Source organism: Arachis ipaensis, chromosome B3, assembly GCF_059453495.1.
Source record: "Arachis ipaensis isolate K30076 ecotype BB chromosome B3, ASM5945349v1, whole genome shotgun sequence".
NCBI classification, from domain to species: domain Eukaryota; kingdom Viridiplantae; phylum Streptophyta; class Magnoliopsida; order Fabales; family Fabaceae; genus Arachis; species Arachis ipaensis.
The window spans coordinates 128923420-128995508 of record NC_142438.1 but is presented as its reverse complement, the minus strand read 5'-3'; the positions used below and the strand labels follow the sequence as shown (position 1 = coordinate 128995508).

Genomic DNA, 72089 nt, shown 5'->3' with positions numbered 1-72089 from the left:
TGCAGGAAGCTGAGATGGGCCACTTTATATAAAAATTTCATATTAAATAAATATTAACTAAACAAACTTTAATGGCCGTTTAAGTAAGTGTCGGAAGTTCAATTTCCGTGTTGTGTATGCAGTAACTCATCAGCCAGCAATAAACCATTAAATGGAGCTCAAATTTATGATAAATTAATCCTTAACCTGTTAAATTAAGAGATATATTGGGTAAAAAAAATATCCATATTATTTTATACCTTAACACAAAAAAAAGAACTATTATTTTTAGTTGAATTTTCTTGCAAGTTTCTATTTGAGAAAATTTTTTTAATCAATTATATACTCCGAACTCAGTATATGGTCCATTGTTAAAAGGTTTTAAAGATTCATTCTCTCAAAAAGTGGAACAATAAGAAATATGGTCTTGACCCTCCCACCAAAAATATCTTTTAGGCTGCGAAATTTCAATCACGACATTTCGATGACACTGTCATTGATGAATCACATCTCGCAAGGGACACAGGTTGTTGGCTGGTCACCCATTCAAATAATGGGTACTAAGTGTAGCTTACGTCATGGATAAAGAAAAGTGAACTTCGCATCTGGTGCAAAATATTAGAACTAATGCTATGATATAATTGTCATTGTGTGTTAATTTTTTTCATTTGTTATATGTTATATGTAATACTTTGTTATTAATTTAATATATAAGCTTAGTACAAAGAATTGGATTTAAGAGTATAAAAATTTTAATAAACTGATTTGATGACTAAGTATTATCTCGAATTCGAAAAAAGACATTACAAAAAGAATATTAACTTCTCACTACTCATTATAATACCTAATAACTTAATTTTAAGAAGTTAATTATTACATTATAATTATTATTATTCTCTATTAAAGAAAAAGTTACAACATCAATTACATATAGATCAATTACATATAGACCTAAGAATCATATGAATATATGATACTATAACAAAGTATCAAACAATTCATGAGAACAGCAACTCATTCTTCTAGATCAACTTAACCTAAAAGACAACTTTAAAAAATATAAAGAGAGAAGCTTATGACATCACATCTCACAATATAAACATTATTCTAAATACATGCATTTAAAATATAATTTCTCCCATGTTAATTTGAGCGTCAGAATCATTGCAAGAACACTACCACCATTGGAAATGACGAACTCGGGATATTAGGAACTCCAAATAGAAGGATAGCGGTAACACCGTGTCTCCAACTTACTCTCTATAATTTTGTTCAGGTAGCTCTTAAACTCGGAAGAACAAAACCACTTTTGAATAATGGCGCCATCTGTGGAGACACATTGCTTGTCACATTCTCTTCATTCTATGTTCTATTCCAAGATGAGTTTAGTTTAGTACAACACATGTTTACAAGATGAATAATATAAAAAAAAGAGTAAAAAATACATAATCATAAAAGATAAGTACTAAAGCACATAATACAAAATTTCACAAAAAAAATTAAAAGGTTTTCAAATTTCAATTTCTGATAACATCACTATATGCTTCAAAGCCTTATAATTGCTAGACCAATTAAATGGTCGATAATTTAGAGCTTTAGTAACAACTTAAAAGTTGTGAAGTAAGAAATAAAAAAAAAATTTGTAAATTTACCACAAAGAACACAATTTGAGACCTAGAGTTTGAAGTTTACAAAATTAGAAGATAAAAACTCGTTCTTTACTAATGAAAAAAATGTTAAAATTTTTACTTAAACTTCTTGAAGACAAATCACATTCGTACTTTCTTTACTAATGAAAAAAATATTAAAAATCCTAATTAAGCTCCTTGAAGACAAACAACATTCATATTTAGATACGTAAATATATAATTTATTTTACTCAAATTTTATAAATTATTTTAGAGCATATTATTATTTTAAAAACATAATATAAAAATTTGTGGTAAAAATAAAGAAATAATCTTTGAATAATTGTTTATTAAAACAAATTCATGAGTCAATTAATCTAAATTAAAAAATTTCATCATTCAATTGTCTAAACAATTATTTTAGATCGAAAAAATTCATTTAGATAGATTGCACTTGAATGAAAATATTCATGATATAATTATTTTTAGAGAAATAATTTTTTTTAATTTTAAATTCAACATTTTCAGGCTCATCCTTAAACACTCCTTGTTAAGTATGGAGTGCTGCACACCTTGTTAATTCGTTAAATCTGAATTCTTCATTTATTATATTTTACTTGAATGGTCTGAATTTAAAGAGGTAACCTGTTAATCAGGTTAACCATTTTTTTTATAAACTTTAGATTTCTTTTGTAAGTTTCAGATATTCGGCTAAAGTCCAAAATAAAAAAATAGTATATAAATATTAAAAGCAACATGTCTGTACAAAAAAAAAAGTTACTGAGCTTTAAAATTAAAATAAATAATACATAAAAAATAAGTTGAAAATCCATGTACTAAATCCAAAAAAAAGATATATTAGAATCTTAAAAAAATAATATTAAATATATATTATGTATATAATATTAAAATTTAAATCAATTTTGTTTCGTGTAAAACAAAATTATAATATTAAATATAAACACAATGGAACACAATGGTAAAAAAAATTTGTGTTATATAAATTTAATATATATATATATATATATATATATATATATATATATATATATATATATATATAATTTTATTTTATGTGAAACAAAATTAAAACATTAAATATGAACAAAATGATAAAAAATTCTGTATTATATAAATTTAATTTAAAAAAATATATATATACAACGTAGAAAACAAACAAACGTATAATAATTTTATTTTGTGCGAAACAAAAATTCATATAAAAAATATTTATATAATTTTTTTATTAACAATTTTTTATTGAAATATGTTACTTTACTATATTTAAAATATATTATTTGAAATAATTATATTATTTTAGTTAATATATATTATTTAAAAGAATCTTTAAAAATTATTATTTTGCATTAAGAATATTATTAAAAATATATTATTAGTTTTTCTGAAAATAACATTTTCTTTTCTTTTCTTTGGTTCAAATACTATAACAACAAAAAAATTTTATCTAACTGCGTTTATTCAATAAATATTATATTCATTTATTTCTATATTGCATGTAAAATAATTATATCTCGTTGACAAAAAAAGAAATACTCTTAATTATATATTAAGTAGAATAATTATTTATTAGGCTCATTCTTATACAAATAATTTTTTTTAATTTTATATCTATAATATTTTATACCAATTAGCTTCAAAGTTTAATTATTTTTTGAATAATTAATAAAAAATAATACAAATAATTTTTTAAATATAATTGTATTTTTAATTTTTCATTCTATTACGTACACGTTGAGGATAATTTGAAATAAAAGATAATGGACTTGTTGTAACTGCCATGTATTTTGTACTTTGATTGCGTCGTCATATGAGAATCATGGCGCCTTCATGGAGACCGAGTTTTTTTACCGAATTAGTTTTACGTTTGGAGTTTAGCCAACCAGCAACGGCGACAAACAACGTCTTCCTCTTCTATGACAGCGATTTTTTGGATTTTAAAGGTCATTCATGACAGAGGTGGAAGGGGGTGGGTTTAAGAGCGTCAAAATCTGTGGCTAGCAGAACAATAGTGGAACCATCGCCAGCAAACAAAATAGTGAAGATGCTTGAAGACATCATATCTGCAATAACAGAATAACGAAAGAATTCGATCAAGTTTTCCTTTGTGGTGTCAAGGTCGTTCTGTGTTAAATGAGAGAATTAGTTTTTTATTGTCAGTGCCAATTTGTTTGTTCAGCCCATGATAAACAAAAAAATAATAACAATAATAAATAAATTTAATTTACCTGATAACTTTTAATAGTAGGTTAACTTGTAAAGAGTACTGCACTCTCTACTTTACCTGGAGTGCACTAGCTTTCGCCACATTTTTATGTTTGAGTTACTATTTCATACATAGTAAATTTAATAATTATTGATTCCGACAACTTGAGTTAATTTTGATATATTTTCGTCGGAATCTCAAAAACTCAGATGCTCGAACTTACAAGCTACGAGTTGGGAGTACCCACAACGAAAAATCCATGATGAAACCGAAAAATTCATCTGACATTCAAGGAATGAAAACATCGACTCTTGATCCTAGAATTATAATATGCAAATTTTGATTAAAAAAAGATCTAACTCGCAAACTCTTAAATTAACGAGGTAACCTACGATTGATAGAAGTTATGGTTAGAGTTTGAAGTTTATAAGAAAAGTAAGCAAAATAAAAAGCTCCACCTTAAAGAATGAGACGCTTGGGTTAAGATCTGAAGGTCTACTCTGAAATATTTCTATAATCTCAATACAAAGAACTAGGTTCGAGAGTATGAGAAATTTTAATGAACCGATTTGATGATTAAGTGTTCTTTGGATTCCAAAGAAGACGCTACAAAAAAATATTAATTCCTCATCACTCATTATAATACCTAATAACTCAATTTTATGAGGTTAATGACTATATTATAACCATCATTCTACTATTCAAGAGAAAATTACAACATCAACTACATATAGAGCTAAGAATCATATGAACATATGATACAACAACAAAATATCAAATAGTTCATGAGAATAGCAACACATTCTCTTAGATCAACTTAACCTAAAAGGCAACTAATAGCCTCTAAAGACCATAAAGAAAGGAGCTCATGACATCACAACCTCACAATATATGCACTATTCCAAATATGTGTACTAAAGTTTGATCTCTAACTTAGTTCCTCTTGCGATCCATGCTAACTTGAGCGTTGGAGTCATTGCAAGAACATCCCCATCATTAGAAATCATGAACTCGGGACATTAGAAACTCAAAATAGGAGGATAGTGACGCCATCGTATCTCCAACATATTCTCTATAATTTTATTCAGGTAACTCCTAAACTCGGAAGAACAAAATCACTTCTAATAAGAGACAATAAATTGTAAGATATTTGTTATAGAAAATTTCTCTGAACTCATTATAACTTATAAGAACCGGTTCAAGAGAATATAAACAAATTAGATTTTGATTATTATCTCGAACTTCAAGAAGATTTTATAGAAGATATTACAAAAATAATAGTAATTTCTTATGAATTAACATAATATTTAATAACTCATTTTATGAGTTTAATAGCTACATTTTAACTATCATTTTTCTCTAAAAAGAGAAGGTTATAATATTTATTATATATTTACCTAAAGAAATGTGACTTAATATATGATACTATTATGGACAATAATGGATAGCGAGATTCTGGCTACAATAAATCAAACAATACCAATGTTACGTAGGAAAACCTGATAGCTCAAATCACAAATGCAATGCCAGGTTAGCAAAATGGCTGGCAAGCAATATAAACATATATCTGACAATAAATACTCAACGGATACTCAAAAAATATATAAAACGGGGGATCCAAAAGCTGGTAAAGATAACACTCTCAATTCCTAACAAGTGCACTACAAACTTAAGTTTCGGAGTGCCTTTGTAGGTTGCCCACCTGTCCTGGTCAGAAATAATCCACTTCGGGATCTCGGTTTCTCTTGAGTACGTATTGCCAGCTAGTACGAACATTGGAGCCGTCTGTAGGGATCCCAAAATTGTTTCACTCCATGGCTAAACACAAGATACAGTCAACCATTAATCCGAATAACCCGATCAAAGAAACACTCACGAGGACAGTCATGAAACTGATCCCAACTCCACCGACAAGCAACAGGTACCCCCAGGGTTCGAGCGCAACATTGGAGAACATTGTATCATGGGCTTGGGACCAAAAGATTATGACCACGCCATGCAAGAAATGTGTCACAAGATGCAAGAAATGCAGGAAATGCAGGTTAAGATGAAGGAGTTAGAGCTAAAACTGGAGGAGCGCTTGCAGTCTCAGAGGTCCCAATCTCGCAGCCGTACAGCTAAAGATCAGTCGCATAGTCGAGAGGGAGTGTCCCCGAAAAGGATCCGAGGTTATTAGTGCGATGACGGCTACCCGCGAACTCGTAAGAGATCTCCTCTTCATATGGACGAACGCAACGACCGTGATAGATAAGGGAGATCTAATTCCCAGTCTGCCCAGTCCAGAAGGAAACAAACTCCAGATAGGAGTCTGGTCCTTAGGCAGCATAGGGGTTCACGAGAACACGTGATTATATGGAAAATTCCATTTGGATTGCATGTTTTGCAAGTCAGATTACCTAAGCACTTCGATAAACCAATAAATCTGAAGTACGAAGGGAAGTCTGATCCTCAGGAGCACATAAATGCTTTTGAAGCTATAATGAACCTCGAAGGAGTGGGAGATGCCATAAGATGTAAGGCATTTCTAATTACACTTTCAGGTCCTGCAATGGCTTAGTTTAACACCCTGCCATCAGGTTCTATTTCCTCATTTCACGATATTAAAATCAAGTTCCTTGCTCATCTCACAACTCAGAGAACCCAAGACAAGCATCCAATCTCTTTACTTGGCATAGAACAGAGGATTGGAGAGAGCATCCGGAATTATTTAGATAGGTTCAACAAAGCTCTTCAAGAAGTCAATACATGAACTCCCAAGGTTGTTTGCCTCTGTCTTATAGCAATCTTGCTTGAAGGAGACTTTAGAAGACACCTCACTTCAAAAGACGTGAAGTCTATAGAGAAAATTCATCAGATTGCCTTGGAGTACATGAGGGACGAGGATGTTTCGAAGGTGGTCTCAACAATAATCACGGATGCTCTCTCCGGTCCTCTGTTCTATTCCAAGTAAAGAGATTGGATGCTTGACTTGGGCTCTACAAGTTGTGAAATAAGCAAGGAACTTGATTTTGATATCGTAAAATGAGGAGATAGAACCTAATGACAGGGTGTTAAACCAAGTCATTGTAGGACCTGAGAGTGTAATTGGAAATGCCTTACATCTTATGGCATCTCCCACTCCTTCAAAGTTCATTCTAGCTTCAAAAGCATCTACGTGCTCCAAATGATCAGACTTCCCTTCGTACTTCAGATCTATTGGTTTATCGAAGTGCTTAGGTAATCTGACTTGCAAAACATGCGATGTGAACGGCGTTTGCCCCATAATCATGTAACACCCGCAAAATTAATAAATAATTAGCCAATAAATTAATTTTATTTAAATAAATTAGAAAATTAAATTTTATAATTTAGAATAGAAGAAATAATTAAAATACAAATTTTGACACCAATTTTAAAGATTTTGGCCCAAAAAGAGCCAATGGACCGAACTAGTTGGACCGAACCCAAGGCCCGTTTATATAAACATGGCTCAGCCCGTTTTCTTCCTCATTACTTCAGTTGAAGCACACTGAAGAAGAGAGAACGTGCGTAACTTACTTCCAATTTTCAATTGTCCGTAGCTTTCAATCCGAAACTCCGATTGACAAGCCGTCAGCGGCCATGCGTTCTTCTCGGAATTCTCTACAAAACTCATATATCAATTTGGTAAGAATCTAGCAATTTCATACTCATCCACTCTTCATAAATTTCGAAATTTAAGGTTTTGAGTTTGATAGATTATGTGATTTTGATGTTCTAGGCTTGAGTTAGCTTGAGGAAACTATTGGGTTTTGTTTATTTGAACCCTGTGTAAGGTAAGGAACTCATATTTCTTGGTAAATTTCTAATTTAGTGAATTTTTTGTTGATTATAGTGATGTTGTATGAAATAGATTGTGTTCTTGTTGATATTAGAGTTCAATTGGGCAGTTTGGAACAAAATCTGGGTGATTAAGCTTGATAAATGAACGTTTGGAAGCTTGGAGCTTGTGAAAGGAGGGGTTTTTGAGGTGTTACGAGCTTAGGGAGGAATCGACCAAGATATGGTATTGGTTTCTAATAGATAATATATAATGTTTTGTGAAAACATAGGCTAGATGACTATAGAATAGGTTGAAAATATGGGAATATGTTAATGCTAGTAACCTTGATGGAAATGTAGAATTATATTATGAATGAGTTGATGAATGATGATTTTGTTGAGTTAGTTGTGGGAATTGTGTTAATTAATGTTGTTGATGGGAGTTGATGAATGATTATTGATGAATGTGAGTATTGATGATGAAAGATTGAGGATTGGTTGAGTTATATATATATATATATATATATATATATATATATATATATATATATATATATATATATATATATATATATATATATATATATATATATATATATATATGCGCGCGCGCGCGCGTGTGTGTGTGTGTGTGAATTAGAAATGATTTTGATATTGGAATTGGTTTGGCTTATTGGAAATGATTTGAAAAGGGTTTGAAAGGTGGTTTGGTTGGGACTCGAGAAGGGTGGCAAAGTCCGAATTTTAAAGGAGATGCTGTCAAAATTTTTATAAAAATTGGAGATTTAGTTTGAAGTATTATTGGGACAAGTATGGATAAAAGAATTATATTATTTGACTTTGATTTATAAAGAAAAGAAATACATTATGTTTTGGAACTTGATTTATTAAGAAAAGTATTATGTTAGAGTTTCAATTTATCAAGAAAAGTACTATGTTTTGAGTTTTACTTAGTTAAGAAGAGAATTATGTTTTGAGTATGAATTATTGATGAATGGAATGGAAGGTGTGATGATGATAATTGTTGAATGAATTGAATGATGAAGAGGATGAATTTGATAAAAAAAAATTATTTTGTGGGGATCGTGGTTATTTACTGCCCACCAAGTTTGATAAGAAATTGTTTTGTGGGGATCGAGGTGGTTTACCGCCCACTAGGTGAGGATCGTGGTACTGTACCGCTCACTAGTTTTCAAGAGGACGATGTCCGGGTTAGCTACCGGACATGTCGGGTTGGCTATATAACTAACAGATGAGACTCATCAGCCATAGGGCAAGCATACATCATATGCATATGTGCGTTTTGCTTGATTGTGCATTAATTGGGCTTGCCTATGTGATTACTATGCTTACTTGTTATATTTGCTATCTGCTGTATCTGTATCCTACTTGTGTTTGCTTTGTCTATATTGCTTGTCTGTGCACCGGAGTTTTGGAAGATTGGAGGAAAGCGGAAATTAGGGCTTAAGTTAGAAAAGAATTAGAAATAAGAACCTTAGATAATATACCTTGTTTATGGTTTTCCATTTATAAACTTTAAAATTTAAATCTGAGTGTCGAAGTTCTAGGATCGCCTCTGACTTTTTCAGGACCTTATATATTATGTATGTGGACACTATTACCATGCTGAGAATCTTCGGTTCCCATTCCATATCTATGTTGTTATTTTCAGATGCAGGTTGAAATGTGCCTTGGAGAGCATCTGGAGGTTTCTCTGGCAAGCAAAATTGGGAAGTTATATTTTGGAGTTGTCTATTATGTATTTTCTGTTTATAGATTTTTCTATGTATATATATATAGATAAATGATGTTTAACCAAGGCTTTTTGGAGAACTAGGTGTTTTCTTTATGCAATGTTAGGTTATCTTAGGATATATACTTATGTTTATATATGTATTTATACTCCGGTTAGCCTTAGTTTTGAAGGTTGCATCCGGAGCTTGATATTCTGTATTTTGGTACTCAATTCCTTGTATATACTCACGTCTTACTCTTATTTTTTCTCTGGTTTTACGTTTACGAGTGTAATGCGCTTTTCTTTTCGCGGTTTTTGCTTAAACCTTTCTTTAAGGCTCCTAGTTACAAATTTCTTCAACTATATCTACGTATATATTTTATTCTTAGAGATTGTAATACCTCACTACCTCTATTTTATGACTTAAGCATAAAGCTTTGTGTGGTAGGGTGTTACATTATGGTATCAGAGTAGTTCATTCCTATAGAGCCTGAGGGACGGACTGACTATGCTTCTGGGCATACTCTGGGTGTCTGTAGATGCCAAACTAGGTTATCTAATTGTTAAATATGGCATGAATATTCATGAGCATGCATTTGGGACTTTGAAGCACTAGACTTGCGATATTGAGATTGATCACCTTGATATCGCTTGTTTGGTGTAAATAGGAACCAGATGGCGACTCGTGGACGCGGTCTCTGGTGAGGCAGAGGTAGAATAGGTACTGCGGACCCTGAAATGACGAGAAACGATCTTGTGAACTTTATGGCTACCCTGAAAAATATGGCTGCGGCTATACAGGCAACAGCGGAAGCGCTAGGGAATAAAGCTGGAAATGGGAATGGCACTAATGGGGATAACGGGCCATTGACGATTGCAACTTTTCTTAAGATACATCCACCAATCTTCGGAGGAACTATCAACCCCATTGAGGCCGACAACTGGTTTTCAAGCAATCGAGTGGGCTTTACAAGCACAAGTCCCTAAAGATCAACGTGTTGAGTTTGCAACTTATCAGTTAGCGGGTGAAGCCCAGTATTGGTGGCAAGGGACGCGATGCCTTCTGCAGCATGGTGATGCTGCTATACTCTGGGATGCATTCTGAACTGAGTTTTACAAGAAATACTTCCCTAACTCGGTCAGAATGGCTAAGGATCTTGAACTGCTGCAATTGAAACAATGTCAGATGTCGGTCGCTGAATACACGAACAAGTTTGAAGAATTGTGCCGATTCTCTAGGATTTGTCAGGGAGCTCCAGGAGACTTTAAGGAGTGGAAGTGCATCAAATACGAAAGAGGACTTTGGAGTGATATATTAAGTTTTATGGGCCCGATGGAAATCAGAGTTTTTTCAGACTTGGTAAACAAGAGCAGGGTCACGGAAGAATGTTTAAAGAAGGTTGCTGTGACAGGGGGTGAAAGCCTAGAGTTTCACCAAAGGGACCACAACCAGAATTTCGCACCGAGGTGCCAAGAGTTCAAGAAGAATGGCAGTCGCTTGGAGAATGATAAAGGGAAGCAAGTGATGCTTACTCAGAGGATGTGAGGTGCCAAAGGTGCAAAAGTTTTCATCCGAATAGGTTGTGCCGAAAGGGTTTAGGTCTGTGTTATAGGTGCGGGGCGCCGGGTCATATCTCTAGAAATTTCTCCCGCAAAAAGGCTCAGGACGCTTATCAATCATGACCACAAGGTGGAGGTAATCCTGAAAAATGTTAATAGAATTCTAATTGCATTATATGATATTGAGAATGCCGCATTTAGACATAGTGTATGACGGAGGTGAGGATTTAGAGTTGAAAGTGTTAAGACTTAGTTGTGACTCGAGTGTGCATATACCAACTTCTCAACTTATAATACTTAGACTCGAGGTTCCTTCTTGCTTACTGTTGATAGAATTGGACTGGTTATCAACGCACCGAGTGTTGCTTAATTGCTTTGAATATATGATTCGATTTATGTTCGAAGGGTCTAAAAAAGCTGATGGTCGTGAGGGGTAGTGTTTGAATTTTGTGACGGTGAGCTATAATGGAGAAAGATTGATTGTGTGATAGACTTAGTATCCATGGACCTTCGTGACTCGATCGATTATTTTTCCCTTATAACTTGCTTGAGGTTTTTTCTCAAATTCTTTGTTTGCAAAAGATTTAATTGTCTCCCCAATTCTATTACTTACTCGCACGTAATCGTGCATGAACTTTGTACTCTCCGAGGCGAACCTAATTTTGTTTTGATACAACAAGGTGATTCTTGAATTTTTGAAAACTAGCAGTCGAATTACTTTTCTCTGTGAACTTATGTTTCTTCAAAAATTGACAGGGACTTACTTAATTCACTACGCCTTGCTTCTTTCTAAACAGAGTGTTTGATTTGGCTTCCCTCCGTGAGATACATCTTAAATCTTATCCTGTGTATGTCGTAAAATTTTCTACAACTTTATTTAATCAGAACACCAGACATCCTTCTGATTTCTTGTGAACACCGTTTAGGTTGTTCGTTCATCCTTTGAGCTTAGAATCTTTTCAGAAATTAACTCGAGCTTGATTTTGTATCGCGCATAATTCTTAGATATAATCCTCAAAGCGTTAGTTCCTTAGAACATGATTGGTGGACACAGAACGTGAAACTTGAGCGTGTGCAGGATCATGGGAGTTGTGAAGTTTAATTTTTGCAGATTGAATCGTAAGGATACACCGTTTGTATGGATGTCTGAATGCGAATGAAGGTTTCGAATCTTGAGAGAAAGGAATTAACTACAAGGCTAGTACTCGCGATTACCTGAACCTGATGAACCGTTTAAGGCTTACTACGATACATTACCAAAGGGCTTAGGAGACGTGCTGATGCAATGTTAAGATCTATTGGTGGATGCCCTGAGCAGGAAGTCTCTGAGTATTGTTTATAGGACAATTATGGAGAATGAACTGTTAAGTATGTTCGGAATATTAGGTTGGAAGATGAGAAAATGGATGGAGGTGTCAGACTGGATCAATTGCAAATGTTAAACAATTGTGAGGTTGGGATTAGGAGAGCATAGTAAGAGGATAAGGAGCTACCAAGAATATCGAAGCTTGTTGGACAAGGGAATCAAGAAGAGATTAATAAAAAACAGGAATGGAATTTAAATGTATAAGAAAAGACTTAGTGTGACGAATGTCGAAAGTGGACACGTGAACTATTGTCTGAAGCACACATGATCGAACCTTCGATTCACCTTAAAGTTACTAAGATGTGACACGAAGGATGAAGTAGCGGTGCATATAACTCAGTATTTGACAGGTTATAGGGAAGACTATTATTCTTTGGAAGCTTAAGCATCCTAGGTCCTAAATCAAAAGGCAAGACAACAGAGAAAAACTAAGCGAATTCAAATTGAGATTTTGACCGAGCAAAGCCGATAAAAAAGTTATGCGGATCGGGAGAGAAAACCTAGATAGTTTAAGGAATGAAGTTACGCATTCTTCGAGGTTGCCTCAATAGGCTGGAATCGAGGGGTAATCAAGACTAAGGGGATGAAACCAGGGTGTATTGAGCCGTTTGAAGTACTAAGACGGATTGGTGGCCGGCGACGTATCAAATAGTTTTGCTACCGTATCAGTTCAATTAGAAGAAGATTTAACGTTTCAAGTACTTCCGGTTTGAATGGACGATACCAGTGTTGAGCGACTACGCGGAAGAGTAGTACTGTTAGTAAAGTTTTCTTGGAGTCGAGCTGGAATTGAGAAACACACTTGAGAGCTTGAAATCCGAAATGGGAAGTAACTACCCACACTTATTATCAGGAAACTGAACTTGAATTTTAGGGACAAAATTTCCAATTTGGTGGATAGGATGTAAAACTTGTGAAATTATAAATAATTAGCCAATAAATTAATTTTATTTAAAGAAATTAGAAAATTAAATTTTATAATTTAGAATGGAAGAAATAATTAAAATACGAATTTGACACCAATTTTAAAGATTTTGGTCCAAAAACGGGTCAACAGGCTGAACCGATTAGACCGAACTCAAACCGAACCCAAGGCCCGTTTATATAAACATGGCTCAGCCTGTTTTCTTCCTCATTATTTTAGTTGAAGCATGCCGAAGAAGAGAGAATGTGCGTAACCCACTTCCAATTTTCAATCGTTCGTAACTTTCAATCCGGAGCTCCGATTGACAACCCGTCAGCGGCCACGCGTTTGTCTCAAAATTCTCTACAAAACCCATATATCAATTTGGTAAGAATCTAGAAATTTTTTACTCAGCCACTCTTTCCAAATTTTGAAATTTAAGATTTTGAGTTTGATAGATTATATGATTTTGATGATCTGGGCTTGAATTAGCTTGAGAAAACTATTGAGTTTTGTTCATTTGAGCCTTGGGTAAGGTAAGAAACTCATATTTCTTGGTGAATTTCTAATTTAGTGAACTTTATGTTGATTATAGTGATATTGTATGAAATAGATTGTGTTCTTGTTGATTTGGAGTTTAATTGGGCGGTTTGGAGCAAAATCCGGTGATTAAGCTTGAGAAATTGACGTTTGGAAGCTTAGAGCTTATGGAAGGAGAGATTTTTGAGGTGTTCCGAGCTTAGGATGGAATCGGCCAAGATATGATTTTGGTTTTTCATAGATAATATATAATATTTTGTAAAAACATAGGCTAAATGACCATAGGATAGGTTAGAAATGTGGGAATATGTTAATGTTAGTAACCTTGATGAAAATATGGAATTATATTGCGAATGAGTTGATGAATGATGATTTTATTGAGTTGGTTGAAGGAATTGTGTTAATTAATGTTGTTGATAGGAGTTGATGAATGATTATTGATGAATGTGAGTATTCATGATAAAAGATTGAGGATTGGTTGAGTTATATATATATATATATATATATATATATATATATATATATATATATATATATATATATGCGTGCGTGCGTGCGTGCGTGCATGCGTGCGTGTATTGAATAATGAATGAATTGAGAGTTGGAAATGATTTTGATATTGGAATTGGTGGTTTGGTTGTGACCCGAGAAGGGTGGCAAAGTTCAAATTTTAAAGAAGATGTCATAGAAATTTTTATAAAAATTGGAGATTTAGTTTGAAGTATTATTTAGACAAGTATGGATAAAAGAATTATATTATTTGACTTTGATTTATAAAGAAAAGAAATGCATTATGTTTTGGAACTTGATTTATTAAGAAAAGTATTATGTTAGAGTTTCAATTTATCAAGAAAAGTATTATGTTTTGAGTTTTATTTAGTTAAGAAAGGAATTATGTTTTGAGTGTGAATTATTGATGAACAGAATGGGAGGTGTGATGATGATAATTGTTGAATGAATTGAATGATGAAGAGGATGAATTTGATAAAAAATTATTTTGTGGGGATCGTAGTTATTTACCACCCACGTATGTGCTGTTTTCCAATTAAAAACGTATATGGGGATCGAGGTGGTTTACGATCCGCAGATGGTGGGGATCGAGGTGGTTTACCGCCCACCAGGTGAGGATCGTGGTACTGTACCGCTCACTAGTTTTCAAGAGGACGATGTCCGGGTTAGCTACCGGACATGTCAGGTTGGCTATATAACTAGTAGATGAGACTCATCAGCCATAGGGTAGGCATACATCATATGCATATGTGTGTGTTTGCTTGATTATGCATTAATTGGGCTTGCCTATGTGATTACTATGCTTACCTGCTATATTTGCTACCTGCTGTATCTGTATCCTACTTGTGTTTGCTTTTTCTGTATTGCTTGTCTGTGCATCAGAGTTTTGGAGGATTGGAGGAAGGCGAAAATTAGGGCTTAAGTTAGAAAGGAATTAGAAATAAGAACCTTAGATAACCTACCTTGTTTATGGTTTTCCATTTATAAACTTTAAGATTTAAATTTGAGTGTCAAAGTTCTAGGATCGCCTCTGGCTTTCCCGGGACCTTATATATTATGTATGTGGGCACCATTACGATGCTGAGAACCTCTGGTTCTCATTCCATATCTATGTTGTTGTTTTCAGATGCAGGTCGAGATGTGCCTCGGAGGGCATCTGGAGGTTTCTCTGGCAAGCGAAGTTGAAAAGTTATATTTTGGGGTTGTCTATTATTTATTTTCTGTTTATAGATTCTCCTATGTATATATATATATATATATATATATATAGATAAATGATGTTTAACTGAGGCTTTTTGGAGAATTGGGTGTTTTCTTTATGCATGTTGGGTTATCTTGGGATATATACTTATGCTTATATATGTATTTATACTCTGGCCGGCCTTAGCTTCGCAGGTTGCATCCGGAGCTTGATATTCTATATTTTGGCACTCAACTCCTTGTATTTACTCACGTCTTACTCATATCTATTCTCCATTTTTACGTTTACGAGTGTAGTGCGCTTTTTTTTTTTTTGCGATTTTTGCTTAAACCTTTCTTTAAGGCTCCTAGTTAAAAATTTCTTCAACTATATCTACGTATATATTTTATTCTTAGAGATCGTAATACCTCACTACCTCTATTTTATGACTTAAGCTTAAAGCTTTGTGTGGTAGGGTGTTACAAATCACGTGTACCCGCGGACCCCTATGCCGCCTAAGGATCAAACTCATATCTGGAGTTCGTTTCTTTCTGAACTGGGTGGAATTGGAATTGGATCTCCTTCGTCTATCACGATCGTCATGTTCGTCCCTATGATGAGGAGATCTCTTACGAGTTCGTGGGTAGCTGTCATCGCGTTGATAACCTCGGCCCCTTTTGGGGACACTCCTTCTCGACTGTGTTGCCGATCTTTAGCTGTACGGCTGCAAGATCGGGACCTCCGAGACTGCGAGCGCTCCTCTACTTTTTACTCTAACTCCTTTATCTTAACCTATATTTTCTGCATTTCTTGCATGGCGTGGTCATAATCTTCTGGTCCCAAGCCCATAATACGATGTTCCCTAGTGTTGCACTCGAACCCTGGGGATACTTGTTACTCATCGGTGGAATTGGGATCGATTTCCTAGTCGTCCTCGTGAAATGTTTCTTTAATCGGGGTATTCGGATTAATGGTTGATTGTATCCTATGTTCAGCCAAGAAGTGAAATAATTTTGGGATCCCCAGAGGGAGTTTGGCCAATCCCGACTTAGTCTTCTCAGTAAGAAGATATTCGTCAACAAACTCGAGAGCTTGGTACTCTTTCTCCAGAATACAATCGGAAGAAGTTGGTGAGGGGATTTCAGCTGTGGGACTCATACCCATCTTTTGTCTCTTTTTAGTAGGAGAAGGGAGAGGGGGCACATCCTCCACATCGTGAACCTCGTGGCTAACTCCCGAGTTAAATTTCAGAGGAGGTGGAATGTGGCTCAAAGTAGCTGAAGAAGAGACTCGATCACTGCTGTCTGGATTGGCGGCAGCATTAGCATTAGAGGAAGTCTACCTCATCCTCATAGCCATGATAGCCTCCAAGGCGCCGGCCATATCAACTATGAATAAAATTATAAAGGAAAAATGGTCAAACCACCAGATCAATAAAACAGTGCAGACAAAAGAAGGTAAGTAGTAAAATCGAAAAAACGCAAAACATAAAGTATTTACCAACAGCATTCCGAGTAGTGTGCTCATAAGCCAAAACAGTCCAAAGGGACACTGGATGGTCACTCCAAAGTTCCGAGATCATTTGAATGCTCGTGAACTCAGAAGCATTCACACCTTGCAGCTGGATCTTAGGAGATGACATATTAAAATTCTAATACAAATTAAACATTTTTTCATCCTCCAAGGTCATGAAAAAAAAGGTGTGATTCCCTCTACCCTCTCAATCTTAAAAAATTTTCTTTGAAACTATGATAAGATTCCTCAAAGAGAATATAAATTCTCCTATTTGAGATACTTCGAAAAGAGATAAACCCTCGACCTTAGGAACTAAAAGACATTGTTAAAGTGAAGAAATAAAAAAAAAAGATCCTATAGGTAGCAGTCAGCCCTAAGAATGAGCACGGCAACTCGAAGCCCCGGATGGTAGCCCACGTGTTTGGGTGCAGTTGTGAAGGAGCACCATTAGTATAACTCAAAATATCTTGTTGAAAGCTGGAGAACAGAAGACGAAACTCTAGACGAGTGAACAACATCTCATACATCCGCAACCAGTCAGGTCGGGATCCCGCGTGGTGGTTGAAATGGAAAATTCAATTGTCCCAGTGAAGAATGGAAAGGACATACAAGTTCCCCAAGCCAGAATCAAAGATGACCCCAGCTATGCGCATGGCCTCAAGCTCATCCTCTGTGATGGTAGCAGGAGTAGATTTTACTTCTTTGGAAATCCATGAGTACGTATCAAAGCATCGCTGGCCCGCACGTTGGGGAGGTTAGGGAGTTGGCCCAGAAGACGACGTCCCAACCCGTTCGCAAGAGGCGATCACCTTCTTCCTCGGCATCTCAGGTATACCTATAGGGGCACCACTATTATGTCACGAAAGGAAAATTTCTTCTTCATCTTACAGAAAGAAGATTTTCTATCCTAAACTACCAAAAGTCTCGCAAGTAAGAACCTTACACACTATCCAAACCTCAAAGGGAAGAAAACCAAAACCTAACAGTGGTACTCCCACTACAACAACTACCACAACAATTCAAAATTACCCAAAAATAAGTAAAGGACAACAAAAAGACACCAAACGCCAAAGAAAATATCACATTCTAGGAGTAATTACATGTATCTCACCAAATTATGGGACATAGCAGAATAAGAACAAGGGTGCAAAGAAAATAAAAAACTCTTACCTGGACACGATAGTCATTGCGAGAAGAAAGAAATGAGGAACGAAGGTTACAAATGTCCAGAGAGCTCCTAGCAGAAGAAGAAGTAGAAAAATTCCTCTCTTTCTCCAGGAGGCAAACGCAAAAATAAAAAGGATAAATGAAGTAAGAAAAAGTGGAACTAGCTATTTTATGAAAAATTAATGCTTCATTAAATTGATTGATTGATGAAGAGAGAAAAGAGAGTGGGTGACGGTTCAGGAACCAAGGAGAAGTAAAAACCGCTTGAAGAAACTGAACGATTTTTTCAAAGGGGTTTTTTGACGCCCAAAAAAGACTAAAAAAGAAACCCCTCAAAAGGCCCAAAAATGGGCCCGGTCCATCAAACTTGGACATACTTGACAAGTTGCAAAGTCATGAAGCTCAAGTTGGAATACTGAAATGAACAATTATGGATAGCGAGATTTTGGCTACAATAAATCAAGCGTTACCAATGTTGCGTAGAAAAGCTTAAATCACAAATGCAATGCCAGGTCGGCAAAACGGCTAACAAGCAACATAAACGTACATCCGACAATAAATACTCAACGGATACTAGAAAAACATATAAAACGGAGACTCCAAAAGCAGGTAAATACAACACTCTCAATTCCTAACAAATGCACTACTGACTTAAGTTTCGAAATGCTTTTGCAGGTTGCCCATCCAACCTGGTCAGAAATAATCCACTTTGGATCTCGGTTTCTCTTAAATACATATCGCTAGTTAGATACAAACAGATACCATAATAAAATATCAAACAATTCATGAAAAGAATAATTTGTTTTTCTAAATCAACTAAATCTAAAAAACATCTTATAACATTAAAAGGATATAAGAAGAGGAGTTAATCGTAACTTAATAACTTCACAATATATATAATATTTTAAATATGTAAATTTAAGTATGATGTCTAAATCTTTCTGGCATCCCTATAAATACATCCTATACCATTAGAAATGACAAACTTATTGATGACTGTCGTCTTCTTGTAGCTATATCTTACCACTGGATTGGACCAAAAGAAAACCTCAATCTACTCGAATATGTTAATAACGGATCGAGTATTCTAATTAAAATAATCCTACCATTAATGATCGTAACAGTCATGTGATAAAACTTGAAATATTAAGAATTTGAAATAGAAATACGATGACAACATCATACTCTAATCTATTTTTTATAATTTTATTTAGGTAATTCTTAAATTCAAAAAGGGTACAAATATTTCAGAAGAATATTATATTCGTGGGATTGAAAATTTAATGTTAGGTTTCACGTTCATTCTTAAATACAATTAATCTAGCTTAAAGATCACCGGTTCATCTATATGATGTACTTGTTACCTACATAAAGCTTAGCGAGTTATTTCATCTTACTTATCAAGTGTTTAACAATTATTATTAAGGGTAAATAAGTGTTGAGAATTTATGCGAAATGATTGAGGAGGAGGTGAGACTAGAGAAGAATGAAAGAGAGCCTCAACAAATTTGTCTGATACTACACTGTGCAACGTATTCAGCGTTTACGCTTCTACTTCCAAGACCCCACCCCAGCTACCCGAAAACCACGTTAACGAACTTCCTAACTCACACGTAACCATAATGTGTACCCCACACATACACACTCGCCTTAGCAACAGAAGAAGCTTCTAGGTCCTAATTCAACTCTAAACTCTCACACTCTTCATTCAAACTCGCATCGCCGAATTCCTTTTTCTTTCTCTTTCTCATGGCATCTGCAACGCGTGTGGCGCACTGCGCACTCCGCCCGGTCCGAGTATCAGCGGTACAGCCCAAGGAACAACCAGGCCCAGCACAGATATCCATTCCCAAACCCAAACTGGCAGAGGCTGAAGGCACCAACATCGTTTTGCAGCCGCGCTTGTGCACTCTCAGATCCTACGGTTCCGATCCAATCGGCGTCATAAAGAAGGACGGAATAGACGGCAATAATGACGTGTCCCCTTTCTTCGCCACCCTCTCGGAGTACATCGAAAGCACCAAGAAAAGCCAGGATTTCGAAATCATCTCCGGTCGCCTCGCCATGGTAACTAACTAACTAACTAACCAACTACTCAACTATGTTTTTATAGTAATTATTTAGTTTATTATTAAGTTAAAATGAAATTTTTTTGTGTGTAGATGGTGTTTGCGGCGACGGTTACGATGGAGATGGTTACGGGGAACTCGGTGTTCAGGAAGATGGACGTTGAGGGAATAACGGAAGCCGGTGGGGTGTGTTTGGGTGCTGTGACGTGTGCGGCACTATTCGCATGGTTCTCAAGTGCACGCAACAGAGTGGGTAAAATCTTCACCGTTAGCTGCAACAGCTTCATCGATTCAGTTATTGACCAGATCGTTGACGGCTTGTTCTATGAAACTGAGCCTCGTGATTGGCTTGATGAATTGTGATCAAACAATTCATGATGCATGCAAACTACATAATAATCTATACCATACACTTGATATCGGAAAGCAGTGATCTATATATACACTACATTTTGAAGGCGCTTGTGTGTAAAAAATTACCATTGACATAGTTAGATTCTCATGAAAAAATACATAGATAGAATAAATAATGCGCATATATCATGTATAATTTGTTTGTAAGGGAATGTTGAACCTAAAAGCTTTTTTCCCTTTATTCAAGCATATGTAGAAGGATGGAGAAATTTGTTTTGAGATGGGTGTTACCAACACTCAAGATGCTAAAACTTGATTCCTTCTAATATTAATAAAAGTTGTAGTTATCTCGATGATCGCTACCAATTTAGCAAAATTTGATTACGCAATTTTCTCAAGTATTTTACCTCAAAAAATGGAGTATCGTTCATAGAGTGACAGAGTGTAGCTATTACATCTTAACATAAGAAAAAATGGGTATTCATTATATATTAACAAGAATTAGTAGAACACTTTCTGCTCCTTTTTTTGCAGTTTCCCTATTTGTGTGGAGTTCATTATTACAAATATCCCAATCTAAAGATTGTGTGAACGAAAGCTATAAGACACGTATAACTCAATAGCCCCGAAAATCCAAAGCAGAAATAGCCTCTGTTAAAATAGCCTTGATTAGCAGAGAGGGCCTTCCAACTACGCTGAACTCTCGATTGTTTGAATGCATTCTAGTACGCTTGCCTTGTTTGACATTGATGCCATCAATGCTTCATGACTTACCTTGTTATTTTTCAAGAGAGAAGCAGCAAACAGAACCTAAAGGGAAAGGGGTGCATGAATTCAAACAGTTAAAAGGCATACGCATAATGCCATTATATGTAGGGTTAAAGTGTAAGAAGAACTTACAGCCCATCTAGTCAGATTTTGTTGCTGATCTTTGCTGAGTTGTGGCTTGCTTCTGTTTATGAATCTCTGTAGGAAAAAAGAATTTGGATTATTTGAATTATAGAAAAGATAGATACAAAACTAGACATTCCCATCTAATCTTGCTAACATAGATTTAACCTGCAGACTGAAAAGATCAGCAGATTGACCAACCACCTTGTCATATTCCAAACCTTCTGCTGCAAGTCCAGCCATTGATACAACAGCCAATCTGAATAAATAAATAAATAAATAAGAGTTTATTTTTTATAATTTTAATTCATATGAATCTTAGTTTGACACTGGGTTATTGAAGAAGTTACTTCAAAATTGAGAGTAAACACCTGTCTAGCTCTTTGGCATCAAGTTGACCGCTATAGATAAGTTTTTCAAGCCTCTCATCAATAAGGTTGACATGCTCTTTCCCAATATCCAATGAATACCCCAAAATGGGTACACCAAGCAGATAAGCAACTAGAATGAACAAAGATAAGTCACAGATATATGTGAAGCCTTTTGTATATAGACCAAGAAAGTAAAGAGTCAGTAGTACTTAAGAAGTGTGCTGCTTCATGTCTGGCAATCCTCTCTTGATAATCAGGGAAAAATGTTGAAAAGCTGCTGATAGCTGCTTGGAGAAGCCTACACTAGCATGTCAGTGAGAGGAGTGTTAATGTCAAAGCACACACTGAAGAGAAAGAAATCCACTGTTCCATTGTAAACCAAATTCATATGTACCCGGGGGATATGCTACCAATAGCCAAAACTACTAAGGAAATACTTCCAATCAAGTATGGTACAAAGAAACCCCAATCCTACAAGAATCACCAACCATTAATCAGAGATCAAAAGATAGTCAACATGGAATTGGAAGCGGAAAGCAGGAAGGTGAAAATTAGACGGAAAATGGTTCTCAAATGTTTATTTTCACCCAACTATACTCTTCACCAGTGAAATTCCAAGAATATAATATGCAGGGTAAGATCATCATAGAAGCAGAAAAGGTAAAAGTTGCTAAATTTTCCAATTTAACTTCTCTCAGGTTCTCCCCAATCAGTTATATCATGACTTAATTAGTTATTACAAATGCATTCTTCAATACTACAAGACTCCATCATACTCTGAAATTTCTGTAGAGATCATTGAAAAGATACGCATATCAAAACAGAAGTGTCTGAGAGAGATACCCCGGGAAGCTGGCCAGCAAGAAGACCTAAGAATCCAGTTGTTCCCACCACAGTAAAAAGAAAAGCTGCCTGCGTCACCAAAGATCTCTATTATTTATTGGACTTGGAAAAAAAAAATCAAAATTTCGAGAATGCGACACTGACACAAGAACTCCAAGAGCTATGGTTCAAAATCAAAGTCTATGGTTGGCTACTATATGTACAGTTTAAATAGCTTTACGAATTAAACACTACAAAGTACTACTCCTCATGTCTCATCCCCTTGTATACATACATGATGAAGATAGAAAAGTACATAACTCACATCATTCCTGACACTTGGGATTGCAAGGTTCTCGGCATTCTTAATTCCTAGAGTTGTCAGCTCTCGGAGTGATGTCTGGAGCACAAATTTTGAAAGGTCAAAACTTGTAAGACAGATGAAGCCTACATATTAACAACTGGGGGGAATTGAACATCCTATGGCCATGAATGCAGTCAGGATTTAGTTGATAAGGTTAATGTTTAGGAATTAGGGACACTTGAATTGGACACTGACCGTGCGGCGTGAAACGTATGGCTGAGAACTCCATTTCTTGGCCCAACCAACTTCACTGAGCTGATCAAGTGCCTCTTTAACAGCATTACTGTCTTTCTGCACAAAACACAATTTATATTCTTGTCCTCTAAATTCTAAATTATTTGAATAACTTCATTCAACCTAAGTTCATTTAAGCTTGGTTTTAATGACCCTCATGTCCAACTTGGGTATTATTCAAAAAGAGAAAAATAATGTCCAGCAGTTAAACAACTAACTGAGAAAATGTTTCTTGCCCAATGTATTCAACCTTTTATGCAAAACAGAGGAATTGAGTTTTGATAGTCACCTAACAAACCCAAATATATGATATTGTCTATTTAGAATTTTTGGTAAAAAGAAAATAAAGAGTGAGCACGAGTACCTTGGTAATGGCAGACTGGAGAGTGTTGAGGTCTACACCAGGGGCAGCAGAGGAAGCCCTGAAGCTTCTGCCATGGCTATAATGGAAACTATGGTGATAAGAGTGAGCATGGGGTGGTTTTGTGAGTGGTGTGTAAGCCATGCATGTCACCCGCATTATCCCTTGGCTATCTGCCTCTTTGATAATTGGAGACTTGCAGCTTAAAGCAGATATCATAGGGGGCTCCACACTTGCCAGGCACAAAATTTATTTAAAACAAAAGTTATGTTGAGAGTGGGATTTGAACCCACGCCCTTTCGGACCAGAACCTTAATCTGGCGCCTTAGACCAACTCGGCCATCTCAACCTGATGAGAATTAAGGATGCACAGAAGAATTTAATCCTGAAATGAATAAAGAAAAAAAAAATCAAAACCATAATATTAATTAAACTAAAGACAAGTTACCAAAATAAATTGTTTGCAAATCAATATTACTAAAATACAACTTTTATATATTGAAGACACAAATGCAACTTTCATAAAATTATAGAAACTACGATAGAAGTATAGTAGATTTGGATTTGCACGTAAACTGTGGTTGGGGTGCAACGGTTTACGTTGGAAAACGACAAAGAAAAAATCGCGGTACCCCTCTAGCGATTTTTTCATGAATGCCTAAATTGCATAAACTGCCCTATAGCGATTTATGCTTGCCTATATATCCGCTAGATTTAGTAGCAAATTCTTCATTTGGATGAATATTTTAGAGAGAGAAGTTGTTTGTTTAGAGAGAGAGAGAGTTGTGGATTGAGAATGAAGGAGGAAAAGGCTAGGAGAGGATTTGGGCACTTGAAATTCCTAAAGCGCGAGACCGTGGCGAACGAAGACAGCCTGTGCCGACTTAATGGCGTTGCGCCTGTTGCTAATGGCATCAATAAAGAGATAAATTTGTTTTCTTTTAGTTATGAAATTTTATAACATAATATGTAGTATTTAGGGTATAGTAATTAGAATACAAAATTTAAGATTTGTAATTTAGTATTTGAAATTTAAGATTTAAAATTTAACATTAAAGATATAATGTTTAAGTAGAATGTTTATCCTTCAATAATTGAGATTTAAGGTTCAAATTTTAAATATAGTATTTAAGGTTTGTAAGGTTAATTTTTAAATATAGTATTTAAAAATTAAGATTTAAAATTAGAAGTTTTGTAGTTTAGTATTTGAAATTTAAGAGTTAAATTTTAGAAATAGAATTTAAGGTTCGTAGTTTATTATTTGAAATTTAAGATTTAAAACTTAAACTTTAAATTTTAAACTTTAAATTTTTTATTTTTAATTTTTAATTTTAAAATTAGAAGTTTTGTAGTTTAGTATTTGAAATTTAAGACTTAAATTTTAGAAATATAATTTAAGGTTCGTAGTTTATTATTCAATGTAGACAAGCAAGTGTGAGGTCCGTTGTACCTTTTAACTTCCCAAGTACTCTTTCGTTGTCGAAGTGTGATGCGAATCAACTACGTGCAACCTTTTCCGAACTCCTTGCATCTCCCATGATACTTGAGATGATCTGACTCTATCACCCTATACTCAACTCCACGACGGATGCTATAATCCTTTACAATCAACACAACTTCTTCTTTAGTTTGGAAAGATTGGTCAACCTGAAATTTCACATAAGGATGTCCCTCATGTAATCTTTGACCTCCAAATGTAGGATCTATGCCCGGTTGCAGGTCAACGGCTTCCAAGTTCAGCATTGAGAAATGTGGAGGATGCTGATGTATCCCAGAACTGGATGACCCCTGATGTGTAGGTGGGTTCCTCGGAGTATCCTCGTCACTGTCCCCCACGATATGAGCGGACTCTTCGTCCGAATCATCCCCTCATATCGCATTTTCAACCCGATCCGGTTCACATACAAAAAATTAATAAAATAGTAAAATAAAATTGTATAAACCTACTTAAAATGTGAAAAAATCATGTCCAACACCTACAAAAAAGGGAAAAGAACTTTCTGATGTCACAAAGAGTGATAAATCGATGGAACTCATATAGCTTATTTTAACTAAAATAAAAGTATTACCATAATTTTACAAGGATATAGCTAATTTAAGTTAGAAAGTATACCAGGTTACATGTTCCAAAAAATTTCGCGATAAACCACGTTTAAAGTGTATCCTTTTTCAAAGTCATCATGATTTTTCAATAATATTCTCAAACCTTGCTTACTATGCACTTTTGATAGTGCAACGTATAATTGTCCATGAGTGAACACTGGTCTAGACAAATACAAACTAACAGTACACAATGTTTGTCTTTGTAATTTGTTTATTGTCATCGCAAATGAAACAATCACAGAGAATTGTTTACACTGAAACTTCACTAGCAAAGTCTCATTATTGGACACCATGTTAATTTTTGGTATCAAGACAACTTGTCCAATGTTGGGACCGAAGTAACAACCTCAATTACATGATTTTCCATTTTTCTAATTTACAATCTAGTACCGTTGCACAAACCAGATGCTTGATCAATATTCCTCAACAACCTTCCTTGACAATTAGCTTGTGAGGTGGTAATCCTGAGCAATTCATTCCATTTAAAATATCAGTTGAAAAGACATTCAACTCTTCCTCCATATTTTCCTATTCAACACATAGTGAATCAGAACTCAGATATATTTTATCCTCTTTTGGGAGGTTGGACATCATGTAATTATTGATTTTATCAACAACCTCTAAAGTAGGAGCAAGAATATACCAGTGCTTGAAATATGAAACATGAACCATGTTTTGCAAGAGATTAGGATAAACAAATTTAATAAGCTCATCAAAATAAGAATCAAAATTGGTAATTAGAATTTCAGAAAGAATCTCAACTTGAGATTTACCTTCGGTGGAATCTCCCACCAAGCCATCACCAATTTGCAATAACCATTGGCTAAACTCTTTGACATCATCAATGTTAAGCCCAGCAAGACCCATTGTTAGTCTCATATTTTTTGTCAAAGCAAGAACAATGCAAAATTGCTAAAGATATGAAGAATTGATTGCAGTTTGAACAATGTCTTGTCTCGAATCATTTGGAATCATGGGTAAAATTTGTCTAAAATCTCCACCCAACACTACGACCTTTCCACCCAAAGGCAAATTTTGTTTATAACCTACAGTGAATCGAAGAATATCCTTTAGACACTTGTCAAAAACTTCATAACAATATTTACTTATCATTGGTGCCTCATCCCATACAATGAGCTTTGCCTTTACTAATAGTTTAGCGTGAGGACTCCCTGACTTCATATTACAAATAGAATCCTCAGTAATGCTGAGTGAAATTTTAAATCTGGAATGTGCAGTTCTTCCATTAGGAAGAAGCAATGACGCAATTTCATTTGAAGCCACATTCAAAACAGTATCACGACAGCTCCTTATTGAAGCAGAAAGGGTTCGCCACAAAAATGTTTTTCCGTTCTACCATATCCATATAGAAAAAGAAACCTGATTTGGTCCCATAAATTGTAGCCATAATTCTCTCATATACACTTTGTTGTTGTTCATCTGTTAATAATTGCAAACAATGATTCATCTCATTTGTCAAAGAATCAACATCAAAGTTTAGTTATTCCATCAATAAACGATCATCAGTGCTCGCGGTAATACAATTTGATGGAATTGGCATCCCGAGAAAGTCTGTGAGTGATCTTCCATTCTCCTGAAGTATCTACTCAACTTGCATAAAGGCAAGACTTTTTATCTCTTCTTCGCTTAAGTGCAACTCTACATTTGAAAAAGAAATATTATTAGAAATATAATTAACACTTAAATAGTAGATAAATAAAGAACACAATAAGCAAAAACAGATACATCACCCTCAATTTGCATAATCCTTTGTTTTGCATATAAAATATCATCGGAAAACTATTGCCAGTGAATTTTCCACACAATCGAGTCGACCCATATTGTTCGACATCAAAAGCATCACAAATAACCTTCTTAGGTACTTGCCTTAACAATTGCATCGACAAATTCGCAGTCATCTTGTAACAAACCGAGCGTATAACATGCATCCTTGAAAGCTGGATATACAACACCATTAACTGTTCTAATGTCTTCATAGCAAATACAACCCTTCTCAATGTTTAATAGTAGTCCCAAATAATAATCTTCATCATGAATTTTTGGCACATGAGATATTCTTCCAATCAAAAAACTTCTTTTCCTAGGTTCTCAGCATGGAGAGCTTTTTTTTCAAATAAATTTTGTAGAAAACTCTTAATAAGTTAGCTGCCTTGTAGAAGCATAATTTTTATTCACAATAAACTAAGCAAGTAACTATGTAATATTTCTCTCATGAGACACTAGATTTTATTTGCATAAATATTTTGAAGGTGCACAAAAAAATTTGGAATAAAATTTAATCTTTAGTTTTTTTTCTTTTTAAAAAGTATGTGGTCATTCACAATAATTTTTTTTTAAAAAAATATTTACTTGACAAAAAATTACCAAATTTTAGACTTCGGTTGGAAAGAAAGAGATAAAGAGAAAGGAAGTAGAAAAAAAAGAAGTTGAATGATTTTTATTTTCCTTTGATATATTTGAATGAAAGAAAAACGAGGAGGAAAAAAATAGTATATAACATTATGAAAAATAATTTTATCCTTATATATTTTAAAAATAGTAAAAAATAAGAGGATAATATTGTAATATTAACTAGATTTTCTTTCCATTTTTCATCTAATGTTGGAGGGAAAAAAATTTCAGTGGGTCACACCTATTTTTTTATACTATTCACTCTTTTCTTTTAACTTCCATTTAACCATACAATAAAAAATAGCTATTTTTTAATAATAATTGTGAAATTTTGTATCAAAATTTTATTTCTAAATTTTTTTTTATAATATATATTTAATATCTAGTTCTTTTTATTGTGTTTTTAAATTTTTTAAAAGTTTATTTGTCAGTATCTTTTGAGGTTTGTTTTATGAGTGATGCAAATTTTTAAGTACTATTTTAATAGTTTATCCTATTATTAAATTAATTCTCATTTTTTATAAAAAATTATAATATAACAAAAAAAATGAATTTATGACCGCAAACACCACAACAAGAATGAATTCTAACTACAATTGAATGTAAAGAATTAACAACAACAATCAAGGAAATCACAATTATCATGAATTACCTCAAATTGCATTATTGAAAGAAAATAGAGAGAACAAGAGTATCTCAATTACAAAACCTAGAAACAAAATAAGAGAAATTACAACAAGAGAATAGGGATAGAGAGAAGAACCAAAGTGTGGCAATCATCAATTGAAGGTAGAAGTAGAAGGAGACTTGAATTAAACCTAGAACTATGAGATCCTAATTTAACCCTAATTCCTAATCCTAATTCTAGAGAGAAGGGAGAGCTTCTCTCTCTAACTCTAACTATTTCTAAAACTAAACTATGACTAATGATTAAAGTATGTAAAGTATGTTGATTCTCCTTTAATCCTTGGCTTAAATAGCATCAGAAATGAGTTGGATTGGGCCCACAAGGCTTCTAAAATCGCTGGCCACGTTTGCATTAAGTGGGTCATGTGCCACCATCGGCGCGTCCGCGTACCGTGCGCGTGCGCGCCCCTATGCGCGATGCAACTATGGCAAATCTTATATCGTTTCGAAGCTCCAGATGTTAGCTTTCCAACCCAACTGGAACCGCATCAATTGGACCTCTGTAGCTCAAGTTATGGTCGTTTAAGTGCAAAGAGGTCGGCTTGACAGCTTTCCGGTTCTTTCATTTCTTCATGAGTTCTCCAACTTTTCATGCTTTCTTTCTTCATTCCCTTGATCCAATCTTTGCCTCCTAAACCTTAGATCACTTAACAAACATATCAAGGCATCTAATAGAATCAAGGTGAATTAAATTTAGCTATTTTGAGTCCTAAAAAACATGTTTTCACATTCAAGCACAATTAAAGGGGAATATACAAAACCATGCTATTTCTTGAATAAATATGGGTAAAAGGTGATAAAATCCCCAAAAATCAATACAAGATAAACCCTACAAATGGGGTTTGTCAGTATACGGATGATTATTTTTATCCTTAAGTGGATGGTTATTTTTATTAAGGGTGAGTGGCGTGTGGCAAGCCAAGTAGCGACGGTGAAATGTGATGATTATTGATGAAGGTGGGGTGGCCACCGATTGAAAAAGAAGAGAGTATTGGAGGATTTCAGATTGTTATTTTTTTGAAATAACTAACTAGATTTTTTAAAAATTTAAAATTTAAAATTGGAGAATTTGAAATTTGAAATTTGATATGAAATAACTGAATAAGAGTTTTTAAATTTATTATTTCGTGTGTAATTTTCATTTTTAACTCATATTGGGTTAAATAAGCAGCCCATTGTACACATTATACAAATACCCCATTGGCTTCCTAGGGGGACTCAATTTGAATCAGACAGTTATTTATGAGAATTCGAAGTGAAAGATATGCGAACTTACCTAAAATTAAAAAATAACTATCCTAGTATTTAAGGTTGAAATATTTTTTTTGGAAATAATATTTTTTATTTATTTCAAAAAAAATCTTTAAAATCTAATATAATTTTGTATTTTTTTTTAAATATTTTATATTTTTAGAATTTTATGGTAAAAATATAATTTTATTATTTTTTAATATTGTTCATACCTTGACCCAACACTAAGGCCCAGGTCCAAATGAAAGACCCAATCCAAATATTGGCCCTCATTCGACACCGACCTTCTCTCAAGAAGTCGGATCTAACCACAACTTGCTCTAAGGAAGTCGGGAGTAGAGATTAGCTGGCAGATAACACCCATTCAAATAAGTAACTGCCCTTAAAATCTCTCAACCCACTTCCAGGAGTCATATCCTAACTTCCCTAAGATAAGGGAACGGTTATCCTCCTTAAAAGATGGAAATACTCCAACGATAGTTATTGGTTTACCACTATAAATACACTGACACCCCTTAGGTATCACTAAGTTCCAATATTCTCTAAACTTGCTTAGACTCTTGCTGACTTAGGCATCGGATTGTCTTTGCAGGTACCACCCCCCATTCTTTCTCACACACAAGTCATACGGAGGCTCCCAAAGGCAAACCTGCTCGAAGGCTTCCTCCCTCAGACGATTGGGCCAACCCAGCGAGTCCAGCTCATTAATCTCTGGTTACTCGCAGTAACATTGGCGCCATTGTCGGGGACCCGAGAGATCAACCAGTAATGGCGGATAATTCACCCGAAGATGGCCACACAGCGTTTGATTCGGAGCAAGAAAATCAGAACCTTGGAAACAACGACGCGGATATAGTCACCCATCAAGGGGTGACCAACCAGCATAGAGAAGGCACCTCTGGGTTGAAAGACCCAAAGGCAAACTCTTTTGAAGGTGCGAATCAGGAAAGGAGGGACAACCCCATGTAGCCGATTTCATGGGATTGTTCCACGGTCACCAATGGCGCCTGGAGTAGTTGGAACAAGAACTGGAGCGACAGCGAGAGGCGGAGAGAAATTTGAGAAACGAGATTGAACGACGAAAAGAGCTAGAGAAAAAGATCTTAAGGTTGGAATCTGCTCTTAAAAGTCGAAGTTCTCGCAGTGACCGAGAAGACTCTCCCTTGGGGGACAAGATCCATTCAGCGAAGACATTATGAGGGAAAAAGTTCCAAGGAACTTTAAAAGCCCTGATATGGACCTCTACGACGGAACCTATGACCCAAAGCATCATTTAAGCAACTTTAAAAGTCGGATGTATCTAGCCGACGCTTCTGATGCTACTCGCTGCAAGGCTTTCCCGACAACCTTGACAAAAGCAGCGATGAAGTGGTTCAATAGTCTTCCCCCGAGGTCAGTCTCCAGTTTCGATGACCTCTCACGAAAGTTCCTGATGCGATTCTCCATCCAGAAGGACAAAGTAAAGCACGCATCAAGCCTCCTGGGGGTAAAACAGGAGGTCGGAGAACCTTTGAGGGACTACATGGAAAGGTTCAGTAAAGCGTGCTTGGAGATCCAAGACCTGCCCACAGAGGCAGTGATTATGGGTCTAGTAAATGGACTTCGAGAAGGCCCCTTCTCCCAGTCCATATCAAAAAGGCACCCGACCTCCCTAAGTGATGTACAGGAGAGAGCTGAGAAGTACATCAACATGGAGGAAAACGCCAGACTTCGAGAGTCGAGCTGGCGACCTGGACACTCTCACTCATCAAAAGAGAAGGAAAGAGAGCCCAAAAAAAGAGGAAGTAGACCTTGAAAGGCCTAGGAGATATCACTCCTATACTCCTCTACGAGTTTCCCTAATTGATGTCTACAGGAAAATCTGCCATACTGAAAGGATACCACCCCCTAGGCCCATCAAAAATAAAAGGGGGGGGGGAGTCGTGGCAACTACTGTGAGTACCATAAGATATATGGTCACTCAACGAATAATTGTTACGACCTTAAAAATGTGATAGAAAAGCTGGCCAGAGAAGGTCGGCTTGATAGATATCTCATGGAAAGGTCGGACTATCATGGAAAAAGGAAGCGAGATGATGAAGACCGAAGAGATCCACCACCACAAACCCCGGACATATACACATGATCTCGGGAGGATTTGGTGGAGGTGGCCTCACAAAGTCGTCTCGCAAGAGACACTTGAAGGAAGTCTATCAAGTTGGAGGCGAAGTTCCCGACCTCCCAACTATTTCTTTCACCAAAGAAGATGGGCAAGGAATCATTCCTGGACATGATGATCCAGTTGTGATAACTATGATCCTTGCCAACGCCCATCTTCACAGAACTCTGGTAGATCAGAGGAGCTCAGCCGGCATCCTTTTCAAACCAGCATTCGATAAGCTGGGATTGGATGAAAAGAAATTAAGAGCTTATCCTGACACCCTGTATGGACTGGGGGATACACCAATAATACCACTAGGATTCACACCCCTTCACACAACCTTTGGAAAAGGGAGAAAATCCAAAAATCTGAGCATCGACTTCATAGTTGTCGACGTGGGGTCAGCCTACAATGCCCTAATCGGCAGAACTACCCTAAATCGGCTCGGAGCAGTGGTATCCACTCCCCACCTTTGCATGAAATTCCCAACATTAGAGGGAATAGAAACCATTAGGGGAGATCAGAAATTGGCAAGAAAATGCTACAATGAAAGCTTGAACTTGAGAGGAAAAGGCAAGGAGGTGCACACAATTGAACTCGGAGGAGTCAGAGCCAAGGAGGAGCTGTGACCACAACCGGGAGGAAAGACTGAAGAGGTACAGGTTGGAAAAGAGGAAGGAAAAAATACCAACATAGGAGCCAACCTAAAAGAAGACTTGATGCAGAAAATGGTAAAGCTCCTACAAGAGAATTCCGACCTTTTTGCCTAGAAAGCCTCCGACATGCCTGGGATAGATCCCGAACTCATGTTACATAAGCTATCAGTATACCCCGGGTCGCGACCTATTCAGCAAAGAAGACGGAAGCTCAGGCCAGAGTGAGCTCAAGTGGTGGAAGAACAAGTACAAGCCCTCCTAGAAGACGGCTTCATCAAAGAGGTAAAATATCCTGCATGGCTGGCAAATGTGGTGCTAGTCAAAAAACAAAACGGCAAATGGAAGATGTGCGTCGATTACACCGACCTAAACAAGGCGTGTCCCAAACATCCCTATCCTCTTCCAAGAATTGATACCTATTCATACCCTGGGTCAAGCTGTCCGACCCGGGCTGATTAACGACAAAGTCGACCGACCTCTTCAGGTCAGGATTATCTGACCTCTTCTCAAGGAGCTCGGCCAAATCACCAGAAAAGCCCAAAAAGGGCCCAAACAGAGGAACACGACCCAAATCCAAAGGCAGCCCAAGCCTATAGAGATAAGGGCGGTTCTCTTAAAGATAAGATGACTTCACTCAAAGATAAGATAAGATAAGATAATTATCTTATCTCTAGAAAGGTCACTCCTCACCATTATAAATACACTAGAGCACCCAAGTATAACTCATACTCTGATTCTACTAAAAACCTACTTAATACCCTTGCTAACTTAAGCATCGGAGTCCCTTGCAGGTACCACCACCCTCCAGTGACGAAGGATCAGCATCACCCACAAGTCCAACAAGTCAGACACGGCAGCTCCGGCCACCACTCACAAGTCGGACACATTAACGCTGACCAGCACAGAAGATCTCGTCCGAGATCGACCTACAGTTTCAGGTAACCCTCGGAACAATACCCTAGTAGACTCCAGCTCAGGGTATCAGTACTTGTCGTTTATGGATGCATATTCGGGATACAACTAAATCCCGATGTACAAGCCGGATCAAGAAAAAACATCATTTATCACGCCTAGGGCAAATTATTGCTATGTGGTTATGCCCTTTGGACTGAAAAATGCGGGAGCCACATATCAAAGGCTGATGAATAAGGTGTTTGCTCCTCATCTTGGGAATTTAATGGAAGTATACGTGGACGACATGCTAGTAAAAACCAAGGATGAGGCCGACCTCCTCGCTGACCTTTCGCAAGTTTTCAGCACCATAAGGACGCATGGGATGAGGCTAAATCCCGCAAAATGCACCTTTGCGGTGGAGGCAGGAAAATTTCTAGGATTCATGCTCACACAAAGGGGAATTGAAGCCAATCCCAACAAGTGTAAAGCAATCCTAGAAATGAAAAGCTCAACTTGTTTAAAGAAGGTCCAACAGTTGAACGGCCGACTCGCCGCGCTCTCTAGGTTCTTGGCAGGATCAGCATTAAGATCCCTGCTGTTCTTCTCTCTACTAAGAAAAGAATGCCAGTTCGAATGGACTCCTGAGTGTGAAGAAGCATTTCAGGAATTCAAAAGGTTTCTAAGCCAACCTCCCATTCTGACCCGACCTAAAGTTGGGGAAGAACTCGTCCTGTATTTGTCCGTAGTAGACAAAGCTGTAGCATCAGCTCTAATACGGGAAAATGAGGTCGGATAGCATCCTGTATACTTCACCAGCAAAGTCCTACAAGACCCTGAATTAAGGTATCAAAAACTTGAGAAGTTTGCATATGCCTTAATAGTAGCCTCTCGGAGACTACGGCCTTATTTTCAAACTCATACAATAAGAGTTCGAACGAACCAGCCCATGAAGCAAATCCTTCAGAAAACGGATATTGCAGGAAGAATGGTTCAATGGGTTATAGAGCTATCTGAGTTCGACCTCAAGTACAAAACTCGGACGGCAATAAAAGCCCAATGCCTGACCGACTTCGTGGCAGAATATGCAGGAGACGAAGAGGAAGCATCCACTACATGGGAGCTATATGTAGATGGATCCTCAAACAAAGTTGGAAGCGGTGTAGGCATAATACTAGTCAACCAAAGGAGAACGCAAATAGAAGTCTCCCTCAAATTCGACTTCCCAACTTCCAACAATCAGGCAGAATATGAAGCCTTAATTGCAGGATTAAAGCTGGCAGAAGAAGTCGGTACAACCAAGGTAGTCGTGTTCAGCGACTCTCAGGTGGTAACCTCTCAAATAAATGGAGAGTATCAGGCTAAAGATCCCAATATGAAAAGATACTTAGACAAGACCTTGGAGCACCTGGGACGATTTGCTGAAACCAAGGTCAAACACATAACTCGGGATCTCAACAGCAAAGCAGACGCCATTTTCAAGCTAGCAAGTACCAAACCAGAGGGGAATAATAGAAGCCTGATCCAAGAAACTCTCCAAGAACCCTCTGTGACAAAAGCAGAGGCCAAGCAAGACATCCTTGAAGTCTCCAGATTAGACCTCGGATGGATGAACCCTTTAATCAAATACCTAAAATTCGACATCCTACCCAAAGAGGAAAAAGAGGCTAAGAAAATTCGGAGGGAAGCACAAAACTACACTTTGGTGAAAAATATTCTCTACAAAAGGGGGATATCAACACCCTTATTAAAGTGCGTTCTGACCTTAAGGACGATAGAAGTCTTAGAAGAGGTCCACAGTGGTATCTGCGAAAATCATCTCGGAGCAAGGTCCCTGGCCAGGAAAGTCATCTGAGCCGGGTTCTACTGACCAACTTTGCAAAAAGATGCCACCGAGTTCGTAAAGAAGTGTTAGTCGTGCCAAATGCATGCAAACTTCCACGTCGCTCCCCCTGAGGAGCTCATAAGTATAACGTCTCCATGTCCTTTTGCGAAATAGGGATTGGACCTATTAGGACCCTTCCTCCAAGCGCCTGGACAAGTAAAATACTTAATAGTGGGAGTAGACTACTACACGAAGTGGATTGAAGTAGAACCATTGACTACCATCACCATCCAGAGAAGTTGGAAATTCCTCTACAAGAATATTATCACAAGGTATGGGGTACCTTATTCCATCACCACTGATAATGGTACCCAGTTCACCGACTCCACCTTCAGAAACCTGGTAGCCAGTATGAAGATCAAACATCAGTTCACCTCAGTAGAACATCCACAAGCAAACGGACAAGCCGAGGCAGCCAACAAAGTTATATTGGCAGGGTTGAAGAAAAGGTTGCAAGAGGCAAAGGGAGCCTGGGCCGAAGAGCTTCCTCAAGTATTATGGGCTTATCGGACTACGCCTCAATCTGCCACAGGAGAAACACCTTTCCGACTTGCTTATGGTATAGAAGATATAATACCAATTGAAATCAATGAGCAAAGTCCAAGGGTGAGCTTCTACGATGAGGTCGGCAACGTACAGGGGCACAAAGAATAACTTGAGCTACTCCTTGAAGTCCGAGAACAAGCCCAGATAAGAGAAGTATCATTGAAACAAAGGATGACAAATAGATATAACAAAAAAGTCATTCAAAGAAGTTTCACCCCAGACGACTTGGTTATGATTAGAAATGACATCGGAGTCAACAAATCTGGGGATGGAAAGCTTGCTGCTAATTGGAAAGGGCCATACAAAATTAGTAAAGTTTTAGGAAAAGGCTACTATAAGGTGACTGACTTAAATGACACCGAGCTACCCAGGTCATGGCATGCTTGTAATATGAAAAGGTACTATAGTTAAAAGCGAACTCCATTCCTTGATGTACTCTTTTCCTGACTTCATGGTTTTGTCCCAAAGAAAGGGTTTTTCTGAAGGGGTTTTTAACGAGGCATCAAAATAGGGGCTGATGAGTTGAATTTGTTGTGATGGTATAGAATTTCACAAAATTCATTCTCATTGCAAGTATAGTTCTACACCAACAAACAATCCTCCCAATCAAAAATTTGGTTGTCACAAGTACAAACCTCAATAAGAATTAACCGAAGTATTTAGACTCCGGGTCGTCTCACAAAAAATTGCAATGAAGTGGTCAATTATTGGCTATGAAGAGCAAAAAGGGGGGTTTAATTGTAATTGGCAAGGAATTATAAAAGACAAGAAAGTAAATCAAGCAAGAACTAATAAAATAAGGGAGAGAACTCTTGGCTAAGACATGAGAAATTAAGATCACCATCCTTGTCAACAAACCAAATATTGATAATTATGAGGTACCAACCTATTAAGTCTACTTCCCAAAAGCCTTAAGTACGTAATGTCTACTCTTAAGCTTGAAGTACGTCAAATAGGTTTGATCACATCAACCCATAAGTCCCAACCTATCTACTAATTAACTTAGTAGTGGGTTAGTGTCAATGGGTATCAAATTGATCACCAAGGGTTCTCAAATCACCAATTCAATGAGATCCAATGACTCAAGGTCACTGAATTCCCTTAGCCTAGGCCAAGAGTCAAGAGAACTAATAAAAAACTAAAGAAAATATTTCATCAAAAATCTAGAGTGCAATAAAAGTAAACATCATAAATTGCAAGAATCAATAAAATCTACTAACTACCAAGTGCAAGAAAAGTAAGATCACAACTCAAATCATCAATAAAAGAACATCAAACATTAAATTTCATTAAATGTAAACAAAATTCAACATGAGCATTCATAAACATAAAAGAGACATAAAAGTAAAATTGACAAGAGAACTAAGGAGAATAGAGTAGTAGAACAAAAAATTGTAAAGGAAATAAGATGAAAACATGGAATTAAGCTAGATCTAAGATAGAAATGTCCTAAGAACCCTAATTCTAGAGAGAAGAGGGAGTTTCTCTCTCTCTAGAAACTAACCTACATGATGCTAAGTTACAAATAATTGCTCCCCCTTTGCTCAAGCTTGAATTCTGCATGAAATACCCTCAGAAACGAGTTGGATTTGGGCCTGGGCAGCTCAGAAATTGCCCCCAGCAATTTCACTTTAAGTGGGTCACGTGCCGAGCGTCACGCGTGCGCATGCTTGACGCGTGCGCGTCGATGGTAAAATCCCTACTCACGCGTACGCGTGCTTGACACGTGCGCGTGGCTTGAAAAATCTCCAATGCACGCGTACGCGTACATGACGCGTGCACGTGGCCCTCAATTCTCCAAAAGCTTATTTCTTCATGAATTCTCCCTTTTGCATGCTTTTCTCTTCAATTCTTCCATCTAATACTTGCCTTATGAACCTGAAATCACTCAACAAACACATCAAGGCATCGAATGGATTTAAAGTGAATTAAAATCACCAATTTTAGGGCCTAAAAAGCATGTTTTCACACTTAAACACAATTTAAGGGAGAATTACAAAACCATGCTATTTCATTGAATAAATGTGATAAAAGGTGATAAAATCCCCTAAAATAAGAACAAGATAAACCACAAAATTGGGGTTTATCAAACCTCCCCACACTTAAACTAAGCATGTCCTCATGCTAAAATTAAGAAAGAAGCAAAGGGTGTCAACATTTATTCAATGCAAACTACCTACATGCAATCTACTTATAGGCTGTCTATCTAAATGAATGCAAGTACTTTGGTCAAAATAAGTCAACTTCCAAGAATACATATATACGTACAGGGGATAAAGCCATAACAGTCAAATCAAGCCCACAATTGAATTGAATTATTGAAAGATTTTACAAACTTGTAAGAAAAGATGATCATGGGTGGAAGCATGTAATTGAGCGATCGAACCTTCACCGAATGTGTATCCGCTCTAGTCACTCAAGTGTATGGGGTTGATTCACTCAATTCTCCCCTAATCATGCTTTCTAAGATTTGTTTTTCATCTAACAATCAACAATTATTTCATGCATGCATACAAATATCATGAGGACTTTTCCATAGGTTGTAATGGGGCTAGGGTCAAGGTAGGATGCATTTGGTCAAGTGGGCTAGAAATTTGAATCTTTGATTAACTTAAACTTCCCACCTAACCTATAACAACCTATGCAATTCTAAACAAACTTAACTATCAATTCTTCACTTTTTCACATACTCATGCATTCTCTTTTGATCACCACACATATGCATTGATTTTATTAAACTTTAAACTTTGGGACATTTTGTCCCCTTTTATTGCTTTTCTTTTTCTTTCTTTTTCTATTTTTTTCCTTTTTATATATATATATTTTTCTTTTTTTTTCTCATTTTTTTCTTTTTAAACTAAAATATATACAAGAACATCAATGCATATGGTTTACACATGATTAATACATGAGTATGTACCCAATTCCCAAGATTTTTCAACAAAAACACAAAAACACACTTTTATCCCAACCAATATTTCCAACTCTACCAAAATTAAATGATAAACACTCTCACTAGCCTAAGCTAATCAAAGATCCAAATTAAGAACATTTATTATTTTTCACTTTAGGCTTATAATGTGCTAAAATTAAGAACAAATGGGTTTAGCGTAGGCTCAAAGTTGGTTAACAATGGAAGATAAAAGGTAGGCTATTTGGGTGAGTGAGCTATTTGAAACAATGGCCTCAATCATATAATTGTATGTATACATAAAATACTGGACATAAAGAATCAAACAAATCAAGGATTACAATCATAGGAAGAGAATAATGCACACAAGAATGAAAATAAGTGGTCATATATGATGTAACCTCACAATTAGGCTCAAGTCTCACATGCTTGTGTTCTTAGCTCAAAAATCATGTTCCACAATGTATAATTCAAGCAAGTTCTAAAAATTTTTTTTTTTTCAATCAATTGGGGTGCTCTATAGATGAAATCCTTGAAAATTTTTATTATTTTGACTAAGCTTATTATATACATATGCAAAATAAGAAAATGCAACTAAAAATCCTAAAATGAAATGCAAAGTGTTGGGATTAGAAATTTGTCACCCAAAAGTGAAGCGCTGACTGGTCGGACGACCTCCCCACACTTAAAAGCTTGCACCGTCCTTGGTGCACTCAAAGATGAGCAAGGGGGTACGGCGATTCTCCGGATTGCTACCTTCAGCTGGTAGGTCAACCGGTTGCTGCGTGTTCTTCCTTACGCTTCCGTTTGTACTTATAATGACTCCTCCATGAAAAATAGAAAGGAGAATAGTAAGAAAAGTAAATGCAAAAGCAAGGAAGAATACATTGTTGGAATGAGGTAAATCACTAGAATGAAGTGAGGGACCCAATGTGTGACATTAATGAACCAGGTGTGTGGGTTCTAAGATGCATGCGGTCTAGAACACACACTAGTATAAAAAGAACTATGTCACAATTACACCAAAAAGGAACATGCACTTCACTCACCCTAGTGTGCTTGAGATTCTTTAAACTTGCAGTCAAGACAACCAGACAAGCAATAAAGAAGCAAGAAAGCATTCAAGCCAAAGATATAAGGATGCATATAATCAAGAAGCACAATGCATTAAGAGAAATGCACATCCTCCATCGAGAGATTGCCTAATCAAAGTGAATGATGCAAATCACATGGCGGCCAAATCATTCAATTCAAGAAGAGTTAAAAGCTTGAAGGCAATGTCATATGTGCTTGGCGTTCACAAAATTAAGCATGAAGAGCTCAAAACCAAGTAATTATTATAACCTCAACAATAGAGTCCAACAATAAAGATTAACAACGATGATGTTAAACTAACATCGCATCAATAATCAGCAGCAAAAGATAGTAAACAAGATGAACAATCCAACACTAATTATGAAAAATAGAAAATTAAACAAAAATTAAACTAACCAAACAACTAACTAACTAACTAACTAATGGTTGATGGTGTTTGGGAGCGTTGGATGAGGAGTAGAAGAAGGGAAGAAGAAAAAAGAAGGAAAGAAATAGAAAGAAGATGAGAAAAGAAGTGTATGAAGTAAGGTAATCCACGCGTACGCGCAGGACACGCGTGAGCGTGGGTGAAGTGAAATGGATGTGATGCGTACGCGTAAGGTATGCGTGCGCGTCGATGGTTATTTTGAGAGTGACGCGTACGTGTGAGGTGTGCGTACGCGTGACATGGCGTGCGCGTTTTGCACAGATTTTGCGCACTACGCGCGCAACTATAGGAAAAATGGCTTGGAGGTGGAAAATTGCATCCACGCATACGCGTGGGTGATGCGTGCGCGTGGATGGTCGAAAATGCTTGAGTCACCCGCACGCGTAATGCACGCGTGCGCGTGGGTTGGTGCCCTGTTTTTCAAAATTTTTCTTCCATGTTTTTGCACCAACCAAGCTTTTTAAACCTCCAAACAGCTACCAAAATATCATAAAACCTTATTTAACCTACTAGACTCCCAAATAAATGCAACAAACCAAACAAAACATGGAATTAAACCTAAATTATCAATATTTACAAAAGAGAAAATGAAAAGAGTTTACCATGGTGGGTGTCTCACACCTAACACTTTTAGTTTAAGTCCTTAAGTTGGACATTTGGTGGGAGTCCTTGCTATGGTGGTTTATGCTTGAATTCATTCTTGAATCCCCACCAATGTTTGCATCTCCAATGTCCACCGGGATCCCAAATTAGGCACATAAAGCCTTCAAGTAAGCTTAAGTAAATGAAAAGGCCCCAAGAGTTTTGATTGTTGAAATGAATTCGGAGGTCCCAAACCTTGTTCTTGCACCTATCTTCTTGTTGACTACCATAGTTAAATCTGGGTGACAAGGCTTGTGAATTCTCAATTAAGCATCTAAACATTCTCCTAGACCCATGCAATTTGGTTCTACACCAACCATTACTATTCAACTTTGAACATGCAACCATCATGAAGTTAGAGTGATGTTTTCAACCACTAACCATCTCTCTCCTACTCTTGACTTCACAAAGAGTTCTAAGTTGACCATCATTTTCAATCAAACCATATTCAAGTGAGAAAGTAAAGCTTAGGGATAGGAATTTTACCCACTTGAATATTGTGTTGGATGATGGTGACTTAGGAAGAGGAACCTCCCCACACTTAGACAATGCGAGGTCTACTCCTTTGTGCTCTTTCTTGACTAACTCCACCTCTTGGCAAGCTTCTTCAACTTCAACCTCTTCCTCTTGACAAAGTTCTTCACATTCAACCACCTCTTCGCCAACTTCTTCTAGCTCTTCCCCACTCTTCATGTCACAACATGGAGGTAATGTGGAACTTATCTCAATATTTACCTCAATATCAATAGGGAAAGATTCCTCAAATACCAAAGGATCATGTGTTGGTGTGGGCTCATCTCCAAGAGGAAGATTTGTTATTTGCTCACCTTTTTCCAATTCTTCATAATTCATTATATGCTTAGGAGGTTGCGCACCCTCCTTAACATCAAATTCAAGCTCATTGGAAGAAGGTTCAACAACTTCCACAAAATCATTAACAACACCACTTGATGTGGAGATGTTCTCAAACTTGGAATCCACCTCTTGTTCAACTTTGCCTAGCTCTTCAACCACTTATTCATTATCAATCTCTTCACTCTCCACTTGTTGCAAGACATACCCCATCTCCTTATCCTCATGTTGAGATTCTAAAATCTCCTTCATGCTCATTTCTTCGGTTGATTCCTCACATTCATCCATGGAGATGCTTTGCTTGTTGCATGAGTCCAACGATTCCAAGATAGCAGTAATGTTAGCAAACTGAGCCATGATTTTTTTCAAATATGGGAGGTGATTCATCTTGTGGTTGAGAGTTCTCATACATTGGAGGTGTCTCATCTTGGTAATAACATGGAGGTGGTGGTTCTTGAGGGTATTGGGGTTGAATTGGGGTGGTTTTTCATATGGTTCATATGGTTCACAAGGTGGTTGGTATGGTGGATATGGGTTAGGATCATATAGAGGTGTTTGGTGGTATGAGGCTTGTGAGTGCGGTGGTTCAAAACTATGTTGGGGAGGTGGTTCATAGGCATAGGGTGGTGGTGGTTGTGATTGACAACTACAATAAGGATCAACACACACACTAGATGGATATGCGTTAGGATTAGGATTATACCTATAAGAATCTGGAGAGTAGTTACGTTGGGGTGATGCTTGGACGGCTCGGGTGGCATAGAATGCCCTTTGGTCCTCGCGTATCTCCGTGAGGATAGTAGTCATGTCCTCAAGCACTTTTTTCAAGCTTGGTTCGGAAGGAGGTTGTTGCCAAGAAGGTTGTTCATAAGCTTGGGGCTCCTCCCACCTTCGATTTCCAAATCCTTGATGCACATCCTCATTGAAGCTTCCATTTCCTACAACATAGTTTGAACCACACTCATAGCCAGAGTGATGAGAATTCATAGTGAAAGAGAAAATAAAAACAAAAGGCTAACAAGAAATAAAGAAAACTAAGTCCTACAACTAGCAAAAACCAACAAACAAACCAAAAATCAAGCTATTCACAATATATACAATAGCCAATAACATAGCACCATTGCAACTCCCCGGCAACGGCACCATTTTGATGAGTTGAATTTGTTGTGATGGTATAGAATTTCACAAAATTAATTCTCGTTGCAAGTATAGTTCTACGCCAGCAAACAATCCTCCCAATCAAAAATTTGGTTGTCACAAGTACAAACCCCAATAAGAATTAACCGAAGTATTTAGACTCCGGGTCGTCTCACAAGGAATTGCAATGAAGTGGTCAATTATTGGCTATGAAGAACAAAAAGGGGGGTTTGATTGTAATTGGCAAGGAATTATAAAATACAAGAACGTAAATCAAGCAAGAACTAATAAAATAAGGGAGAGAACTCTTGGCTAAGACATGAGAAATTAAGATCACTATCCTTGTCAACAAACCAAATATTGATAATTATGAGGTATCAACCTATTAAGTCTACTTCCCAAAAGCCTTAAGTACATAATGTCTATTCCTAAGCTTAAAGTACGTCAAATAGGTTTGATCACATCAACCCATAAGTCCCAACCTATCTACTAATTAACTTAGTAGTGGGTTAGTGTCAATGGATATCAAATTGATCACCAAGGGTTCTCAAATCACCAATTCAATGAGGCCCAATGATTCAAGGTCACTCAATTCCCTTAGCCTAGGCCAAGAGTCAAGAGAACTAATCAAAAACTAAAGAAAACATTTCATCAAACATCTAGAGTGCAATAAAAGTAAACATCATAAATTACAAGAATCAATAAAATCTACCAACTACCAATTGCAAGAAAAATAAGATCACAACTCAAATCATCAATAAAAGAACATCAAACATTAAATTTCATTAAATGTAAACAAAATCCAACATGAGCATTTATAAACATAAAAGAGACATAAAAGTAAAATTGACAAGAGAACTAAGGAGAATAGAGTAGTAGAACAAGAAATTGTAAAGGAAATAATATGAAAACATGGAATTAAGCCTAGATCTAAGATGGAAATGTCCTAAGAACCCTAATTCTAGAGAGAAGAGGGAGCTTCTCTCTCTAGAAACTAACCTACATGATGCTAAGTTACAAACAATTGCTCCCCCTTTGCTCAAGCTTGAATTCTGCATAAAATACCCTCAAAAATGAGTTGGATTTGGGTATGGCCAGCTCAGAAATCGCCCCCAACGATTTCACTTTAAGTGGGTCACGTTCCGAGCATCACGCGTGTGCGTGCTTGACGCGTGCGCATCGATGGCAAAACCCCTACTCACGCGTACGCGTGCTTGACGCGTGCGCGTGGTTTGAAAAATCTCCAATGCACGTGTACGCGTGCATGACGCGTGCGCATGGCCCTCAATTCTCCAAAAGCTCATTTCTTCATTAATTCTCCCTTTTGCATGCTTTTTTCTTCAATTCTTCCATCCAATAATTGTCTTATAAACCTGAAATCACTCAACAGACACATCAAGGCATCGAATGGATTTAAAGTGAATTAAAATCACCAATTTTAGGGCCTAAAAAGTATGTTTTTACACTTAAGCACAATTTAAGGGAGAATTACAAAACCATGCTATTTCATTGAATAAATGTGAGAAAAGGTGATAAAATTCCCTAAAATAAGAACAAGATAAACCACAAAATTAGGGTTTATCAGGGGCTAAGGGGGCAACAATTCGACAAAACCCCTTAGTAGCAAAAAGTACCTTTGTAATAAGTAAAGATCTTTTTCCTCTACATCTCTTTATAAATTCCTTTTTACGTTATTATCATTCTACAAAACGCGCCAACTTAAACTCGACAAAACGTGAAAATCCCATGAACCAACCTAAAAAAGGTCGTCAGGATAAAACGATGAGGTACAAGTCGGTGTAAAGAGGTTATAAAAGTAGATCATGATAAACTCGGAAATTTATCGACTTACAAGTCGGCAAAACCGAGCAGAATAGAAATGCATCACAAAAATAACCTAAGTTACAGAAAACTCAATAAAAAAAATTTTAGTACAAGGAATACGAAAAGAGATAAGAAAATCCATCAAAAATCGAAGGCAGAGTCTGTCCCAAGTCTTTGAAAAATTCAAAACAACTTAGACAAAAGACAGCCAGCCAAGATATAAGATTTTCCAAAAACGAAGAGATCAAAAAAGGGTTTTAAAGAAAGCATGCACACACCAAAAGATATCCTGAACCCTTATCCAAAAAAGGGTATTTTAAAGCAAAATATTTTGTTAATGGCCATAAGAGGCCAGAAAATGTCAAGAACCAACCACCACAGAAACAAATAAAAGTATTCAACAAAGGAACCACAAGCCGGGTCCACACATAGCTTGATTCAAATAAAAAGAAAATTCAAGAATCACCAGAAGTTGGGTCAGCAGCAGGGAGAGAAGTCGGATCAGCAACAGGGGAGGACGGAGCAGATCTTTCAGGAGCTTGAGCAGGACCCTCAGAAGAACTCGGTAGGTAACCATCTTGGTGCTCCTCACAAGGAGGATATTCTGTTATCCTCTGTCCGCAAGTCTTCAAGTCGGAGTCAGTTTCAGGTCGAGGAGGGTAAACAATGGCCCCATCAACTACAATCTTGTCAGGATCAAGAGGAGAAAGATCCAAGTCAGGGGCAATGACCCCGACTTGCTCCTTAAAAACCCTCCAGGCCTCCTCTGCACCCTCAGGCACTGAATCCTCCAAGTCCTGGAAAGCCTCCCGACATCCTGACAGTTCCTTCTTCAAGTCAAGATTCTCCCCATAAATCCTGATATAGTTCTGCCCCGCCTTCTCCTTAAGGCCCTCCGCCATAACGCACTACCCCATCAACCTCTTCTCCCTCTTCTGGAGACGGTCCATTTTCTCCTTCAGCTTGGCGACCTCATCTTTAAGCCTCTTTTCTTTCTCCTGATAAAGGAAAATCCTTCCCTCCAATTTCTCAACCTTCTGGGTTGAGCCCAGAGAGCTAAGGGGAGTTTTTTTACAAAATATCAAGGAGCTTTGTGCATACCCCAGCCGCCCAAACACTCCCCTGAACTAAGATATTAAGATGGTTTTGAACGGAACCATCATCCATATTAATTCGTATATGAGGATAGATGTGGTTTTGAACGAACTTGGGACCATCAAAATTAGCTTCCCTAGAAAAAGAAGAGCCAGACTCTGAAGTCTTGCGCTTTTTCTTCTCGGGTTCAGGAGGGGGTTAGACGGGGGGAGAAAGAGAAGAGGCAAAAGATACCAATATAGGGCGAGAAGAGGTCCCCAAGTTGCGAGGAGGAGGAAGGAGAGGAGGACGAGGAGGAAGAGTGCCAGCAGCCCTTACGGCATCCACTCGGGCCCGAGACCTCTTTTTTGCATCTTGAACTTTTTGGTAGGAGGAACCGGAATTCTTCTTCACCATTTCTATAAAAGGAAAAATAAAAGAATCAGTCTACAAGTCGGAAATAACAGTTCGAAAAGATCTCAAAGTCGGAAGTAGCAACATCAAGTCGGAGAAAATGAAATAACAAAACTATCTATCTGGGTCCGAACAAAGCTCGAAGTCCCTTGGAGGAACTTCTTCGTATCCAGATAGAGGGCCCTCCCCAAACTTCTCGGAGGAATCCCACAACAGCCTCCTCAACCTCATCTAAGTCATCCAAACCATACTTCTCCACAGGAGAAGTCTCCAGCTAGTACAAAGGAAAGCGGGGAGAAGAATTTTCATCCAAAAAAAAGGAATGGTGACCTTCTACAGCTTTTACTTTAAAGAAAAATATTTTAAAATCATGGAAGGACTCATAAAAAAAGTTGAAAACTCTCCGGCCTTGAATAACTCGGAAAGACACCCACTGTTGCTTATTGTTTTGCCCACTAAAGGGCTTTGTCATATGAAAAAGATAAAAGAAGATTTTCAAAGAGGTCGGAAAATATAGCGCTTGGTTAACAAGTTGGTAAATCTTCAGGAAACTCCAAGAGTTGGGGTGAAGCTGAGTAGGAGCGACGTGGCAGTGAGACAGAACAGAGATCTCAAAATCAGAAAAAGGCACAAAAACTCCCAGGCAGGTAAAAAGGCTTTTATACATAAAAAAGAAATGAAGGTCCGCAACAGAAGCCCTCCCAAAACAAACCCGGTCTTCCGGACCCGGGACAGTCAATTCATATTTTGGCTCATTGATAAACCACTATTTTATGGTTTATCTTGTGCTCAATTGAGTAATTTTTATCAACTCTTTACCCACTTATTCATACTATTTGCATGGTTTTATGTTTTCCTTCCTAATTTTGTGCTATGATTGAAAACATGTTTCCTGGGCCTTTAAATTGCTTATTATTAATCCTCTCTTGTTACCATTAGATGCCTTGATATGTGTATTAAGTATTTTTAGAGATTACAGGGTAGGAATGGCTTGGAGGATGGAAAGGAAGCATGCAAAAGTGGAAGGAATACAAGAAGTTGAAAGAACTGCAAAGCTGTCAGCCTGACCCTCTTGCACTAAAACGGTCATAACTTGCACTAACGATAGGCGACGCGAACGCGTGCTCCACGAGGACGCATCGCAGTGACGAAAAATCAGCGTGTTTGAATTCGCAACTAGCGAATTCTAGGTTGTTTCTGACCCATTTCTCGACCCAGAAAATACAGATTAGAGGCTATAAAGTGGGAGAATGCATCCATCCACAATCATCAGCTCATAATTCATAATTTTTAGTTTTAGATGTATCTTTTAGAGAGAGAGGCTCTCTCCTCTCTCTTAGGATTAGGATTTCTACTTTTATGCTGTTGAGTTGGATATTACTACCTCCATTGAGAACTTTATTATTCTAGTTTATTTTCTATTTCCTTACTCTTTTATATCTTTAATCCTTATTCAGAGTTACAATTGGAAAGCTTTAATGACATTATTAATGCAAAGAGTATTTTTCTATTTACCCAATTATTTGCTTGATTATCCTCAAGTATTTATTTAGTCATTTATTATATGAAATTGGCATCCATGTCAATGGAGTAGGTTCTCAACTTGATTTTGGAGTTGATTAATATTTGGAGACCCTTGAGTTGGAAGACTCAAGAGTTAATTGTGATTGGCTCTCTGGCCACTAACGCTAATCCAAACACAAGGGTGAGGATTATGACTTGTGAATAGAAGTTGGCTCCCAACTTGATTTTCCTTCATTTAGTAAAGGATAACTAAGTAGAACAACAACCAATTACCATTACACTTGGAAAATTTAACAAGGATAGAACTTCCAATTAATCTTCTCCGGGTCAAGGCTTTTAATTTAATTTCATAAAACTTCTTATTTATTTTTATTGCTTTAATTTATAATTATATCTTGCCCATTGCCCAAACTCCAAATTCCCCAGAAAATACATAACCAATAATAACACACCTCCCTGCAATTCTTTGAGAAGACGACCCGAGGTTTAAATACTTCGGTTATCAATTTTAAAGGGGTTTGTTACTTGTGACAACCAAAACGTTTGTAAGAAATGACTTTTGTTGGTTTAGAAGCTATACTTGCAACGAGAATTTATCTGCGAATTTTTAGACCACGCAAAAGTTCTCTCTTCAAAATGGCGCCGTTGCCAGAAAATTGCAAACGTGTGCCTTATTATTGGTTATTGTAAACATTTGCTTTTTGCTTGTTTATTTGTTTTTATTTTTGTTTTTATTTTTGCTTTTTCGTAAATTAAGAGGTTATTGGTTTTTATTTAGTTATTAAATTTTTCGAAAATTTGTTCTTGGTGTTCATCTTGATCTTCAAGTTGTTCTTCGTGTTCATCTTGACCTTCAAGTTGTTCGTGGTTGTTTTCTTCATTTTGATCTAAAAATTTTAAGTTTAGTGTCACTTTATTGTTTTTCTCTTTCCCCATTAAATTCAAAAATATTTTAATTGATTTTTTTCGAAAATTAAAAAAAATATATTTCAGATTTTTATTTTAAAATTTTTATCTTATCTTATCTTAGTTTTAAATTTCAAAATTCAAATATTTTTAAAAAAAATCATATCTTTTTCAAAATCTTATCTTATCTTATTTCAAATTTCAAATTTCAAATTTCAAATTTCAAAAATTCAAAATTTAAAATTTAAAATTTAAAATTCAAATTTCAAATTTCAAATTTCAAATTTCAAAATTCAAATTTCAAAATTTAAAATTCAAATTTAATTTTCAAATTCAAAAATTTAAATTTCAAAACCTCTTAATTTAAAAACTTATCTTTTCTCACCTAACTTATCTTATTTTTTTTCCTAATCTTAAAATCAAATCTTTTTCAAATATTTTCTCTTATTTATTTTATTTTATTTTATTTTATTTTACCTGTTTATTTATTTTTATTTTTATTTTTAATTTTTATTAGTTACCATGAATTCTCACCCCTCTCGCTTTGAGTTTGGTCCCAATGCTGTTGCAAGGAATGGGAATTATAACAGGAACATGCATCAAGGTCAAAACAATCAGAGATGGAAGGAGCCACGAGGATCTGATCAACCCTTCTGGCAGCAACACCTTCCACAATACCACAGACAAAGACCATCCTACAATACATACCAAGATGATAGATATTGTGGACCCCATCATATTCCTATGAACTCTCTCCTCAACATGACTTTGGACCACCATACTCACAAGCCCCTTTCCACCATTCACCTCCATATGACCCTAACCCGTGTCCACCATACCAACCACCTTATGAGCCAAATGAACCATACACAGAACCACCCCCATTCTAACACAACTACTCTCATGAACCACCACCTCAATATACACCATCTCCTTATCATTATCAAGATGAACCACCTTCCTACCATGAACCCTTTCTCCCAACAAATGAACCCTCCTATCCACCCCAAACCTCCATGAAAAAAGCACTTGCCGATCTAAACTCTACTATACAAGCTCTCGTCACCCAAATCGGACCACCAAATACCTTCAACAATCAACCCTCAAACTCTAGTGCACTTTCTTTTCAACCACAGAATGATCTCTCCATCCCATCACCACCATCCATGGAAGAGCACCCACATCCATCAATCCAAGAGCAACATGATCTCAATGATGCTATTGATATGGAACAAGAGAGAAGGGATCATCTTCGCGAATCCATACTTCATAAGGAGCTAGAGGAGGCCCTAAAGGTGAAGGTAGTAAAGACCCTTGAAGTCGAAGGAGTGGTTGAAGAATTAGTGAAGGAAGACATCAAGGAGTCTGATTTTGTCTTAGAGCAAGGGGAGGCCCAAAATGTGGAGATAGGAGAGACCCTTGAAGATGAAAGAATAGTTGAAAGGAGTTGTCATGGAAAGAAAATCATCAATGATGAGTACGATTTTATATTAAAACTACTGGACAAAGCAGTAATTATTGAAGAGGAAGAAGTGGTTGAAGACCTGGGAGATGCTGAACCTCCATGGGAAAGTCAAGACATAGAGCCTCCTTCCAAGACGGTTGCATTTGATGTTGAGGAAGGTGTACAACCTCCAAGGCATGTCATGGTTAAGAACTTGGAAGAGGTCGATCAAGAGATAGAGATTCAAGAAGAAGAAGCACAACCTCCCATGCCCTTGGAAAGCAGTGAAGAGGAGATTGAATTGGAAAAAGCTACCAAGAGGAAGAGGTTGAAATTGAAGAAGCTAACAAGGAGGTGGAAGCTGTTAGAGAAGAGCACAAGGGAGTGGAGCTTGCAAGTTCATTAGAAACACCTCTCCCAAGGCCATTACCATCCAACACAACATTCAAGTGGGTAAAATTCCTACCCTTGACCTTTACCTTCCCACTTGAATATGGGCTACTGGAGACGGATGGTCAACTTAGAGCTCTTTGTGGCATTACGAATAAGAGGAACATGGTTAGTGGTTGGAGTTGTCAAGCAAGGTTCAACATGGTTGTGTGCTCAAAGTTTAAATGCAAGGGTTGGTGTAAAGCTCAACTGAATGGGTCCAGGAAGTTGTTTGGCCGCTTTAGTGAGAATTCAGATTGCTTGTACCCGGATGGAATCATAATGATCAACAAGAAGACGGGTGCAAAAGCAAGGTTTGGGACCCTGGAATTCATTCTGGCAATCAGTACTCTTGGGGCCATGTCACTTGCTTTAACTTGCTTAAAGGATTTCTGCGCCTAGTTTGGGATCCCAGAGGCTGTTGGAAGTCCAAGCATTGGTGGAAGTTTCAGGATGAGTTCAAGCACAAGCCGCCATGACAAGGAGCTCACCAAATGTCCAACTTAAGGACTTTAACTAAAAGTGCTAGGTGGGAGACAACCCACCATGGTATGATCGTTCCTTTTTTATTTTATTGTATTGAACTGGAGTTTTGCATAACATTCATATTAGCATTGCATTCTGCATACTGCATTACTAAAAAAAAAGGGAAAAGCACGCACGCAACGCGGCAGCGTCGTTGACGCGTCCGCGTCACAAGTGCATTAGGAAGAAAAGAAAAATGAATAGAGAGTCACGCGAGAGCGTGGCTGGAGGCGTGCCTTAGGCACAAATATGCCCACGCGACCGCGTCACCCACGCAGCCGCGTCATTTGAAAAATAGCCTCCCCACGCGTCCGCGTCACCCACGCGAACGCGTGGCCCTATAAAATTGACGTAAATGGCTGTATGGCAGTATGTTGGGCTGGAATGGGGCTGGACTCGTGCTAGAAGCCTAAGCTCTCCCACGCGAACGCGTGCCCCACGCGTCCGCGTCGTTTTTCAAAGTATGGCCATTCACGCGATCGCGTCAACCACGCGACCGCGTCACCCAGATTTTTGGCAAAATGTATTTAAAACAGAGAGTTGCGCGATCGCGAGGCTGCCCTCACGCTAATGGCACAAATCACTCCACGCGTCCGCGTCACTTCATAGAAGCGCTATCCGCGCGCACGCGTGACCCACGCACTCGCGTCGCCTGCGCCGCACAACTTATCCAGATCAGCGCCAATTATCTTTTCTTTTCTTTTCTAATCCTAATTTCTTCTAACTTTTCTTCTTTCTCTCTCCTTTCTTACTTTCTTTTTCTTCGTCTTTTTAACTTCTCATCCTTTTTCACTCTCATTTTATTTTATTTAATTTATTTGCATACTTTCATTCATTGCATTTTAATTTTGTGCATATTTTTATTTTCTTTTCTAAATTTATTATTTTACCATTGGTGTTCAAATGTTCTTATTCAACTGCTACATCTTTTCTGGTATTTTCTTGGTGCTTATGACTTATTTTATTCTGATTGGGTAACATTATTTAAATCACTGCTAATCTTTTATGATACTCATACTTCTCTTGCATTGATATGAACTTATACTATCTTGCATTACCCACATTCCCCTCTCCTTTGTTGCAAATTCTGCACCACTGGTATGCCATGTGCTTCTATTATTTTCTCACTACCATGTAATTGAGACCCCCATTATTTGGCATTAACCCACCCATACTGTATTTATTTTCTTATCTTTATTTCTGGGTTACTTTTCTTCTTTTCCTATTCTTTCAGGATGACCACCAAAGAAGGGAAAGGGAAAGCTCTAAATGAGGTGACAAACAAGTCCATCTGCACAATCTCTAGAGAAAAGCGTCAGTTGGAGCCACCCATCCACTTGCACATCTTAGCATGCACCGAGGACGGTGCAATATTTAAGTGTGGGGAGGTCGATACCGACTTCCAGGGGTTAGTTACCTTCTTTTCAACACCAATACTCTATTTTCTTTGTTTGTTCATTGTTGCATTTGCATATTTGATTGCATGTTTGTTTGATTTTATTCATTTAGTCACTACTTGGTTGAAGTAATATTTTCTTTTTCAAAAATTTTTTATTGTATTTCACTAATTTAAAAATTAAAATTTTCTATGTGTTAAATTTGTTTGAAGTTGTATTTGGAACATGGTTTTTGAGCCAAAGAACACACAACCTGTGAGATTTTGAGCTTATTTACATGGTTACATTATTTAACCATAAATTTTTATTCTTGTGTGTTTTTTCTCTATGATTGTAATCTTTGCTTTGTTTCAGTCTATATGTCCAATATTTAATGTATTTACATGCTTGCATATGATTGAGGCCATTACTTGTTATTAGCTCACTTATCCCAAATAAGCCTACCTTTTACATCACCCTTGTTAGCCACCTTGAGCCTTTTATCTCCATTTATTCTTTTCTATAACCACATCACTAGCCTTAAGCAGAAAAACAATTAAATATCCCAATTGAATCTTTGGTTAGCTTAAGATAGGGATTGTGTAACAATTAAGTGTGGGAAAACTGTGGGAACATGGGTGAATAAGGGAATGTGTTATGTTTTTACTTTGATAAAATATTAGAAATTTGGGTACCTACTCATGTGAAACTATAAAAAAAAAATTAAAAATCCATGTGCATTGATAAGCTATGTTTATTTTCATATTAAAAAAAAAATCCAAAAAAAATATTCAATAAATAAGTAAATAAATAAGGGGACAAAATTACCCCAATGCTAAGCTTAATAATGAAAGATCAATGCACATGTGATAAATTAAAAAGAAAAGTTGATACATGAGTATGTGATGCAAAAGTGGAAATTTTGGGTAGCTAGGCATGAATTAGAATATATAGAGTGTATGTATGTTAGGTGAGAGCTTAGGTTAGTCAAAGATTCAATTTATAGCTCACTTAGCCATATATATACCATTACCCTTTCCTTAGCCCCATTACAACCTTGAAAAGACCTCATGATGTTTGCATTGATACATTAAATATTGTTGATTGGTTAGATGAAGAACAAAGTTTAGAAAGCGTGACTAGAGAAGAGTAGAGTGAATTACCCTATACACTTGAGAGACTAGAGCGATATACACTACCAGTGAGGGTTCAATGCTTGATTCTATGTTCCCTGCTTTCATAAGCTATCTTCTTACAAGTTTACTTGTCTTTTATTGTATAATTTGAATTAGTGAAATCTGATTTATGTATATTCTTGGAGAATTTGATTTACTTTTAACCAAGTAGGTAGAAACATTTTTCATGTAGTTGGATTCATATAGATAGGTTACATTTCATACATTCTACCATTCCTCTTCACTCCTTTATAACTTCTCTTGAGCTTAGCATGAGGACATGCTAATGTTTAAATGTGGGGAGGTTGATAAACCACTATTTTATGGTTTATCTAGTGCTCAATTGAGTAATTTTTATCAACTCTTTACCTACTTATTCATACTATTTGCATAGTTTTACGTTTTCCTTCCTAATTTTGTGCTATGATTGAAAACATGTTTCCTGGACCTTTAAATTGCTTATTATTAATCATCTCTTATTACCATTAGATGCCTTGATATGTGTATTAAGTATTTTCAGAGATTACAGGGCAGGAATGGCTTGGAGGATGGAAAAGAAGCATGCAAAAGTGGAAGGAATACAAGAAGTTGAAGGAACTGCAAAGCTGTCAGTCTGACCCTCTTGCACTAAAACGATCATAACTTGAGCTACAGAGATCCAAACGACACGGTTCTAATTGCGTTGGAAAGCTAACGTCTGGGGCTTCGATTTGATATATAATATGTCATAGTTTTCCTGACGATAGGCGACGCGAATGCGTGCTCCACGCGGATGCGTCGCAGTGACGAAAAATCAGCGTGTTTGAATTCGCAACCAGCGAATTTTGGGTTGTTTCTGACCCAGTTCTCGGTCCAAAAAACACAGATTAGAGGCTATAAAGTGGGAGAATGCATCCATCCACAATCATCAGCTCATAATTCATAATTTTTAGTTTTAGATGTAGCTTTTCGAGAGAGAGGCTCTCTCCTCTCTCTTAGGATTAGGATTTCTACATTTATGCTGTCGAGTTGGATATTACTACCTCCATTGAGAACTTTATTATTCTAGTTTGTTTTCTATTTCCTTACTCTTTTATATCTTTAATCCTTATTCAGAGTTACAATTGGAAAGCTTTTATGACATTATTAATGCAAAGAGTATTTTTCTATTTACCCCATTATTTGTTTGATTATCCTCAAGTATTTATTTAGTCATTTATTATATGAAATTGGCATCCATGTCAATGAAGTAGGTTTCCAACTTGATTTTGGAGTTGATTAATATTTGGAGACCCTTGAGTTGGAAGACTCAAGATTTAATTGTGATTGGCTCTCTGGCCACTAACGCTAATCCAAACACAAGGGTGAGGATTAGGACTTGTGAATAGAAGTTGGCTCCCAACTTGATTTTCCTTCATTTAGTAAAGGATAACTAAGTAGAACAACAACCAATTACCATTACACTTGGAAAATCCAACAAGGATAGAACTTCCAATTAATCTTCTCCGGGTCAAGGCTTTTAATTTAATTACATAAAATTTCTTATTTATTTTTATTACTTTAATTTATAATTATATCTGTGCCCATTGCCCAAACTCCAAATTCCCCAGAAAACCCATAACCAATAATAGCACACCTCCCTGCAATTCCTTGAGAAGATGACCCGAGGTTTAAATACTTCGGTTATCAATTTTAAAGGGGTTTGTTACTTGTGACAACCAAAACGTTTGTAAGAAAGGACTTTTGTTGGTTTAGAAGCTATACCTGCAACGAGGATTTATCTGCGAATTTCTAGACCACGCAAAAGTTCTCTCTTCACTCATCCTCATCAAGAACACAGATTCTATGATGAGTACGAAGATCAGTAATGTAGTCGGTGTCTACTAAGGGACTCTCCCCAAGAACGGTGACATCCACCCACTGTGAAAGAGACTCTAGAGAAGACATCCTTTCCTAGTAAAAGGGTGACGAAACCTACAAAGAAAAAGGAAAAGGGTCAAAAACAGCGTCTCTACAGGGCCAAGGTAAGATCCTCAGTAAAATAGAAGCACTAGGGCTACAGCTAGACTCGCTACGAACACTCCTCTAAAACAAAACATGCAAACAAAAAAAGTATTCATTAATAAAAGAGGAGAAGAGAGAAAATTGACCTTTGCTTGCGAAGAAGGGCAGAGGCGGCAGTGACTTGGAGAAGGAAGAAGTTTCTTTCGAGAAGAAGAAGTTTCTTTCGAACAAAGAGTGAAGGCAAAAAGTTTTTCAGAAAGAAAACAAAGAAAGAGAGGGAAAAGTATTTATAAACACGTCAGGGGCATAACGGTAAAATCAAAACAGTCATTAAAGAGATGCGCCATTACCAATGTAACTGCTCCCCACGTGTAAATACGAAACCCCCTAATGGACGCGACGTTTGATTAGACGCGACTGTTGAAAAATTTTGAATCACGTCAGTTTCGAAAAATCACGTCGGCTCCTCACCATGTCGGCTACAAGCCCGAGTTAATATACTCGAGTCCAACTCTTAAAAGAGATTATACTCGAGTAGGGGCACTGTTCATACCCTGGCCCAACACTAAGACCCAGGTCCAAACGAAAGGCCCAATCTAAAGATTGGCCCTCATTCGACACCGACCTTCTCTCGAGAAGTCGGATCTAACCACGACTTGCTCTAAGGAAGTCGGGAGTAGAGATTAGCTAACAGATAACACCCATTCAAATAAGTAACTGTCCCTAAAATCTCTCAACCCACCAGGAGCCATATCCCAACTTCCCTAAGATAAGGGGACGGTTATCCTCCTTAAAAGGTGGAACTACTCCAACGGTAGTTATTGGTTCACCACTATAAATACATTGACACCCCTCTGACTTAGGCATCGGAGTGTCTTTATAGGTACCACCCCCTATTCTTTCTCACACACAAGTCGGACGGAGGCTCCCAAACGCAAACCTACTCGAAGGCTTCCTCCCTCAGACGATTAGGCCAACCCAGCGAGTCCAACTCATTAATCTATGGTTACCCGCAGTAACAAATATAATTCTAAAATTAAAAAAAAAAACTTGAAAATGAAAACAAAAGAAATCCTTAATTAACTATTCTAATAATCTAAGTTTATTTTTGAAAATATTAGTTAATCCCATTCAAAATTAAAACAAAACAGAATTTTAAAATTTGAATTGGATGGAGTCGGTTTTCATATTTAACAAATCGTGTAGATTAATTATATTTGAATTTGAATTTTTAAAACATATGGAGCATTTGATCTATGTGTACGATTACTTAGCTTTTAAATTCATTTCATTGCTCTAAAGAGATGTCTTCGTTCTCCTCATCTACACAATTAACCCTGAACCTCCGCAAGAAGACGAGAAGCTAATCCCGTCCCTCCATCTTTCATTCGAATAGGTTAACTGTGCCATGTTGGTATTACAGAATGCTTTCTCAGACGTGGAGGCCCGCAAAGCGTTGCCCAATGGAAGGGTTGTTGGAGTTTTCTGCTACGTCTTTGAGCCATTCTGACGACTTGTGATGGCACTCCTTCCGCTCCATCATTGGGGACTGCATCCTTAGGCGGTGTCCTGCAGTTCAAATTTGATATTATTCTTGAAGGTCAACTTTTCATGCAGGGTGTTTTACTTTATATATATATCCGCTTAGTATCACGTCCCTTTATTTAATTTTTCATTCCTCGCCGTTCAAACTTCCTGTGAGCAAAATTTATAATTGGTTAGGTTATGGAATGTATACTTTCCATTAGCTTTATGTCTATCACTATCATCATCGTTATAAGTATGACTATTATCTTCTTGCTTCAAATAGTCTCCAATTTGTTCGGGTTTCTTCAGCATATACATGCACAACCATATATATATAAGGGGAGTGCTAGGGGAACAATAAAAATTTTGAACAACATGAACAATCACCAATTAAATAAAAATAAACTACATCCTAATTTAATGTTACTAATTAAATTTACTCTTTTAACCCTATTAATTCACATTGTTTACACATTGTTCAAAAATCTTGTTTGTTACCTATACTTTTCCTATATATAAATTTAACATTTTTAAAAAAGTAAACGTTGCTTTTCAATTAATAAAGTATGTTTATGGCAAATTTAATATTAGAATAATTTAAACAATTAACCTTAAATTAAAAAATTTTAAAAAAATTTAAATAGTCAACTCGATGTCTTATGCTATTTATCTAAATATAGTTTTGAAAAAAAAAAACTAATTTGAACAAAAAATTCTCGATCAACTTTAAATATATTTATACATATTTTTATCCAAACTAAGTGTTTTAACAATGTTATATTAATTTTATATATTAATGAATATATTTATTTTTAATTTTTATTATATTTATATCTATTAAAATTACTTTAAATATTAAAAACGTTTTTTAGCTAACACATTTTTATAATTTATGTCTATTGAAAATAATTTTTATTTGATTTAACAAACATATAATTGTTATAGTTTTTTTTTTTAAATTAATAAATTACTTTTAAAAAGTCAAAATTTTATCAAGTCAAATATAACTCAGAATGAAGGTGAAATAAGGATTTTACTAATAAATTATGTTAGTGCTTTTAACATAAAAAATTTGTATAAAAAGTTAAAAGATTTAAAATATATTTAATATACAGTAATTATATTAGTCATTTTTTAATACAAAATTTTTATTTTTTAATACAAAATTTTTATTTTTTAAAAATTTAAAATTTAGAATTTATAATTAAAGATTTATGATTTAGAGTGCAAAATTTAAGATAAATAAAATAATTTTTAAAAAATTGTCTGATATTGATAAAAAAAATTAGTTTTCTAATATTCAGTTTTTTTATGTTAATTTTTTTTATTTTTACTTTTATCTTTACCTTTTTTTAAATATTTGGGTGGAAAAAATTATATTAAAGATATATTAATTATATTTCAACATAGAGATTAATTGGATAGAGATTAATTGGCTAGGGTGCATTTAAAACAAGATATTTAGTAGCTAGATAATAATGGACGAATTTAATTTGAAAACAAATCTTATCCGATTAATATTAATTTATTTTTAAATAATTTCTTTTATCTTTGTAAATTTTAAATTTTAAATTTTAAATTATAACAATTTTAAATATGAAGGATGAAGGATTAAATTGACCTGTGCGTGTAGCTGACATTCAGCATTGCCCTTGGCCGCAACCTCTTATGAACTTGCTGCAGTTTCTGCAGGTGGATTTAGATTAGTTTCGTTTTTTTTGTCTTTTTTTTGTTTCTTTGTTCCTCACCAAAAAAAGTAGTCTGTGCGGAGCACTAAGTGATTTCAAAGTAGAAAGTAACAACAATGTCATTGTTAGTCGAAGCCGCTGGTGCTCGAAAAAAATCAAAAGCATTAGAAACACCAGAACAAGAGAAACAAGAAGGGCTAATCCCCTCTCTTCCCAATGATGTCGCATTAGATTGCTTAGCATGCATGCCACGGTCGTATCACCCAAATTTGTCCCAAGTTTCCAAAACCATTCGCTCCCTCCTCTCTTCTTCACTCTTCTATGACACCCACACCACCCTCTATGGTAAGCAAACCATGCTATACTTCTTCGTCAACTACCTTGATTCCAACCACGTCCAATGGTTCATGGTCAACCTTGATGACCCCGATCCTGTCCTCCGGCTTCCACTCATTCCTTCACATGTACGTTCCGTCCGTCCACCATGTGCGCCCTCCTAAATCATGACATTTATGTAATCGGCGGTTATTCTGGTGACGTCCTTTCTGCCGATGTGTGGGTTCTTGACTGCCATTTCAATCGCTGGCGACAAGGTCCCAGCATGCGCATCTCTCGTGACAAAGGCAGAGCGACTGCCCTCCACGGAAAGGTCTACGTGGTGGGAGAACCATCGCAGAAGTCGAGCATCTTTGGCGAGATTCTTGACCCAGTGGTTGGTAGTTGGGAAGAGATCAAAAACATTCCCAGTTCTGATGATGGATCCCTTACGTCCTGGGTTTATAATCAAATGAAAGAGGCGTGAAATAAAAATATGACACCGACTGGTTATGAGTTTCAGACAGCGTGAATTGGTGAAGTTTTGTATCGGTACGTTGAAAACCCATTGCCGATGTTAGTGGGGCATGAACTCAGGATAGTGGAAAGGACCTGGGTTCGGAAGATAGTGGAAGGCTATCTTTTTCCTGTGCCTCCAAGAATGAAGCCCGTTATGGTTAAGACTGCAGTTGACGACTTGTTTCTCCTTTGGATACGTCATAAGTCAATGAAACCGCCGGAACTTAATGAGAACTTTGCTGATATTTGTTGCCTTAGAGTTCAAGTTAAAAAGACTGAAGTTGGACAGTTGCATGCCACCACGTGTGATGAAGGTTTCAGTGAATTCTATTCTTACAGCTTTATCACTAATGGATGCTCCATTCAGAGGTGTTTTGCTGTTGAGATTTGACATTTTTATTACTCTTGTTTAGTTTGTATATATATATATATATATATATAAACCTATTTTTTATAGAGTTTAAATTTATGCTATGTGTGATAAGACTTTCCATTGATTATTCTTGTTGCACCACTACACTTTTTTTTTAATAGAAAATTAATCCCTCGTAGAAAAGGATAACTGCGACTGAAAATTGCAGTTTTCAAGCATGATTGTAAACCAGAGTTGAGTTCAAAAAAGAAAAAAACTGATGCAGTAGTAATGCCTAGTTAAAGGAACGTTCAATAATAAGAGGCAAATGAAGTTATAGTCTACTACATGCTTTTTTTTGTCTATTTTGGTAAAGAAAAAATATAGGTAAATAATTTTTAATATATGTCAACCGTAGTTTTCTGCAACCAGTTTTTTTGCTTTTACTAGAAATGGAAATATTCATTCAATTGGAGCCAATATGTCACACATGGCCAAATTGGTTACATGACCTGGGGCCTCATCCATCCATACATAATTTGGAGTGGTAATTGCCAATTGGGCTAACTCATAGACTACTTTATTTCCATTTCTTTTCACATGACTAAAGGAAACAAATCTAAATTTCTTGCATAATTCCAAGGCATCAGCAATGAATGATCCAAAATAAGAGTCAGAGATTCTTCCTTGTTTTAGAGCTCTCATTATCTCTAAATTGTCACTTTCAACAATAATCTCCATGAAACAACACTCTGTAGCAAAATTTATCCCCATTTAACTGCATATGTCTCTGCTTCGTGGGCTTCCAAAGGAAAAAGGGTAAAGACCAGGTTGCCGCTGCCATTATTTGGCACCAACAATTTCTAGCAACCACACCTACCCCTCCTTTATTGCCCCTGTCTTTCGCAGCGTCCACATTAATCTTCACCATTGAATTAGGAGGTGCTTCCCAAATTTGTTGATGGGGTCGATTATCTACCTGAGTGGTGCGAAATTCTTCTTCGTTCCTCTGTGCCTTCCAGAACTCTTTGAACACCCTGTTTGTAGTTTCAATTTCCTCTATAATTGACAGCTCTTTGTCTTTAAACACTAGTTGGTTCCTGGCTCTCCATAATTGGTGAATTAAAGTACAGAAAAGTCCTTTCTCTTTCAGTTGGAGTTTTTTCAGAATATCAAGAAACAATTTTCTTAACGTTAAACCATCTTCTTGCTCAGTTCTTAGATTTAGGGGTAAGGCAAACCAGAATCTCCTCGCAAAGTCGCATTGCCTGATCAGATGCTCTTTGGTTTTCTCTCCTTCCCAACAGCGCATGCAAGTGGGTGTGCACCTAGCCCCTCTTCTGCTTAGATTCTTCTTGGTTGGCAGGGACTTATGTAGCAGCCTCCAGATAAAGTTGAGTGTCCTTGGGTGTGCCTTAGTCTTCCATAACTCCTTCTAGGTATTGTCCTCTCTTTGTTTTTCATAATTGTTACCAGATTGGTGTCTATTTTGAATTTTAATTTGGTGGTAGGCTAATTTGACTTTGAACATTCCGTCTCTTGCCTTTTTCCATATAAATTTATCTATCTGCTCTGATCTTGGGATTGGAATTTCTTGAATTTGTCTGGCTTCAAATGAGGCAAAGATCTGGTTAATAAGATCTATATTCCAGGCCTTTTCTTCTTCCCTTACCAGTGTCTCCACAGTAGTGTTAGGGTCTAAGATTTTTGGGGGAGACAATATTCTGGAACCATTCTATTTGGGGAGCCAGGGATCCTTCCAAATCTTGATCGTTTTTCCATCTCCAGTTCTCCAGCAACCTCCTATCTCCAAAACACCCTTTGCTTGCCAGATGCTTTGCCATGTAAAGCTGAGGGAGAACCCAACTCCTGCATTCAGGAAATTCCTCCTATTGAAGTACCTGCAGCTTATTGTCCTAGCTGCTAGTGATTCTGGGCTCCTCATAAGTCTCCAACTTTGCTTTGCCAGGAGGGCTAAGTTAAAAGCTCCTATATCCCTGAAACCAAGCCCTCCACTCTGTTTTGGTTGACAGAGTTTGTCCCATTTCACCCAATGAATTTTCTTCTTTCCATTTTTAGCACCCCAATAAAATCTGTTTATCATCGACTCCATATGATGGCATATGCTATTTGGTAGCCTGAAGCACCCCATGATGTAGGTAGGAATAGATTGGACTACCGCCTTAATTAGCACCTCCTTTCCTGCCTTGGATAAGAAACTCTCCTTCCACCCTTTTAGCTTTTTTCACACCCTTTTTTGGACAAATTCAAAAACTTGTTTCTTGGATCTCCCCACAAATGTTGGAAGCCCCAAGTACTTTGAGTGTCTTTCTACTGCCTTTATTCCCATCCATTCTTTGATAAGCCTTTGTCTGGTTGTTGGTACATTTCAGCTAAAAGACAACTCGAATTTCTCCAAGTTAATGCGTTGCCCTGAAGCTTGTTGTTATGTAATCAAAGCATCTTTTGTTTCCTGGATGTCCTGGTCCGAGGCTCTAGTAAATAATATGCTGTCATCCACGAAAAATAAGTGATTAATCTCTGGCTCGTTCCTCGAAATTATGATCCCATGTATCAAACTTCTATTCTGAGCTGTACTAAGTAGTCCGGAGAGTACTTCGGCGCAAAGAATGAAAAGGTACGAGGATAGTAGACCCCCTTGCCTCAAGCCTCTAGTCGGAGTGAAAGATTTTGTGGGGATTCCGTTGAGGAGGATGGAGAAGGATGTTGAACTAATGGAATTCCAAACCATGTTTGTCCATCTACTTGGGAATCCCATAGAAATGAAGACTTCTCTAAGGAAATTCCACTCCACCCGGTCATATGCTTTCTCCATGTCGAACTTTAACCCCACATAACCTCTCTTCCCCACTGTTTTCTTTTTCATGTAATGAAATATTTCAAAGGCAATCAAGCCATTGTCGGTTATGAGTCTCTCAGGAACGAATGCACTTTGGCTTTCCCCAACAATTTGGGGGAGGATTGCTTTAAATCTATTAGCCATCATCTTGGTCACAAGCTTGAGGATGACATTGCAAAGGGATATAGGCCGAAAATTCCTTGTGTGTCTTGGCTTTGCTACTTTTGGAATCATACAAATGTAGGTTTGGTTTATTGGTGTTGGGTCTCCTTCTTCATTCAGAATTTTTAGGACAGCATCAGTTACTTCCTCCCCCACCTTCTTCCACATCTTTTGGTAAAAGATTGTAGCCATTCCGTCCCGACCGGGAGCTTTTGTAGGGTGCATTTGTTGGAGAGCTTGATAGACTTCTTCTCTAGAAAAGTCGGCATTGAGAAACTCGAACATGTCTTCCTTAATCCTCCCTTTGACCACTTCTACCATTTCTTTGATATCTCTGGTTTCCTCCGAGGTGAAAAGGATCTCTAAAAATCCTCTCATAATCCCCTCAATCTGATCCTCATCTTCATGTTTAACTCCTCTATCATCTACAATTGAGTCAACCCAGTTCCTCTTCTCCCGTTGGGTAGCTTTTTGGTGGAAGAAACTAGTATTCTTATCTCCATATTTTAGCCAGCTCACCCGGGACCTTTGGCACCATCGGATCTCGTCTATCCTCAGAAGCTCATCTAATTCTGATTCCAATTCCCTACCTCTCTTTACTGCTTCTTCAGTTTGTGGTGACTCATTGATGCTGTTTATTTCTTCTTATGCTTTCCTTATCCGTTTTGGGATGTCTCCAAAAGTTTCTCTCCTGCAGATTCCCAGCTTTTCGGCGCAAACCTTTAGTTTTCCTTGAATCCCCCGTTGCTGTTTTTCCAGGCTTCTTCTGTGATGTTCCCGCAATCTTTATTTGTTAACCATAATTCTTCAAATCTGAATTTTCGGTGTTGTTTTCTCCTTCTTCCCACCTCCCCCATTTAGATCTATGAGATGGGGCTATGATTGGATTTGTATATTGCAAGGTGTTGGACTATTGTTTTTGGAAACTTCTCTTTCCATCCCAATCTTTATTTGTTAACCATAATTCTTCAAATCTGAATTTTCGGTGTTGTTTTCTCCTTCTTCCCACCTCCCCCATTTAGATCTATGAGATGGGGCTATGATTGGATTTGTATATTGCAAGGTGTTGGACTATTGTTTTTGGAAACTTCTCTTTCCATCCCAGATTTGCCATTGCCCTATCTAAATGCTCTTGAATGTTTCTCTGCCCTGCTTGTCCATTTGACCAGATAAAGGGGTGTCCCATGTAGCCCAAATCCAGGAGTTCACTAGATTGGACAGCCTTTTGAAAGTCCTTGATCTGAGACAGAATAATTAGATTTTCGTCTTGCTTTTCTTTTTGGCATAACACCTAGTTAAAGTCACCGAACACTACCCATGGAGTGTTTGAATTTTGTCCCAAATCATTAAGGAGGTCCCAACTTAATTTTTTATTTTGGATCTCTGGCCAACCATAGAAGCCGGTTGCCTTCCAACAGTTTGTTTTCCCTTCCCTCTTCACTTCCATATCTGTATGATTTGTTGACATAGATAGAAGCTTTACCTCAATTGAACTTTCCCACAAAACAGCAAGTCCACCCCCTCTTTGTCTTCCTTCACCATTACAATCAACTCCAATCACATTTTGTAGACCTCCTTTGTGTCTCAGTCACATAATCTTATCTGCCTTCTTCCTTGTTTCCATTAGGAAATCAAGGTTGGGAACTTTTTTTTTGGATAAGCTTGGTAAGAGCTCTCATTGCCCATGGGTTCCAAACCCACGACAATTCCAACTTAACATCCTCATGGATCTCAGCAGGGCTGCTCAACAGCCTCTGTCATTCCCTGGTTGCTTCTTCTTGTTTTCTTCTTTTGCAGTGGTGCTTTGTCTTCTATCTCCATGTCCTCCTCCATCATGCTTATCTTTCTCTTCTGGGCTCTATTCTCTATTTCTTTCTTTGGCTCTATTTTACTCGTCCCGGTTCTGGCCTGTTTTTTCCATTTCCTTCCCAAGCTTGCTTTGTCTTCCTTTTCCGTGTTCGCTTGCTTTGTCTTCCTTTTCCGTGTTCGTGATCTCGTAGAGGCCTGCTTGCTCCCCTTCCTCCATTTCTTCCTCCCTTTTTTTGTTTTTACACTGGACGTCTTTTGCTTGCTGGCTTAGTTCTCCCCTTTCACTGTCATTTTCCGGTGGCTTGTTATAGATTGCTTTGTTATTTTTCCTGAGAAACCATAGTTATTTTGGGGGCAACATCCATCCGGTTGCCAAACATTTTTCTTTTTATTTATTTTTTTTATATTTTTTATAGTTTTTATAGATTTACATGAGGTCTTTTTTTCGCTTAGGCTGTTGAACAAACAAAGTTATTTAAAAATAAATAAACCGGACCACTTTACAACATAAAAATCCTCTTGGAGGAAGTAATACATAACCAGATCAACCAAACTCGACTACAAATATATATTTACATCAACAATAAACAAAACATAAACACTGCTGGTAGCTTCTCAGCTTATTCTAAATGCCAACACAAATTATGCAGAAACATATGACAGGTTTCATCACTTTTTTTTTTTAACTCAACATATTGACATTGCCCGATATTATCATGGCCTTGATTGCATATAACGGAAAAAATATGAACACGTCAACAATGCTTGTCTGTGTTTTTATTAGCGTTCTGCGTAATTGTTGTCTTCTTCCTTCAAAAAGACTTCAATTTGTTCCAATGCCTGCAAGATGCAGAGGCGTGTTATCTAGATTGGCACAGATGTCATTTTTATTCAACTAACCTAGGAACATTTCATTTGGCCCATAAAAACGAACCAAAATATTTTTAAAAAACATCCTGAAATGACACTAGTAGGGAGGGCATTGAGTATGAAGACCTCAAGTGCAATAGCAGTTGGTGACAGTTTGGACACATCTCTTTGGCCCAGTTTTGCCGCTATCTCTGCACGATAAAGAACAAGGTCAGAAACCATATATATTAGGAAAGCATCAAGAAGAAGGTAGAAATAATAATTAAGTTCACTAAAGATCTTTTCCTACTTTCCTTTTGTCTTTTTTAAAAGCGAGGCTGGGCAAGTATCTTAGGAGTCTCCAGGTCCAAACAATTCAAGTTCAATAAGTGGCAGGGGAAAAAAAATACATAAAGTCCTGTTTTATTCCCAAAGTTTCCGGGAAAAAAAATCCACAATTCTTATTTCAAAACCAAAAAGAAATATCTATGCATACTTTCCAATGAGACCCTGGCATTGGCATTGGCATATGAATCACCTCTTTCTTCAAAAAGAGCAGATAACTTCAGGAGAGCCTGCAGAAGAACATCAAAGGTCAGAATACTTACCAGGAGAGGGGGGGGGGGGGGGGGGGGGAAGTAAACTTTGATGCAAATTGCTAAAAAATTGAAGTTGCTAGGACTGGGTGACTAAAATTGTATGCAGGAGGGGAAAAAAAGAGGTTACCCGGGTGTATGCATCTCCTGCTTCATAATGTAGAAGGGGGCGAGAATTAGTTCCTACAGCTGCAATTCTCTGTGCCAAGGCTTCCAGCGGTACATCCAACCAAACACTGACGCCCTTGTGCATATGTTTCCTGGCAATCCATATATACAAGATGGCGAGAATGGGATGTTAATCATAAAAAATGAAGACCAAACTTCAATTTTCTTGTTCACATGTTAATAATTATAATTATACCAATTGATGGGCCTGATAACAGCACCTCCACCAGTAGAAATAACAAATCTACGCATCAGGGACAGTTTATGCAATACCTCGGTCTGATACAGTAAAAATAAGCAAGAAAATGAATGGTGAATGCAATAACAAAACCATCAATCAGATCCATTTATAGTAGAACACAAAAAAGTAATTGGAAATGATATTGCTTGTTAGCACATTTCATAACCAGATGTATCTACTTCTATTAACATCACTTTCAAGGGCCAAATATCAGACTTACCCTACAGCAAGGGGTGGGATAAGCAGTTGTTTATGCCATTTATTTTTTCTTTTGTTTTTTTTTTTTTTTTTGATGTTTTAATAATTGATTATTAAATTCTATACTCTTGACATTACTAAGGTACTCTCATTAGTTAGTATTTCAGAACATATTGATTCAACAGCTTCTTGGGGCAGTTTATGTCAACAGATAGACAAAAATGAGGAGCTGGATGAGATTGGAAAAAAGAAACATAAAAATTCAAAACAACTTAACAAAGAGGATACAGAAGCTAGAAGAATAATCCTCTTCAACTGACCTCTTTATCGCGAAAGAAAGCTTCTCCATAGTGCTTGAATATATCAGCTACAGAATTTCCAACCTCCTCCTCCACCAATGCATCACTAAAGCACCCATAAGTGCAACAAATGCAGAAAATCAACACAATGTCTAAAGTGCTTGTGAAATATACAGTATGTGCATTGTAATAGTCAAACATATGTGCAGTATTATATAATAATCTTAATCAGAAATCCTTTGTGCGCAGCTCAGTAGACCATACTCCTCAGGATAACTAGAATGACCCTTTTCCATCTACAGAATACAGTCATATAATACAATAGTTGCATCTAACTATATTTCTCTATTATCAATTAAATATGAACACCAGTTGAAGTTCATCTTGGTTTTTGCACACACAAACTGTACATAGCTTCAAGCAACATGCCATTCTTTGTATATTCTACTAGCCTATTCGCTATCCAAATGATGCATTATTATGATCATTTACTTGCTTTAAGACTGATATAACTGGTCCAGAGATAATAAAGAAGTAATTTATTCAAGAATTACAAGATAATGAGAACATTCCAGAGGCCTACTCTCCAAAAACTCAAATCAGTTAATCAATTAATATAGTCCTTCTGTCTGCCCTTTTCCCTCTATTCATACTCCCAATTGATCAAGACCTATCAACGACTCAAGTTCTTCGTTGGAAGGAGAGAAAAAGAAGATGATAAATTCCCATACTAACCTATCACAGAAAGAATAGCCAAGCACTTGTGCCATAATCTTCCCCACAGTTGTCTTCCCAGATCCCATCATTCCTGCATGTCAAATTAAAGGTATTTTGAATGCCGCAATAGTCATACTTGGAACTTATATTATTGGATGATGACTTTAGTCAAGAAACTAACCAACAAGATATATACAGCGTCCATTTAAATATGGATCGATCTCTTGTGATCTACTCTGCAATTTATTAATTCAAGTAAGATAACGACATATATAGCAAGCTGAGGCCAAAAAACAATTAAGCAAAGTTTACTATTTCTTGATGCTTGCTTACTATAATGGAGGGCATAACATCGCTAACGAAATGGATATAAACTAATTAAAAATGACAAAGAACTTCATGTCATTACCTTCAAAATCAACTCTTCATCAAGAAGAGCATGACAGGTCCCAGATTCCAATGTCGAAGCTACAGGAGCATGAACATTAAGAAATAAGAATGGGCAGTATTTATTTAGTCAGTTACAATCTTGTATGCAAATATGCAATCCAGGCAAACTACATCTTCTCAGAGACCATAATTTTTCCTCAAAAGACGCGGAAGTTGATTATTCCAACTATTCAATAGAATAAACTTTTTTAAGCTGCAGAATGATAAATACATAGACAATAGTTGGGCATTGCAGTTATATTCAGTTCACCTTGATAGAAATTATCATGAACGGTCCAGCTGAAATGTCTATTAACCTTTCATATTGACACGCCATGTTTTTTAACATAGATATCCAACTACATTTAGTCACAAAAATCTGAGCACAGGTTCTTCAAATCAATTTCATGCAAGGCAAATTAAACTTTAAATCCTTCCTTATTCAATCAATGTTTACAGGAATATAATTCAGGCAAAACAAAGAATTAATTACAGTAACAATTAATTACAGGGGAGGCACGTTGAGGATTAGATTTGCAATTTTCCGCACAACCAGAACAAATCTTTAATCCAAATTCATTGGCAATTTATAAGTAAGGTTCACTGTCCGTTGTACCTTCTTATTGCAGCTAGTAAATCATTGTCTGAAAGACGGATAGCTCAAAATCAGTAGTCCTTTCAATAACAATAAAAACAATTGGAAAATGTAATGCAAAGCTAGAAAAGCAAGCGCGTAACACGTTACAAGCCCTTTTATTTTTTATTTTTTATTTTTTCAAAACAGCATATTAACAAAATAATACAAATACAAACTCGCACGTTTCAAAACCAACAGTGTTTTTTTTCCCTCACAACAAACCTGGGATATTTTCGTATGAACGAGTAACCTCCAAAGGTGCTACCCTGCGCCGGATCGTGGAAGTTCTAACAGGCTGCAACTTAACCGAAACCGAAACCCGGAGAAACTTTTTGTGCGGCTCACGTGATATGCTCAGAGAAGAAGCGCCACTGGGTTTTGACCGAATCTTCTCCGGTTGAAGCAGAGCTGAAAGTTGCAACGCTTTCGCAGCTTTCACATCCATGATAACTTCGTCTCAACACTTGTATTGAAAATTTACGCCAATCGCAACGACAAGTTCTGTCCTTTATCCCCTCTTAATTTTCGATCTTTAGTTTCGGAGAAAATGGGGGAAACAAGAGGAGTTAAATTCAGACATAAGTGAAGGAAGCATTGAAAAAAAATGGAAGAAAATGGAGAAGATGAAATTCCGAATCTGACCTGTGGTAGCAGAATTTGACTGGAAGGGATCAGCTAAACCAGAGAAAGTTAAAATTGAAGAAAGTTATGTGAATCTCAAGGAAAGAAAAAAAATTGTTAGAGTGAAAGTTTTTACAATTTTACAAAAATAAGCACCCGTGAAACTCGTGTAATTTCTGCGTAATTTTATTAATAATCAAATCAAGTAATTGTATTCCTATTGGTATGATTTTAACGATTTTAATATAAACAAATATAATAATTATTCCTAAGGTAATACTGTAATAGTAGTTTAGGGTATTGTTGAACAATTAGTACTATTAGAGAGAGAAAGAGAGAGAACTAGAAAAGCTTATTACTTATGAGTTTGTATTTTTGTCAAGGTTTTGAAAATTGGTATTGATCATCAAACCATTTTATTAGCTATTAGTCACCAAAAAAAAAAACCATTTTAGCTATTGATTTACTGATCCAACTAATTCAACTGTAATTTAACTAGAAAAATTATTTTATAATAAAATAATAAATAAATTATAAATAAACATTTTAAAATATAATTAATTTTTTATGCACAAACTTTTTTTTTAGTTTTTTATTTTCTTTTTTAATCCAAACAAGATTTAACAACAAAAATTCAACATTAATAAAAATTTCATTATTTATTTTAATCAGTTCAAAAATAAAATATAACTTAGCAAAATTCAATAAATAAATTCAGTCTAATGGAACTCAATCATACAAATAAAAGTTCTATGCTTTTATATTGAATAAATAAAAACTCATGTTTTAACATAATTTTAACAAAAAAAAATAGCAATATTTTTAACAGAGAACAGATTGTTCACAATTTTAACAAAATTTTTAGCATAATTTAAACAAAAATTAACAAACTGTTCTAAAAATTAACAAGAATTATTAAGATTTTAACACAATTTTTTAACACAGCACAAGAAAAAGCAACAAAACAGAGTACAGTACAACAGTAGAGAACACAATTCAATGTGAGTAGCACTGGCAGAAGCAGATTCCTATACCAAAGAACAAAGAACCAAGAACTAAAAATTAAAAAAGAAATCTGAGTAGCACTAGGATAATCCTAAACCTTCGTTCTCACTACTGAACAGAGCATTAAAAAAAATGAAGAACAAGCCCTAGCAGTGAGCACTAACCTTCGATCTGAGAGCAGTCTAGGCACACAATGACGGAGAGCAGTTGAGCGCGACGGCGAGCAGACGAAGACCAGACGACGACCACTGTTATTCCTTCTTTTTCACTTCACCACTGAAGACTCACGAGTCACGAGCCAACTTCCAAGGGCGGATACCGAACAAACATATTGTTCAGAAGATGACGGAGGCGGCGGCGGCGGCGGAAGTTCAAGGTCGTGCTCCTCGGCGCAGCGAGGCAGAGTTCCGCAACTAGTGCTCTGTGATGCGGTTAGCAGAATGGATTGGGGGTGGAAAAAGAGCACTCTGCCAGATCGAACGAGAAGCAAGAGGGCAGAAATTCAATCCGCAAAGAAAGAGGGATTCAATGGTTTGGGCCGGAAGCGCGGCTGAGCAGACGAAGACGTCGGACGCCGAGCTGACCTCGAGGAAGAAGCTGCGATCGGTGAGAGCGAACAGGGTTGGAGACTTGGAGCACGAGGGAAGCTAGATGGACGGAGGGACGGACGGACGACGGCTTTGAGTGCGACGGACGGGTGCCACTGCTTGCGGCGTTGGTGATGGCTGGTTTTTTTTTTTTTTTTTGGCTCAATTTGTTTCTGAATGAAAGAAAGGAAGGGAGAAAGGGGCTGGGGGAGAAGAAACGAAGTAATTAGGTTTCACGCTTTTTGGCACCTGTGAAGGCTTTTTTGACTTTTCATCGCCATAGGGAGTCAACAGTAGGATGATTTTTGACAACTCCGAACATGGTTGGTTGGTTTGCTCTTTGCCATCTACGTATAGCTTCTATGAATTCATATGTATCCCAATATTTTTTTTTAGGTTTTTATCAAAAATAAAAAAATTATGTAATTTGAATTATAATTTATTAATATATATTTTAATATTTTAAATTGACTTATAAGTGAATTTATTAATGAAAATTTAAAGTTTTTCTATGCCCATATTATCAAGTCCTTCCGAGTCAAACACATCTCAAGTTAAATTTCATATAATAATAATAATAATAATACATCATAAAAACATATTTACTTTTTTCTTATAATAATTATTTGAAAAAAATCATAATGAAG

At 36.7% G+C, this 72089-nt stretch overlaps 4 protein-coding genes and 1 non-coding gene across 10 annotated transcripts; 2 read left to right on the top strand and 3 right to left on the bottom strand.

Annotated features, from left to right (window-relative positions):
- Positions 1-19675: 19675 nt before the first annotated feature.
- Positions 19676-20864, top strand: SEP2 (stress enhanced protein 2). Its single transcript, XM_016334474.3, has 2 exons — positions 19676-20155; positions 20251-20864. The coding sequence occupies exons 1-2, from the start codon at positions 19838-19840 to the stop codon at positions 20518-20520; spliced, it is 588 nt and encodes a 195-aa protein (XP_016189960.1). The 5' UTR covers positions 19676-19837; the 3' UTR covers positions 20521-20864.
- Positions 20865-20912: 48 nt separating this feature from the next.
- LOC107631131 (uncharacterized) lies at positions 20913-23811 on the bottom strand. 4 transcript variants are annotated; one of them, XM_088508251.1, is made up of 10 exons: positions 23558-23811; positions 23155-23250; positions 22921-22995; positions 22617-22685; positions 22168-22244; positions 21983-22071; positions 21774-21903; positions 21571-21661; positions 21412-21477; positions 20913-21321 (listed from the first exon to the last, which is right to left on the bottom strand). In XM_088508251.1, exons 1-10 carry the CDS (start codon positions 23771-23773, stop codon positions 21202-21204), a joined length of 1029 nt encoding a protein of 342 aa, XP_088364377.1. In that variant the 5' UTR covers positions 23774-23811; the 3' UTR covers positions 20913-21201. The 4 variants fall into 4 exon arrangements, with proteins under 4 accessions (XP_088364377.1, XP_088364378.1, XP_088364379.1 ...); XM_088508252.1 differs by having other exon boundaries at positions 21607-21661; XM_088508253.1 differs by lacking the exon at positions 22921-22995.
- An 11-nt stretch (positions 23812-23822) lies between these two features.
- Positions 23823-23903, bottom strand: TRNAL-AAG (transfer RNA leucine (anticodon AAG)). The gene has a single exon. It is a non-coding gene; the product is annotated as a tRNA-Leu (tRNA).
- A 10740-nt stretch (positions 23904-34643) lies between these two features.
- LOC148572433 (uncharacterized) lies at positions 34644-36233 on the top strand. The gene is made up of 2 exons (XM_088507491.1): positions 34644-35279; positions 35694-36233. Exons 1-2 carry the CDS (start codon positions 34644-34646, stop codon positions 36231-36233), a joined length of 1176 nt encoding a protein of 391 aa, XP_088363617.1.
- Positions 36234-65569: 29336 nt separating this feature from the next.
- Positions 65570-71826, bottom strand: SK1 (shikimate kinase 1). 3 transcript variants are annotated; one of them, XM_016334475.3, is made up of 12 exons: positions 71020-71826; positions 69872-69945; positions 69452-69759; positions 68573-68631; positions 68345-68399; positions 68182-68254; positions 67468-67552; positions 66905-66987; positions 66671-66800; positions 66441-66519; positions 66092-66156; positions 65570-65935 (listed from the first exon to the last, which is right to left on the bottom strand). In XM_016334475.3, the coding sequence occupies exons 3-12, from the start codon at positions 69672-69674 to the stop codon at positions 65876-65878; spliced, it is 912 nt and encodes a 303-aa protein (XP_016189961.1). In that variant the 5' UTR covers positions 69675-69759; positions 69872-69945; positions 71020-71826; the 3' UTR covers positions 65570-65875. The 3 variants fall into 3 exon arrangements, with proteins under 3 accessions (XP_016189961.1, XP_016189962.1, XP_016189963.1); XM_016334476.3 differs by having other exon boundaries at positions 69872-69904; XM_016334477.3 differs by lacking the exon at positions 69872-69945 and having other exon boundaries at positions 71020-71788.
- Positions 71827-72089: the final 263 nt, after the last annotated feature.

Excerpts from the sequence above, each read along its gene's own strand:
- SK1 (XM_016334475.3), bottom strand. The coding sequence starts at position 69,674 with ATGGATGTGAAAGCTGCGAAAGCGTTGCAACTTTCAGCTCTGCTTCAA. Across the intron at positions 66,801-66,904 it reads GTTATCAGGCCCATCAATTG|GAAACATATGCACAAGGGCG; the intron begins GTATAATTATAA and ends ATGGATTGCCAG. Across the intron at positions 66,520-66,670 it reads CAGGAGATGCATACACCCGG|GCTCTCCTGAAGTTATCTGC; the intron begins GTAACCTCTTTT and ends GTTCTTCTGCAG.
- LOC148572433 (XM_088507491.1), top strand. The coding sequence starts at position 34,644 with ATGAAGCAAATCCTTCAGAAAACGGATATTGCAGGAAGAATGGTTCAA. Across the intron at positions 35,280-35,693 it reads CCAAGCAAGACATCCTTGAA|GGATTGGACCTATTAGGACC; the intron begins GTCTCCAGATTA and ends TTTGCGAAATAG.
- LOC107631131 (XM_088508251.1), bottom strand. The coding sequence starts at position 23,773 with ATGATATCTGCTTTAAGCTGCAAGTCTCCAATTATCAAAGAGGCAGAT. Across the intron at positions 21,904-21,982 it reads TGAAGCAGCACACTTCTTAA|TTGCTTATCTGCTTGGTGTA; the intron begins GTACTACTGACT and ends TGTTCATTCTAG. Across the intron at positions 21,478-21,570 it reads CTGATCTTTTCAGTCTGCAG|AGATTCATAAACAGAAGCAA; the intron begins GTTAAATCTATG and ends TTTTTCCTACAG.
- SEP2 (XM_016334474.3), top strand. The coding sequence starts at position 19,838 with ATGGCATCTGCAACGCGTGTGGCGCACTGCGCACTCCGCCCGGTCCGA. Across the intron at positions 20,156-20,250 it reads TCTCCGGTCGCCTCGCCATG|ATGGTGTTTGCGGCGACGGT; the intron begins GTAACTAACTAA and ends TTTTGTGTGTAG.